The 72,089-nt window shown below is 40.5% G+C and overlaps 2 protein-coding genes across 3 annotated transcripts in view; one reads left to right on the top strand and one right to left on the bottom strand.

Annotated features, from left to right (window-relative positions):
- LOC114467507 (nuclear receptor subfamily 1 group D member 2-like) overlaps positions 1–1,202 on the bottom strand; it is an 18,985-nt gene extending 17,783 nt beyond the window's left edge. Inside the window, exon 1 of the mRNA XM_028453854.1 lies at positions 676–1,202. Coding sequence (XP_028309655.1) covers positions 676–697 — 22 coding nt within the window. The 5' untranslated portion in view covers positions 698–1,202. The remainder of the gene's footprint in view (positions 1–675) is intronic.
- Positions 1,203–24,079: 22,877 nt separating this feature from the next.
- Positions 24,080–68,300, top strand: rarga (retinoic acid receptor gamma a). Of its 2 annotated transcripts, XM_028452348.1 has the most exons (9): positions 24,080–24,276; positions 31,820–32,183; positions 61,178–61,326; positions 61,648–61,789; positions 62,574–62,737; positions 63,089–63,265; positions 63,517–63,721; positions 64,902–65,060; positions 65,154–68,300. In XM_028452348.1, the coding sequence occupies exons 2-9, from the start codon at positions 32,015–32,017 to the stop codon at positions 65,516–65,518; spliced, it is 1,530 nt and encodes a 509-aa protein (XP_028308149.1). In that variant the 5' UTR covers positions 24,080–24,276; positions 31,820–32,014; the 3' UTR covers positions 65,519–68,300. The 2 variants fall into 2 exon arrangements, with proteins under 2 accessions (XP_028308149.1, XP_028308150.1); XM_028452349.1 differs by lacking the exons at positions 24,080–24,276; positions 31,820–32,183 and adding an exon at positions 47,201–47,752.
- Positions 68,301–72,089: the final 3,789 nt, after the last annotated feature.

The following is a 72,089-nucleotide window of genomic DNA, read 5'->3' as shown; positions in this document are numbered from 1 at the left end:
GTATAAAACTATTTAAATCAATTTTAAAAATGTGCCCCAAATATTTAATTTATATTTATTCTTTTAAGGATGTGTGAAACCTCGACAGACAGACATCAATGCAGGGCAAAAACAGAATGACATGCGCAGACACACTAATTCTAAAATCTCTGATCAAATTATGCTTTTGGACTACAGGAGAAAGGCAAGTTTTGAGGAAAATAACTCACATTGAAAAGACTGGGGTTACATATCAATGGTGCATCCAAGATTCACTTTACACACAAAACGTTCTGGTTTATTACAAAAGTGAAAGTGAAAGTGTTATTACTTGCCCCAAAAACCAGGGTCATATTATACTTATTACTCCTGGTCCGCTAAGTGCTGACCATGTGTCATTGCAAATCTCGATTGGGATAAATGAAGCTCTGTTTATAGTAAAAAGAACCCAAACATTCTACTACAAATACACAATATAATTGCATTCTTCCATTAATGCAAATCAATGAAATGAACTTTCTATAAGGTGGTTTTAATGTGCTTTGCATTAATAGTGCAATTTTACAATAACATGTTCAATGCAATTAAAGACACTAAACCTATTGATTATAATACTGGTATAAATGAGAAAAAAGATTCTGTCCATAGTGTTAAAATCAATAATTCATGTCAAGGATAATGTATAGGTAAACTTACCACCACCCGGACTGTTATCCATCTCTGCTGTTGATGAAGACAATCTTGGTCAAACTTGAGGAAAATAGTCAGTGACTATCTCTCTGCAGGAGCGACAGTCTTCGGGAAAAAAACCCTGATGCAGCGCAGAACGGGGAGATGCTGGGATGAAAAGTGCGTAAAGTTGTTTGGTAGAATCGGTGCTATAATGTGTGTAATGTTTGACTTCTTCTCTGGAGCAGAAAGGTGACACTGTTCCCCTGGAATAAAGTGTGGATGCTTCCTTTGCAGCTCTGTGCGTGATGCGTACCCGATGATGCGCGTCTCAATGACTCTCACGGTTTCTAAGAAAGTGACTTGACACACACACCTACTGATACAAACACCCACATCAATCACGTTTCCCCTCCTTCACATCCCCGCCTTCTTTTCTCTCTCTCTCTCTCTCTCTCTCTCTCTCTCTCTCTCTCTCTCTCTCTCTCTCTCTCTGTGTGGGTGGGTGTGTACTGTGTAAGCCACGCCACATGTGCGCAGTGCATGTGCCTCAGAGCTGCCCTACTGATACACATTTTATGCAAAGTGCGCAGAGGGATGGTTGAGCTCGGAGGATGGAACACATGGACAATAGGCGTGGCTCACCGTGACTGCTGTGTAAAGCCACGGTAAACACGGAGACATGCCAAACAACCGTGCATGTGCCAAGCTTTAAGGCCATGTGCTAAAAGGGAAAATGTAGACCTAGGACACACCGGCCACGTGTTGGTACAAGATATGCGTTGCAATCAGCTGCAGGGGAAATGAAAGGGCTAAAACAGGGGTCACCAACACGGGGTCCGCGGGCACCAGGTAGCCAGCATGGGCCACGTGATGGTGCCCTCAGGAGCTCTAGTCACCAATGAGCTCCATCTAAAATCTGATTTACTGTATTCTCAATCTTTTTTTTTTTGCATTTTTGTCAAATCATGTGTACCCCCTCTTCATATCATAAGTGCCCCCTTTTTCATGTGTGGAACAGCAGACTCTCCTAAATCCATAACTGTGTCTTGAACACTGGTTCCCTAAAGCCTTAATCTAGAAATTGAAAACAATTAGTGTACTTCTAAGTTAAATTTAGTGCAACTGACTTGTATGTGATTACTTCAATAGTAAGTAAATAAAATCTTATTTGTAAAATGTAGCTAATTATTATCACCACAGTATGATAAAATGGCCTCTGCAGCATAAAATAATCCTGTTTCATATAAATTACAAGAGAATATAGTATTTTATTGAGCAAAAGTACTGTTAGTTTGTCCAAAAAATTGCCTAAAAGGGAACTTGCATTTCCCGATTATTTTTAAATTAATTGTTAAATCTTTCCGAGTACCCCCTGCAACGTGCTCCTGTACCCCTAGGAGTACATGTACCCCTGTTTAAATACATATAAGAGATGTAGTTAAACACTGTTGATACAGTTTTAGTATTAAAGTATATACTTTAATATGATATATTTTAGTGTGCAGATCTGGTCATTGGTATGTTATATATGTTATACAGTATATATATATATTATACAGTATATATATATATATATATATATATGAACAGAAAGAAAGGAAAAGTGAGGCCTGGCTGGAGCACATACAGTATGAGGCTGAATTTTAAGTTAAAGCCCGTGAATCCACCAAATCCTGGGCAATGGCTGGTAAACCAAGACAAGGATCCATCTTTGAACATAAAAAGCATACAAACACCAAATATGAATATGCAATACGCTACATCAGTCAAAATTAGCAAACTCTGAGGGTTGACTGCTATACAATAATAGACCTTTTTCTCAATAACCGGAAATAAAATACGCAATCCTAGTGTATGCGGACTTCCAGTAAATTGTCAACACAGCAGAAACACAACTTCCCTCATGGATTTGCCCATCCTCTGTAAAGATACAGCCAAACAACTCTACCCGTCTTCATTGGAGTCACAAGAATCTGTGACAATGTTCAGGAACACAGGTTTGTCAAGCAATCAAAAACTTATCAGTGAATGTATCAACCGGTATGGACTCTGTCTCCACTGAACATCTTAACATCTGGAGTTTCTGAGAAACGTCTCGATGTCCCGCCCTAAACAGCCTCACTTCCTACCACTGCCTCTGCCAATCTACCAGAAGCCACGCCTGCATTTTTCTGCATGCATATCGCAGAACATAACAAGGTTGCATCGGATCGCATTGATATAGGTCTATGGGTCAGGTAAGAGCCAAAATCATTGTTACCTGTTTGCTATTGTGACACACGGCCTTGTTTCTATGCACAGTTCCGCATTCACTTTGATTGACAGTCTCAAAAACACAAAGTCGAAGCCTATTGGCTGGGCGCACTCGGCGATCGTTTTCCATTTGTATAGGGGTCTATAGGACGAATGAGGGACTTATATACATGTATATGAATGACCACTGGCAGTAGACCATAGTAAAAGACTAGTTAGGTATTTTTTTGCATTTCAAAAGAATCATACATAAAGATAGATTTCTCAGAAACTCTGGATATCAGCTTTAAGGGTAGTACCGCTTCTGGCTTTATGCCTCTCTACCTTTTTAGTTCATGGCTTTCTCCCAGACTCCATGATGACGGCTCTGCTGGTCCCCGTCGTTAAAGATAAGTCAGTAAAAGTGGGCTGCTCAGACAATTATAGACCCATTGCTCTTGCCAGCATAATATCCAAAGTGGTAAAACACATTCTCCTAGAAAGGATCAAGAAATTGATTATTTCAATAGATAATCAATTTGGCTTCAAATCCAAACATGGCACAGATATGTGTATGGATGTCCTAAAGGTACTTTTAACTAACTACAAGAGGAAAAACTCTTCTGTTTCTATGTGTTTTTTAGATGCCTCTATAGCATTTCATTGCGTAAGTCATGATAAATTATTTTAAATAACTGAGCCAACTGTCCCTCAGTATTTAGTAAGAATCCTGTCCCATTGGTATGCTCATCAGAACATTAAGTTAAATGGGACAACTGTGTGTCTGATTCTCTTCAGTTCAGTAAATGAGTCAGACAGGGGAGCATTTGATCTACTCTGCTTCATTTTCACATGAATGACCTCTCTAAACATCTTGGCTCATGTAGAACACGCTGTATGGTTAACGGTACAGTGGTAAGTCCTCATGTATGCTGACAATTGTGTGATTTTCAGCCCGAGCTCAGTCGGTCTCCAACAGCTGCTTAATGTGTGTTCTACATATGGAAAACAATACAATGTCAAGTACAATGACGCAAAAAGTGTTATGATGATCTGTAGAACCAAGGAAGATAAACATATGGCTTTTCCTGATTTTAAACTGGCAGGTAACACTTGAAAACCTGCAGTGAAGCGAAGTCCCTTGGTCATGTGATCACAGATCAGCTGACCGATGACAAAGACATTTATGGTCAGTGTCGCACGTTGTACGTACAAGCTAATGTATTGTCTCGTAAATTTAGGCACTGCACTGTTGGAGTGAAACTGACTTTGTTTGAAGCGTTCTGCACACCTCTGTACACTGCACATCTTTGGACAAAGTCTAAAGAAGTGAGTCTTCAAAACATACAAGTGGCCTATAATGATGCACTGAGAATACTGTTAAATATGCCTAGAGGGACTAGTGCCAGTGAAATGTTTGTGACTGCCCGTGTGAACACTCTCCAAGCGGTACTGAGACATCTAATGTGTGGGTTTATCAGTCGGCTAAATGACTCAGAAAATGACATTGTTCTTGTACTGGTGAACATTACAAACAGTGCCACCCGCTGCACGTCTCAGCTCTGGAAGCACTGGTATAAGTGCCTTTTAAAATTTGACTGTTAGACCTTTTTATATGTGCTTTTGTGTTTGTATGGTTTTTATGGACCCCGAGTCTGAAATAAAGCTATATATATATATATATATATATATATATATATATATATATATATATATATATATACATGTATATATATATATACATGTATATATATATATACATGTATATATATATGGCAAGCCGTTCAAGAAGTTAAATATATATAAATGAAAGTCTGAATATATATAAGAAAAGTTTGAATATGTATATGAAAGTGTATTTATATACATATATGAAAGACAATATATATATATGAAAAACACCACATAGAACGACCAACAGACCTTTATTCCGCTACGTTTGATAAAAAAAAAAAATGATCTCGCATCATGTTTTCCACCTCACACCGCTAGCAGAGCTGTAATTTGTGTGTTGATGATGTTTCGTTAAAAAGATTTTATAACGTGCAAAATAAACAATTTACTGCCCTCAAAAAAGTTGTACGACAAAACAAGGTGCAGCACTTCTCTAGAAAGTCCCCTAGCAGCCTCTGTCTACAGCTTTTGCCCATTTACTCAGAATCGTTCGATACAGAAGAGGTGTGAGAGTGTACAACGATTGAAAAAAAAAATTCACCCAGTGTCTGCCTGCCAGTGCCTTTATTTCTTCTGTCTCGAACAATGTAAATGACTACAAATATGGTGTCCGGGTTTTTCATATTACGGAAGGTGGATTTTCTTTAAAATGTTGTGAAAATGAAACAATTGCATAAATTAGGAGAAATAAAGTGTTTCATGTTGAAACATCAACATTTCCTGCCTTTTTCCTTACTTCTTATCTTACCCTCTAATTAAAGTTAAACCGTGAAAATGTAGTATTTAGGAAATGCTTTTCTGGTAGCCCTTCGGACTATACCTATGTACCTATGAGCTAAAATGTCAACCTTGCACTTGTCTGAACAACATGGTTTTTTTTTTTTTGGTTTTTTTTTTTTTAATAAAAACTATTTGTAAAGCTTCAACAATGCACACAATTACAATGCATAACTTTAATATTTGTATACAGTGTCAGAAGTCACATATTAAACATAGAATATTAAGACCACACCACCAACTTTATCCTCATCATCATCATCATCACCAACAACACAAAAAATCTCCATTTTCACTCAAAAGTAGTACACAGTTTTTCAGTGTGCCGGTTCTTCCATGCATACCTTGTACAAAGCGCCTCCATGTGACATTTTGTTGCATTACATCTACCTACAGTATTTATCTTTTCTTTCCATCCATTATTTATCCCTTCCAGCACTTACACTTGAGGTCATTGATAGCTCACTAACCCTTGCAGAAAAATATAAAACCAGACTAAATTTATTTACAGATTGTGCTGGATGTGGCAGATTATTACAATAGCAGTAGTAATAATAATAATAATAATAATAATAATAATAATACATTATAATATAATGTGTAAAGCCATTTTTAAAAAAATAGAAAAACAAAGTAGTAATAATTTTAATGAGGAAAAAAAAAAAAGACTGCTCCTGACTTTTCAAAAGTGGACTTTCTCTCAGTTGACCTTAACTGATGACGATACGATGCCATATATTATATATGCCTAGGCCACTGCTATAGTCAGGCAGGCTGCATATCACATCAAAAGCGCACAGCGGGTAAAAGAAGTATTGAACTCATCACCATTTTTCTCAGTAAAAATATATTTCTAAAGTTGCTATTTACCCGTAACCCACACATGCAGAGAAATCAAACCTTAGATGTTCATAAAGTTATGTGTAATAATTGACAATATAATCATTGAAATGACACAGGAAAAAATAATTGCACGCAATTCTACCCGGATGGTAGCTCAACTAGTCTGGAACACTCGGATGGACTATCATTCTATTCTATTCTGTTTGCCCTACTGTTCACTAACTCCAACCAGTCGAAGCGGATGGCTGCCACCTCTGAACCTGTTTCTGATGGAGATTTCTTCCTCTGAAAAAGAGGGAGTTTTTTTCCCCACTGTCACTAAATGCTTGTTCATATGGAACTTGTTGGGTTCTTTCTTTCTTACTAAAGACTATTTTTTAATAAGCGCTTTGAGATAACTTTGTTGTAATTTGCGCTATATAAATAAAGTTGAATTGAATTATGAAAGGGAGGTGCACAACAGCACAGAAAACCAAGACACCAGCTAAAAGCAACCAGTTACTAAAAAGCTATCCTGCCGCTTATCAGTGCAAATTCATATCAACTGCTTTTGTCCCAACTAATGGCCAATAGAGGGTTTTCACCAATGTCACTTTCTGGGCAGTAACCAGGACGCGCGGCCCTGTTGGAGGTAAGCGGCTGTTGACACTACATGTTGGAGGCTCCCAGAGGTGTACTCTGTGATGGATGAATCACAGAAAAGCATTATAGATGCAAAGGCATACAGGGAACGACTTGGTCTGCAGGAAAGGGCACGATATTTGCAAAAATATGGTTTATTGGTGGTGATGATCCATAAGAGTCGGCTTCCTCGTCTTGGATCAATGACGACCCGGAGAGTCTTTCGTCTATTGTGTATCCTGATATCCACTACCTGGATTTCATCAAGCCCTACACAGCGAAAGACCTTATAGAAGTTTGGAGGTCGGCTGCGGCTGCAGAGGCTCGCGTTAGCAACGAATATACTGTATATTGGCAGATAACTCAGTCAGTTCTAATAATTTCACAGTGAATCTGCAGCATACTTACTGTAAAATAGTACACGACCGCAACAGTTATAGTCCGTTAGATGAGACTATTCTGGACCTCGAGCCTCGGATTGCTACACCGGCTACATCCAGCGGCCTAGGAACAGCGGAGCCTCGTACCAGCGGTGTCCGTCAGCGGAGGAGACATAAGCGGTGTGATCGGGAGCAGGAGCGCTGCTTATCTCCAAAATGGCGACTTCCGGATTAATGATGTGGTTGATGACGCGCCGTGAAAACCCTCTATAAAGGGGTGTCGCATAAGAAACATCTCCTGACACATAATCCAGTGAGTGGCGGTAATAACAATGCTCAGGATGTCAACCGCCATAAAATACAAGAGAAGAAGAAGAAAAAAAGAAGCTATATGCGGATGATGGAGCCATATGGGTTAGAGGAAGAAATAAGAAAAGTTGAACAATGGTCTTAAAACTGGGGCTTTAAGCTTTCATCAAATAAATCCTGTCATATGTTATTTACCAGGAAAAAAAGGGATAGACAAACATATGTTTAAGCTATATGGCCAAGATATGGAAAGAGTCGATCATTTCAAATATTTAGGTATTTGGCCAGATCAAAAAAAGTACATGGAAAATTAATGTGGAAAAAGTTTAATCTAAATGTAAGAAAATTATAATTTTAATGAGAGCAATAGTTGGACAAGAATGGGGAGCAGATAAAAGATCACTTGTGTACTGTACATATATAGGGCTTTGCACATGGTGTAAACAGGAAAAATAGAAGAGAGGAGACAATTTGAACAAAAATGAGTCACAGAAAACGTTGAACACATAATATTTCATTGCACAAAATATATAGAGAAGAGAGGATAAGGCGAAATCAAAAGATAAGAGAGGCAAGGAGGAAATGGAGCATTGAGGGATTACTCAAGAATACTTGAAAGATATACAGATCATATGATTTAGTTTATTATGATTATTTTTACATGTGTTTTGTTTGTTTATTTATTTTATCTATGTATTTTTTTTAAATGATTCTTACTGTTTTTTTTTATGTTAAATAGTGACATACTCCGGTACAGTAGGTGGCGGTATGCACCTCTTTAAGTTATGTGTGTAAACCGTCATTAAACGAAGAAGAAGAAGAAGAAGAAGAAGAAAAAAAAAAGAAAAAGAAAAAAAAAGAAAAAGAAAAAGAAAAAGAAAAAGAAAAAGAAGAAAAAGAAAAAGAAAAAGAAAAAGAAGAAAAAGAAAAAGAAAAAGAAAAAGAAAAAAAAGAAAAAGAAAAAGAAAAAAAGAAAAAGAAAAGAAAAAGAAAAAAAAGAAAAAGAAAAAGAAAAAAAGAAAAAGAAAAAAAAGAAGAAAAAGAAGAAAAAGAAAAAAAAGAAAAAAAAGAAAAAGAAAAAGAAAAAAAAGAAAAAAAAGAAGAAGAAGAAGAAGAAGAAGAAAAAGAAAAAAGGCATACGATTGTAATTCCCGCGTGCGCCACTAGGTGGAGTCCCAGTGCCAGTAACGATGGTTCCCTTTAACGCCCCACAGACCTTCCACGAGGGACTTAGTGACAGATTAACAACAAGCAGAGGTGATTAAACTAATCAACAGGGACAGGAAGGGACTTCTAAGGACACTTTATAGTCTCATCTCCCTCTCGACACAAACTTCCGCCTGCGCGTGTCTGGTCCAGTGCGTTAGCGGCTGTGGAGGAACGTGAACGTGCTCAGCTCTAAAGCTGGAGTGTGAAACTTCTTCCCCGGACTGAAGAGGAGGAGGGAGACGGAGGTAGGATTTGTGGACTTGGCGTAAAGCACCTCCTGTCACAATTAATTGGGTGCGAAGGTGTGTCAATGTGGGTGTGGGTGTGTTTACCGTGCGTGCGAGTCTCATCATGGGAACACGTCACGGCAGAGCAGAGGATAATTACAGGCTGTTGGTGCTGTTGAGACGGGAACGAGCAGAAGTGAAGTGGCTGCCAACCTCCACACCTGCACCTCTGCTCTGCCCGAGGCTCAACACGCAGTCTTCATCACTGTGTGTGTGTGTGTGTGTGTGTGTGTGTGTGTGTGTGTGTGTGTGTGTGTGTGTGTGTGTGTGTGTGTGTGTGTGTGTGTGTGTCTTTCCGTCTGTTTTTCACCCCCTCCCTCAGCAGACGGCCCAGTCAATGTGTGCTTTATATGAGTAATGGCAGAGATGGGAGGCTGGTGAGAGACCTAAGGCCTCGCTTCTTCTCTCAGTTTGTTTTACATCGGCGTCCAGGAGGGTTGATTGAGCTCAGGAAGTGAAACACTTTTTTCCCGTGTGTGGGATTAATGCTGCTGGATGGAGCACACAGGCTATATTTGAAAAGTACACAGCTGTGTTTGTCTTCTAATAGCATAAGCTTCCTTAACCCCCCCCCCTTCTTTTGAGCACCAATTAAATCAATTGATTGGATGAACCTATTACAGAAATGGATTATCCCCTCCCCACCCCCACCCCAAACACACACACACTAACAAATAGAATGAAGCATAATTTAAAGTATATTGTATATCCTTGCGCATTACTTTTTGTCAAAATGTCTTTGACAGAAAGTAAATGAAATGTCACTTTCCATATTTTTCGGCGACACACTACAGCTGCGTTCACACCGGATGCGTCACAAAAAGTTTGCGCAGCCAGATTTACATACAAAGTCAATGGATAGACGCGGCCCAGAGGCGAAATCTTTCCTGTGCGGCGGTGTGGTCTGATCCACGCGTCAAGAGCGTTGGCCGTGCGAGCACGCTCCTGATTTTTTGTCATATTCGCACATTCGCAAAAGTTGAAAATATTGAAATCCTGCGACTCTTTCGCATGACGAAAGCCGATCAGAGTCTTTGTTGACGATGACGTCAACACGGACACCAGTCTGTTCACCCATTCAACTATGGAGTAGAAGCTGTGTGTGACCACCTGGAGCTGTATGACACGGTCTTTATAACCGGGACCGGACTTGGAAGGATTTGGCATGGAGGAGAATCAGCGAGGAGGCAGTAGTAGAAGATAAAAGCTCTCTCTGTAGTTTTCATCTTTGAAAGTCGGCTCTGAGCTAGGATAGCATTAGCCACTAATCACACCAGCTTTTGTCACTGGTGGTTTATGTTTATGAGAGGAGAAAAAGGAGCGCAGCTCCTTGCTTCAGCAGGCAGGGAAACTCACCAAGTTGGATGTGTTGCTGGTGGGCGGTGCTTGGCTTCAAACGCACATGTGAAGCGAATGGGGACATTTTTTGATCCTGCAGAACGTTTTGTGCGGCAAATGCATCCTGTGCCGCAGAACATGCATTCGGTTTGAACGCAGCATAAGAGGCAAATTCTTCTCCTGTTGGGCTGCACAGTTTGATTCGCGCGGGAAGAGCGTTGGGCGTGGCGTGCGCGTGTCCATGACATTCGTCATTCGCTGGAGTTGAAAAAACTCCACTAATGTTTTGCGTGACGTGCAGGTGAGAAAGCCAATCAGAGTCTTTGTTGACAATGACGTCAGGCCGTCAACATGGACACTGGTCTTTTCACCCATTTTAGCATGGGGGAGAAAATAATCGTGGTGCTGTGTGACCACCTAGAGCTCTACGACAAGGCCAGCTTTTTTTTTTTTTACTGGGACCGGACCAGGAAGGATTTAGCACAGCTCCTGAAGAAAACAGCGAAACTCACCAAGTTGGATGCATCGTTGGTTAACCTGGTGAATCCAGGAACGCCGGCGCCAAGCGTTTTGACGGCACTTCAGCTTCCACAGAAGGTAAAGGCGCTTTTATATTTGCTTCAGACACGCATATGAAGCGAATATAGGGAAAACGTTTTTCGATCCTGCGAAAGCTTTCGCACCGTGCCCGCGTCTCAAAAATTCGTGCCGCGTCCGGTGTGAACGCAGCATAATGGCGCTTTCAGGACCTGATACTACGTTTCTGCAGCATTTCCATTGAGCACCAACATGACATGCCAGACTCCACGGTTTGCACTTTTTTGCTGCCATTCTCACAAGAACGTTAACAAAAATCAATGGTGGCCAAAAGCTTCCTCTCTGTACGTGGGTTGATGACTCTACGCTGTGATGATTCTCAGACCCAATCAGTGTCTGCTTTGTGCCTACGTCACATTTTCAGACCAAGGCTGCTTTTTTTGGAACCGCAACAAAGGAGGTACTAAAAAAACAGTACCAGGTGCCACGGAGGAGGTACTTTTTTTCCCAATGGAAACGCTGCAAAAAGAGAGAGCCTTTACTGCTAGTGGAAACGAGCCATAAGCATGTGCAATGCAATACATTGAATCCCCTGACGAAACCATGTGATACGATTCACCCGTTTCCGATGCGATGTGATTTGATATTGATGGCGATTCAATTCTACACAATGCCATTCAACATGATGCAAAGACATTATACCCAAAATTTAAATAGAAACTATGCTGCAATTCAGTATGGCGCTAGAGGCAGATGATTTATTGTTTTTTTTTATAAGCAGCAAATTTTACAAAAAAAATGCACATTTTGCTTATAATCTCTACTAGAACTACGTGTCATTTTATGGAACTTCTTTTTGGCCTCTTAAAAAGCACAACAAAAAAGTCCTTTTCATAAGTAGGGTTGCAATTTTGAACCTGATTCAACATAAGCAGCAGGAATTGGTTCCTCATATTTGGAACCTGTTTATCTCACTGTCACAACTTAAACGGTAAACAATGAGTAACTTAAAGTGACACTTTTGATAGTGCAATGTCCACATCCCTGTCTGCCAGACAGATACTAATACAGCAGTGAGGTGCAGAAAGCATTAACATTTCTAATATGAATAATACAAATAATAATAACCTCTCACATTTAGGTCTTTCACAACTGCTTGTGCAAAGAAAAACTATTATTTAACAGTCACAGCTGCTGTAAACAGACCCTCACTGAGTCATATTCAATGTCCATATGACAAACTAAAGAATAAAATGAAATAAACTTTTGAAAACAGATCTGGTGTCAGTTACGGCTTTTGCAAGGGTAGAGGGAACAGCCAGAGTACCGTCTTGGCCAAAGTCATTTCAGATACTTTTCTCATCAGTTTTGCTGAAGCTCTGTTTACAATCTGCCATAGAGGAATCTTAGTTAGGGGGAGCAGCATCACTACGGCATTCTTTATAAACTACCTGCGTCTTGTAGTGCTGGGCGATATGGAAAAAATCACGATATGGACTTTTTATATCACGATAATGAATTATATCAAGATATACCACAATAAAGTTTAAAGTAGATTTATATTTCAGAAAGTGAAAGAATGCAGTTGTTTAAGATTGTTTTGTGTGTGTGTGGTGTTATCTATCTGTAAAAGCAAGTAAGTTCTGCGCGCATGTGTGTGTGTGTGTGTGTGTGTGTGTGTGTGGTGTAGAATAATAATCATTTAAATTTAAAAAAAAATAATTTTTAATCAGCATTTTTTTTTTATTGTTATAAATTAGACTTTTCAGGGGACCCCGGTTGAAATCCAGGTGACCACGCATGGGGTCATGACCCCAAGGTTGAAAAACACTGCATTACATTATGTTTTTTACTGTAAGTGTGCAGGAGTAGGGGGTACATGGCTTCAGGTTAAATGTCTGAAGGGGTATGGGACTGTGAAAGGTTTGGGAAACACTGAAACAATTTATGGATTGATTTAACAATGAAATTATGATAATATAACTAGATCTGTGGGCAGATAGTATCACAATTCGGTCTTTGCCGTAACAGGTAAAAAAATGAAGGAAAGTATAACTTGTTTATTAATAATGGCTTGTACGTAGGTTGATCAGACAATACAGGATTACCAAACTAATTTCAATTCACTAACATTTTTGTTGTTAGTATAATATTCCCATTGCAATATTACACTAGGCCATTTTTAGATTGTTATACTTAGTATAGTGTAGTGACTGCAGTCGCGACAGTCGCGTTCGGTGTGAACCCACCTTTACCAATAGCTAGCTGATGACGGTGACCAAAGCATTGGAGCTGTTCCCACTCATTCAGTTCCATTGCAGAGATGTTTTAAGTGGCATTATCCGTGGTGACACAGACCGTCTTCTGCTCCGTGTCGAACCTCTTGAACCCAAAATGTAACTAAATCATAGACGTACCCCCTCTTTTCGGTAAAAGTGCTTCTTCTTGGGCTGCCTGTGTAGCTGTCTCTGTTTTTTGCGACTCCGGGAATTCAACTTTATCCTGTTGCGTGTCCATCTTTCAGCACACCCCCACTCATGAGTTTGATAACGTAAAGCATGTCGCAAACCCGCGGCTTGACGTCAAATAACGTAAAGCAGCTTCACGTCGCAAAACCACAAGACAGAGCTTCTTTGCGAATAAGTTATTTTTTATTCTTGTTTATCATTTATATAAACTTAGCATGTGCATTGTATAGTGACAAGACAACACATACATTCGTCGTAGCCTATTTAAAGCTGGGGTTGGCGATTTTCTCCAGATACACTTTTTTTATGTCTTATGTGCTCTGAAAAAGGAACAAAATCCATTCAATCTGTAGCAGCTGTAAACCTGTAATTACTTAGACCAATAGAAAAAAACAAACCGTTTTTTTAACCAATCACGTCTCCCTGTCTCGCTGCTCGTTTTAGACCCCTCGCATGCACAAGCTCACACTGAAAGCACGTCACCGCTGACAGAGTTAAAACAAAGTTTTTGGTCACGTTTTCTTAACATATATAATGGTAAAGTTTATTATTTACTTACTGCTGAATGAGACATTAAACAACAAAGTTTCTACACAATACAAGCGATGAGCTGAGCTCCTCTTCTGCAGCAGCTGTGTGCATGCATGTGAGTGAGACGGAGCACAGATAGGAGGGGCGAGGGGGTAAAGGCGGAGCCGTCAGGGAGGCTACATTCAAAATAATGCTAGCTTTTGAAAATTGCCTACCCTACTTTTAATGAAATATTTGCTTTAATAATTGATAAAATTAGGTTAGAAACAATATAAGAGAAATAGCATGATTGACACTTTTCTATCGTTCCCACGATATGTATCGTCATATTGCCCAGCATTAGCATCTTGTCAAGTTTACCATCTTTCTACGCCTGATTTGAAGTTTTATAAATGTCATCTATAGCTGCTGTTGCTGCTCTCACTAACTTACGTGTTGTTGTAACTTTGTTGTAGGGATCGACCGATATGGACTCTTTAGGGCCGATGCCGATACCAATTTTTTTCCATCAGCCTTAGCCGATGATGGATATTTGCTCCCTCAATTTACATCATAAAAATTACACAATGATGATAACAAATGGTACGAGTCTCAATTTAAAAAAAATGAACCTTTATTGAAATTAACAAAGGTGAGGTAGAACGACAACAAGTTAAAAATATTTAACAAATATTAAAAACAGGTGATGTAGAACAAGAACATGTACAAAATGTTTCTGCTCTCTGTAAATAATGTGATTCAGCGATACGTAAAAAACGCCCGATAATATCGGCCGGCCGATGTATCGATCTAACACTACTTTATTGTGGTAGAAATGGGCTTCGCGGCTTCAGTCCATGTTCAAAACAGAATGCCGAAGCAGTGATGGTGCATTCAGTGTGCCTCGGAAGCACAGGATAGAATAAAACGCAACATGAAAAAATCGTGCCGCGACCCTAAAAACAGGAACAAGCGGGTCAGAAAATGAATGGATGGATGAAAAAAAATCGATGCAACCGTGGATTTTACCGATGCAGGCACACAGTGACCGTTGCATCACGATTTCCCCCATCAATTGTATCGATGCACTTGCATTGCGCACATTTGTATCTAGATACCCATTTGTATCGATTAATTTCCACATGCTTACCACGCACACAATTGTTGCCATAGTGGCTCCATAAATAACTTACACAAAATAGCATACTAGGAAAATCAACTTGGATTTATCCTGTGCTATGTTAAGACAACAGGCCTAAATGTACAATTTGGATTTTTTACTGAAGTAAATATGGAGGCATCTCATCTTAGCGTGCATGTTTAGGGCACTGATAATATGTTTAAAATCAATATATTTAAGACCTCACACTTGTTCATCTTTCCACGCTGTCTTATGCAGTGGCCGTTTTTTTGTCCCCTAAGGATAGTTGCAACGTTTATTGTATTTTAATGACGTAAAGGTTGGATAAATGCCACCCGGCCGTACAGACAGCAAGTCGCATTGCAAAATATCAGATCAAAGTTAGGACCACATATGAAAGTGGCCTGGGTCGGATTTGGAAAAAAACCTGTATTTGTGCTGTTAAAGCTGTGTTTAACAGATCAAATACAGGGCAAAATTGAATTTGGGCCACATCTGCCTGCAGTCTGAATAAAGCCTTGGTTAAATCCAAAGCTGGGGTTGCACTGATGAGTGTATCCACCATGCACAGCTTGTCAGATGTTGCAGGCTGGCCAGTTTGCTAACTGGTTTTGCAGGTGGACAGCTGGGAGACACATACTGTATATGACCAGGGTTGCTACTTCTGCAGGACAAATGCAATCTTAATCTGCAACCACGAAATCTGCATGGATTCTCATCGAATGGGCTGCTCCAACATACTGTGGAGTGACTGTACTAAAGTCTGCTTCTCTACTTTTATTCACTAATTTATGTGGGAACCATCCAGCAGTATGGTTGCTTAGAGATTCATTTGTGGAATTTTGTTGTGTTTATTTAGTAATTAAAATAATTAGTGTTACAAAAAAAGTTCTTGAAATTATCTTTTAGGATGGGTCATGCCTCTGATGAGATAGTGTGCCAGACTTCACAATCACCAGCCATCTCCTATCCATTCTAAATGATGATCTAACATACTAGAAGTCATGAAAATGAAAGTTTTACTTACTTACATATTAGGGCTGGGCATATGGGCCAAAATCCATATCTCAATATTTTTTCTCACAATGGCAATATACTATATTAATGTCAATATTTTTTTACTCATTAAAGTCTTACTTGAAAGACAAAACTGAGTTAAATTTGCTGATGAAAAATGCCACACAGGCACATTTATTAATAAACAGCTGCACAATATGTGCCACTTTTGGCTTTTTTTCCTGTAAGGGACAGCACGTGTGAGTGAGTTCTGTAGTGTGGCTTGTTTAGGTGAAGGTCTGGGTTAAAAAAATCTATCTAACTCTGCTTTTCATGCTGTTCTGAGAAGTAACACCACTATTTTAATACAAAATGAACTATAAAATATACATCTCAGAAATATGGAAAAGTGGAAGGTCACTGTTTGACTGTACTCTAAGAATAATATTACATACTTGTATGATGTTATTTGTACTGTGATTGTATTAATAAAAACAAAGTTTAAAAAAAAATATATATATATATATCTCGATGTAGGCGATATTGTCATTTTCTTTATAGCTAAAATATAAAAGTCGATATATCGCTCAGCGCTAATTACGGTACTTAATCTGGGAGAATCTTTGTCTAACTATTAGTTGGTGTATTGGTAGCCCATTGGTCAAAACTGGTCTTCTTGTGTGGTGCTCAAAAGCCACCAGACAACATTTAAGAGTTGCGTCTGAAGAAGAATGTCAAAGATTTGTTGGTTTCATAACTCAGCCTATCAAACAAACGCAGCAGCCTCATTTGCCAAATAGCGTCGGCAAACTTTTCCCCACTTTCCCCCTGTTGCAGTATTTAATTCCCAACTTTCTTACAAGGGCAGTTTTATATGCAAGGAAAGAGGCACAGAAGAGAAGACCTTCTCCTTTTGAGCTCACAGATTTGCAGTAATTACAGAATCACTTCCATATGTGGCTCTCTGGCTGCCTTCTAGCTGCCCCCACTACCACCCCTCGCTCCCCCTCTGTCGGTTCTCCCTCTTTTCCTTTCTCCTCTTTCATTTGCATTCTCCACTCATTTTTTTCCCCCCTTTTTAAATTTTTTTTCCTCTTTATGCTCATTGAGTTGGTTCTGAACCACAGCTTAAACAAAGTTTCTGATGATCAGATCATCCTTGCATTTTTGGCACACAAATGTACATTTGGCTAATTCAAAGAAGGCACTGTTAGCCAGAAAAAGGGTTCGGCGGGGAAAAGGAAAAAGAAAGAGGGAGGGGAAATAAGACATGGATGAGCGAGAGGAACAGTTGAAGAATACAGAAATAGGAAACAAGGGGAAAGAAGGGAGAGGAGGAACAGAAAATAAGGGTTGGAGTAATGCTCTTTGACAGAGGTGGGTTCAAGATGGGTTCATGGTGACATCATGGCTGATTTTTCTGTAGGAAAGTATAGACAGGAGAACCGTTCACCTTTCATTGGACACACATGTTGGAGAACAGGCAATGTGCTCTCGCACTGGCACAAGACAACCTCTGAATGCACCCCGAGAAAAAGAGGAGTGGGTTTCATTCTTTCTCCATTTCTCGGCAGTAAAACAATTCTTGGCCTCCACTTTTATTTCATTCCAAGCTTTGTATTCATTTGTTTTTGTTAAAGAAGTACACGCTGGTAAATGCCCTCCGGTACACACACACACACACACACACACACACACACACACACACACACACACACACACACACACACACACACACACACACACACACACACACACACACACACACACACACACACACACACACACACACACACACACACACACACACCTTCTTCAGCCATGAGTAACTCATTTTCCTTTGAGTTGTATTCCTCTGTGTGTGTTTTTACTTCAAGGCGGTTGGACTCTAAATGAGCACAGGCTGCCAGGCGGGATGAATGCTTGCCTTCATTTCACAGGATGTGTATATAAGTCTCTAACCACCAAAGTGCAAGCAAGTGTATATTTTGGTGTTGTGTGTGTGTGTGTGTAAATGACTGTGGGGCGGAGTGTGTGTGTGTGTGTGTTTCCCTCTTGTCCTCTGCCCGTGTCACCGCAGCAGCAAACGTTTCATGACATCAATCTGAATGTGGGGAAATAGTGATCTCATTATAGGCATCTTGTTACTGATTAAAACCTGCCGCCACAGGCAGAGCTGACACACACACGCACAACGCCATCCCTCTCTTCAGCTCACCCTTCCATTTTCCTTTCCTTCCTCTTCCTCTTTCACACCTATTTCTCTTATATTCATTCCAGAAAAAAACACTCCCCCTTTCCTCTCTCTCTGCTCCCTTTAACCCCTCTAACCTCACATCCTCCTTTCATCATCCCTCCTTCTCCTCTGCTTGCCCCAGGCCTTTACTCTGATGCTTCACAGAATGCAAATAAGTTGAATCCAAAGTTGAAACGCACATCTGCTCCCAAGAATATTTAATCATCTTCCTTAAACAAATCCAAAAGAAGCTGCCTCGACTTTCTCTGAGAAACTATCTCTGCTTTTTTTTGAGCGACTACAAAGCGTCAGGATGGATGGATGGTAGGGCAGCAGGTTGTGATGTCACAGTCTGAAGTCAATGATACAAGTGTGAAGGGGGCCACCGGCCAGGCTCCCAGTTGTGCCCAGAGAGAGAGAGTGAGCAAGGGAGGGAGAGAGAGAGAGAGATAGCGCCCTGATCCGTCTTCATTATCCCCCACTCTGCAGCCTCCCAGACACAATGATCATAAATCTCTGCCTGGAGCACACTTCACTGACACTGAAACACAAACACTAGTAACCTCTGACCCCCTCGCTGCTACTGCCTATGCTCACTCATTCATGCATGCACGTGCGTGTGCGCACAAACGCATACGCTCTCACGTGCACGCTCTAAACCCAAATGTAACCTCTGCTCAAGCTGACTGTCATAATTTAATGAGATTTTGCTACACACACACACACACGCGCACACACACACACACACACACACACACACACACACACACACACACAGACACACAGACACACAGACAGAGACATAAAAGTCTCAGCATCAGTCAACCTGACGGCTTCATACGGACTTTAAGTTCACACTTTTTTATCACTCATGGATAAAGCTGGTGTTCAAACCCTTCTGATGGAAGTATTTTTTTTTGCCTTGTTTCAAGTGCTGATTTAGTACCGCTATGTAAACAGTAAAGGCATTTCTATTAGCCTTAGTGGCCTCATGAGCAGCACATAAATCAAATGTAAACAAGATAAGGATCAGCTGAAGGGCTTTCTGTGCAGTGTGCCTCAGATCCGTGCTTCCTTAATATTGGGTTTCTATGAAAAGGCAACAAGCGCTCTCATTATTATTCACTCCATTGCCCTGATTCTGTGGTGGCATGTCCACATCAAAAAAATTCAGGAGGAACTGGGCTCCTGTAGACCATATGTGGCTGTGAAGATTAAAGCTCACATGAATAATGAGAGAAAAGTATGGTATTTTTCTTATTAAAAGGCTTTATTTTATCCATGAGACATATTGGGGTCAGTGTATTTGAAGATAAGATCTATATCTCAATGACGGAGCCAGAAGAAGAGGTGTACAAACAAATGAGGAAGTTAGATTTTACATAACGCTGGCTGACTGGAACTGAACCTGCTGGCAAATGTATCTCTCAGATTGAAGGGTATAGTGACGCACAGCCGTAATCCCAAAGGCTTTCAGTGTGGTTTGAAGGATTTAATAACTGTCTCCCCTGGCCCCTTCACCAGTCAGGTCCAAATAGTGTTGGAAAATAAGTTATAGCATGGAAGAGGTTAATGTGCCAGCTGAGGTGCCAGTTGAGGTGTGTCACTTCCTCACAGTTTTGAGGGTTGAGGTGCTCCTCAAAACCAAAACAACTTGAGAAACACTGCATTCAGAACAGCAGCGCACACACCCAGAACCACAAACACATAAACACAGATCTGAAACATATGATCTCATATAGAGAAAGGGGCACATTCAGGGGCACACCCAGATATACTGCTCCACAGCACTGCCAATGTAGTTTATAGATCTAAAAAACTGATCAGATCAGACATTGTGCTTCCAGTGTTTATTTTGCATAGACGTTTTAGCAGAAAATCAATACATTTCTACTATTAAAAATAGGGGTGTGAAAAAAAGTTGATTTCTCGATATATCGCGATTTTCTGGGTGCCGATTTTAAATATTTTTTTTGTTTTTGTATAGAAAAAAAAAAAAAAAAATATATATATATATATATATATATATACATATATTTTATATATCACATTTTTGCTGACGTGTGTTTTCTACTGCTGGAGACATTGTCACTTCTCAGTGGAGAGCCTAACAGATCCTGTTATGACAGGAGCTGGTCATGTTGACCATCTCCTGTTCCTACATAAAAACTTTGAAAATTGTGCCACTTCCGCACCTCCACTCCGGGAGATGGCACCGTAGAGCCACTTTGCTGTGCAGCGCAGTGCCATTTCTGTAGTAGAGGCAGTCACAGTGGCACAGACTGACTCAAATCCCAAACTACATGGCTAACAAAATAACAACGCCTCCACAGTACAAAGCTGACGTTTGGAAGTACTTTGACCCATATGAGTTATTTTAAATGATTCCTCAGAGCGGGGCTTCCCTCTTGAAATACCGCCCATGTAAGTTTGGAGGAGACGGACCATCTTTAGCCAGGTCATGTGATCTGGAGAATGTATCACTTTACGGCAGTTACGTGACCACAGGCTTGGATATACTCATTGTGTTAAGGCTTTTGCTAGTATTTTTCCGCCTTAAAAAAGTTTAAAACTGCTTCTCCAGAGGCTCAAAAGACCTCGCAGAGACCCTGCCGCCTTTCACCCGGCGTCGGACATCGTCCCACGCATGCCCTGACGACCCCGGAGTAGGGGGGGAGTGCCACAGACGCGGCGAGAAGGGTCAAGCGCCGGGCCTTCGGTGGCGGGAACAGGAGAGCGGAGGCAGCGGCTGCTCCTCCAGCCACGGTGCGAGCCAGCCCCGCTTCGCACCCCCGCCCGATCGACCCAGCCCTTAGAACCATTCCTTATCGCTAAGTTACAGGTCAACTACTGTCTGCATACATAATCAAAAGTCAAGGGAGGCTGGCTCGACTGACTTTTTGTTGACTGCAGCACTTGTGGCCACTAGGGGCGCTTGACGTGAAAGTTACAGGTCTAGTGCCCCTAGTGGCCAAAAGTTACAGTGTACCTTTAAAGGGAGTAAAAACGAGCTTGATTAGGACAATGCCGTCTGCAAGATTTGTTTCGCTCCCGTGAAATATTGTGGGCACACGACTAACTTACGAGCTCACCTAGCAAGACATCATACCGAGGTGTTGGCAGAGAAACAGCTGCATCTCTATGTTTAATTTTGATATTAAGTGGGTAGAATATTGCGATAATATATCATGAGATGTTTTGTACTGCAACATCCTTGCCAATACTCACCCCTAATTAGAATAAATGCAAACAATGGCAGGATGACCAAAAAACTACGACAACATAGATAAAAAGAAATCTAAAATTCCCTGTTTCTCATTATTGGTGACATTTAAAAAAATTCACATCTTTGTAATTGACAAATCTCAATTACCTCACCAAGTTTCATCTGAATTGGACCCGGATTGTGCATTTCATCACAATTTATTTAAAAAGGTTGATGCTCACGCATTTAAAAATACAGTAATATACATTTTTTACAAGTCTTTACACTGATCCAGATAACTGACAATATCTGGCAATGAAGGATATTTTTCCTCAAAATCGCAATAACCTAAAATATCTGATGATTACTGGGAGTTAAGTATCGGGCTCATACATTCGACGTCCATCTGCATACGACACTGTTTGATACAGTTTAAGGTTCTTCACCGTTCCTATTTCACTAAGGCCAGGCTTGCTAGGATATACGGTACCTCTGATGATGCGTGTCCAAGATGCAAACAGTCGCCCGCCACCATGAGCCATATGTTCTGGTCCTGTGTGGCATTGGGTGGGTTTTGGGGTTCTATATTTGACGCTTTCTCACGTGTGTGGCGGGAGGATTGATCCCAACCCGATTACCGCAGTGTTTGGTGTTGTCCCAAATGGACATGGATTGACTACTTACCAGGCCAGTGCCATTGCCCTTTCATCACTTTTGGCCCGCAGACTCATTTTAACAAAGTGGAAGGACGTACAACCTCCTTCCTTTATTCAGTGGGTACGAGAGTTGATGTGTTTGCAAATTGAATATCTAAGGTACAGCTTATGTGGGTCAATAAATAAATATCATAGGACATGGTTGCCCTTCATTGCATATGTTGAAGGTTTGCCTTTTACTTGAGTGGGATGTATAATGCAAAATTTAATCATTGAGGAGTGGGGTTGTGTAGCCTATTGTATTGTATTGACTTGTATGTGTTTTTTTAATTGCTTTTTTTTTTTTTTGTTTGTTTAATTTTATGGATATCTTTTCACAAGTTGGGGGCTCATGTGTCGCTGGTCGGCATTGTGGTGTAAATCTCTGTAAAATAAGTTTGAACAAGCCCTGATTCTTGAAATTTTTGTTTGTATAAAACTGAAAAATCTTGTTCAAAAAAAAAATAAAAAAATCGCAATAACCTACGATATACATCTCGATATTTTTAACTCAAAGTCTTGCTAGAAAGACATTTCTGCGTTAAATTTGCTGATGCAATAGTAATGTCACACAGGCACATTTATAGTATTTAAAAAACAGCTGCAGAATATGTGCCACTTTTGGCTTTTACTACAGTGAAAGACAGCATGTGTGAGTGAGTTCTGTGCAGTGTGACTTGTTTCGGGAAAGGTTTGGGTTAGGACGCACTCAGTAATCCATCTAACTGTGTTTTTAATGCTGTTCTGAGAAGTAGTGAAAGCAGCGACTCCTAAAACAAGTACGAATTCAAATGCAAAATAAGCTATAAAATTAATATATATCAATATAGGCGATTTTGTAATTTTCTATGTTGCCAAAATAGAAATCTCGATATATTGCCAAGGCCTATTTGGTGCCTGGCATAGGTTTGAACTCTCTGAATGCTTGTGTTCACATCGTATCGTATCCTGAAATCAGTGTGTCGTCCCACCCCTACATTTTAATAAGATTATATATTGGTGTTTGGCATTTAGGCGTAGTTGAGTGTGTAAAGGAGGTGCATAACTGGTTTCCTGAGTTGCATTTTTTTTCAGACAAGTCATAGGATTATTGTCTAAAATATTAAAACCATTTGGAAATACAAAGCAGTTTAATTGTTATAGCATACTTGTCAGATCTCGACAGATTTAGACTATTGACCTTTGTAGAGACGGAAGTTACAATAAACTCAAATGTAACTCAGACAATTAATTTTATGTCAAAATGTAATTCATAGCTACCATTTTAAATGCTACAATATTGTTCTTATAAGGTGTTTTTGGCAGGGAGTTGACTGAATGTTGCACAAGAATGCAAAATAACAGTATTAATTTCCAATTATGTTCATAATGTGTTGAATGTTTCAGATTCAGTGAGAGATATCCTAAACACAGCTGCTGCTCCTTTGTTGTAGCATTAGCAATGATGATAATAGCAGCAATTTATTATCACAGAAACGCTGTAAGGTATTAAACGGTGCCCAAAAGAAATGGCTGAAAGATGTTAAGTATGTGCCTACTATCTGGACGAAAGTCTTCTATGCTCCTTACAATGATTGTACCGGGGAATTGTGGGAAATTATACAAACATAGAAGGTCTTAAAGGACAACCTGACTGGCTTGCTGTTCAAAGCCTGTCTGTAAGAAACTGAAACTGTGCAAATGACTTTTTATAAACTCTGCTGCTTAGTTTACCTGCAAACTGAATGATGGAGAAGCCATAATTGCCCAGGAGACAAAGAAGCAAAGACGGAGAATTAAAAACAGACATAAGCTCTCTGGGTCTGTTCCTACCCTCAGGCATTTTGTGGCATGTGAAAAAATGCACTGTATATTTGAAGTGTTAGGGTCACGTGATGAAAGAAGGCTTTATGAATCACGGTATAATTATTTCTTAGTGAGTGACAGAGTGAGTGTTTGGGGAGTGAAAGAGTTAGTTTAAGAGGTAGCGACTGAGCGAGGAGGAGGAGAGTGCAAAGAGGGGGAGGGAGAGAGAGCGAGAGACGCTCACTACGACTCTGCCTTTGCTGTTGGGACTCTTGTTGAACGTGCACGCTTTACTTTCTTCTTCTCATTGGCTAGCTTCGCTCATCACACAGTATTGTCAAGTACTCTCAACTGTCCATCTGCGTGATCAACGCAAGAACCCGTGAGTACTTTTATGCTCAAAAACACAAGTTGATGGTTGTTTTCTGTTTTCTTCTTCACCCTCTTTGAACCGGCAGACGGAGAGGAACGCTGCACTTTTTTGGGAATGTGTTTTAATTGAAGACAGAGGCTAAGTGTGTGAGACAGTCGAGGAGGAGACCTAATGACAGTTGATTGCTGTTTCCAAATCCCAGATTTTCATGTGTAAACACTGCAATGTTTTAACATCAGTGTTTGCATGCAGTGTTTGTTTGTGTAAAGTCTTTTTGTTTTTATATATGCAAAGCTGACACTGAAGCATGAGTTTGTGTGCCTGTGTGCACATGTGCTTATTAGTGAATGTTCCAAGCATTACTCAGTTCCTGTGGAGCTCCTTATTATTAGCACATGTGTGTGTGATTGCGTATACAGGCTTGGATGTGTTTGAAGTGTTTAAATGTCTGTTCACCAGAGGAGTCACCAGTCCTTGACCTGTTTTTTTTAAAACAATATACAGTGGAGAATGTGGAAAAGAGCCATGTAAAAGCAGAGGTTAAGTCTTAATGTCTAGCAGTGCTTTATTTTACATTTTTTAAATCAATATATTTATGTCCTTTGATGTCAAGAGTGTTTTGGATCATTGCTCCAGTAGTGGTCGCTCAGTTTGTGAAAGCCTTCATCTCGCCTTCATTGGCACTGCACCTGCTGTCCACTGCTTATTTCCCCCGGTGGACTTGACGTAAGTGTGAAGGACAGTCTGATGGAAGCGAGCTGGAAAAACCCCCACATTGCCCACTAAGGGATGCCTTTCTGAAGAGCGGCGATAACCGCATCACCCTTCGCTGTCAACTCCTTTATCAGTTTGACGCAGAAGTCATGACATCTGTAGTGAATGAGGCAGAGCTCACCTTTCACCTCTTGCAACGGGGCACTTATGGGCCTGGTTCCAGGTTTGGTGCACGCTTGTGAGTTTGTTACAACAGGTTGTCTCTGTTCTATGTGTTACACACCTCTAATTAGTATGTATTTTAATTCCAAACCAGATTATGCCTTTAAATATAGTAGAAGACTGCTGATTTAGCTTTTACTTGATTTTTATCTTAATACAACAAATTGTTGAATCTGTATTCAAATGTACTTTAACTCAAATTAGCATCCTAAGCGAGGAAAAACTAATTTTTCAAAATGGAAAAACCTCAAATATTGTTAGCTTACTCTGTTTTTAGCCCAAGAGCATAATAATTAATATTTTGGCACAATTTTCCACTTGATGCCTTGGTATTTTTGTGGGAAATCTTTTTATTTTATTATTTATTCATTCTGAATGCTGATGCTTTACAATTAACATATCATTAAGCAGTTTTTTTGCAGCTCATCTTAATCTGGTGTTATTTATAACATCCATCCATTCATTCATGCACACAATGTGACAGAGTTGCCATACATTTGGAGCATCTTTAAAAATTAACCAAAGAGTCCCAGCTTGCCGGAGCCACAATAAACAATCGCTGTTTCTTCTGTGACCCTCACGGAGCCTATAAATCTGTCGGCACTTAAAAATGAGTGTGTGTAAGTGTAAATTAAACACTCCTGAGTTGCAAAACCCTCTAACAGTTGGTCTTTGTGACTCTTCAGTGGTAAATCGGGGAGTTGTTGATACCTGTCTCTCTCTGGAATTTCTATTGCAATTAAGGGCAAGTGGTTGGGAGGGGTTGGACAGGTGGTTTTAGGGGGAAATCATGGGGGCTCTGTGCTACCACACTATAATTAACGGGGAAGCTTCCCGCACACTATTTCCTGTGTCTATTTTCACAGGTGTGCCCCTCTGACTGTGAAGATTTACATTTTCAGTCTGCGTCCATGTTCACGTTCAAGGTTCTTTTGACACGCTATTAAAACTTTTGTGTGAGGTTTTTGCATGTGTGTTTGGTCAGTGTTGCTTCAAGGCCACAGGGTTAAAATCTATCCTTTGTGGGTTTTTTTTTTTTTTTTTTTTTACAGTCTAAGGAGGTTTAGTGGATGGATGGATGGAGGAAGAGTAACACAATAAAAAGTACATATGTGGATCTTCAACATTTTATAGTATAGGTTATTCTGGATTACATGCAAAGTCGATGCAACTTTAAAGCTCAACCGCCTGCTTGGCTTTTCTCCTCTTTGTTTCTTTCTAGTGACCCGGAAATTTAGTTTTGAAAAAAATTACTTTTGACTTTTTAATGTAGTTTCTTCTGCGTCTTCTCTTTTTTTTCCCGGTTTGGCTCGACTCCTTGCCAGAGTCTCCATATTGAGCCCTCCAAATAGCTTTGTAACATCATGGAAACTGCTAGCTGTCAGGGTGACTTCATCATGTCACAAAGTGTTTTCTGTCTGACTCCAGTTATTGAAAAAATAATACTACATAAATAAAGAGTTCCTACAAGTTTTTCTCAGGAGATTTACTGCCAGTCTTCTCCAGAGGCGTCTGCTGGTCGCTTTGATTTGTCCTTGACAAGTTTTTAATAATATGATAAGGTTTCATTTATTCAGCAGACACCTCTGAAGAAGACTGGCAGTTGACAGTCGAAACATGTCAGGAAATCACAGTAAAATAAGTTGTCCGATTAAATGAAACCTTTACATATTATTAAAAAAAGAAGACAAAAGAACTTGTTGGAATTAAGAGGAGTTCCTGTTTAATGATAGAAAAAGTCATTCTGATTCTTTAAGTGACAAATAAATCATTACAGGAGGTGTTTATTTGCATTGTAGCTGTAAGCAAATGGGTGTTTGTGTGATGCCAAAAGCAAACAAACGTCAAACAAGTTTCAGGTAATGGAATGCGGCTTTGTTTGGAAACACCGGACCGTCTGTCACTGGGTGTCTCTTTCAGAGCCATTAGCGTGCCACTTGTTGAAAGACTGGAAGCTGTCAGCTTTGCGTCAAGTAATGGTGTCGAGGATATTGTTTTCAGAGCCAAAATGCCGCTGACGCCAGGGAAACATAAGATCAATGTTTCCCATGATTTTGTGTCATCATGAATGTTCAAATTTTCTGGAATAATTTGTCAGGTTATAAAGTTGCAGTGATGATGATGATGATCGGGTAAATGTTTGGCCGGATGGAAAAGCCAGTCTGTCAACTCACTCAGGCGTCGTCATGGGTTGTGCAATTGCTGTCTAACTACTGTTGTGGTGTGATTTGATTGACAGACTAAGACTTGAACATGTCTCTTTCTGCATGAAATCTGTTCCCTTCCAAGCTTACAGCATATAAATCACTTTACAATGTTGAAATCCAGGTGACAAATTCTCCAAGTTGTAAAGTTTCTGTTAAAAAAATAATTAAATGGCAGTGGAAAGTAGGAGAGAGAGAGAGAACTTGGTGCCAGCCTCTTTGTGAGTTCACCATTGAGTTGTTTTAGGAAAGATTTTGTGCCTGCACTCAAAAAGTTTAACAAAAAAATTTCAGAGATGTAAGACATAAAGGTGTCAAATTTGAAGAAAAATGTGTCTAAGTGTGCAGTAACCTGACATTATAACACCGTTCTGTGTCAGTCTTTTGTGCACGCTCTAAGTGGAGGAAGAACTCCCACTTTCCACCAATAACCCATCAGAGAATAATCGGAGCACCCGGGTTCCTGCTCACCTGTGGCTTCTTGAAAAACCAACGGCATATCTTGTTTGTGTGGCCAGAGTTTCCTGAGATGCCGAGATTTATTTGTTATGTTTACAGTTGTTATTGCCTGAGGGGTTTGCACTCCGTCACTACGGTCCATTCAGGCACTATTGCTGTTTTGCTCACAGAGTATTTGATACCCTTTGTTTGAAAGACATCCAATATGCAGTAACTTTTTTTCTCTCTCTGTCTGTCCTTCCCTCAATCGCTCTCAATATCTCTGTCTTACTCATACTTGATGTTTAGCCTTGCTCTGTGTTTTTGTTGAAATCCTAACTCCTTTACAAACAAGGGAATCCTTTTCTATTGAAGCATGCCTCTTCTTGTCGTGCCGGCTCTAAATTGCCAGCTTGATTGAGCTGGTTGCATTCGTTTCAGTCTCCTGTGCTGATAAAATCTATGGATTACCTTAAGTGTAACCAATGATTCTGTTTGAACATGATAAACTAGTGTGCCGTCTCGCACGCCGCCGTTTACAGAAACAACTAAAGTAAATTTAAACGACTGCAGTGCACCTCTTAGGCAATGATGGAAAGTCCCAGCAGCAGTTGTGAACCCACCCATTGCTGGCTCTGGTGCTCCTTCAGTCGGCCTGCTTGTCTCCCTGCCTGCTGCCTCCTGCGTGCCCCCCCAGGCTGAAGGGAAGTAGGGAGGCCCTCCATGCCTATTTGGCCCAAGCTAGCAGAGTATGAGGTCACTTTAAATTCACCTTTTAGCTTCAAATAGGCAAGCGAGCCTACCACAGGACCCGACATAAAACATAAATGGCTCTTTGGGAAGCTGCTGGGCTGATGTGACTCATTAAAAAACACTGGCACCAACTTTTATTAAATCATTATAGAGTTCGTGGAGCATAAAAAGTTTCTTGCCTGTTTTTTTTTTGTTTTTTGTTTTTTTTTTTAAAGGCCAGTCTCTGCAAATGAGCTCTTTTCTATCCTTTCTTTGTTTCTTACTATGTTTAATGACTTAAAATTGACAGCACAGACACTCTGCAGTGCCCTCTGGAAACCCACACCACGCATATCGTGTGTCTATAACCTCAAACTTAACTCAGTTTTTGGAATTGTTTCCTCGGGTGGAAATATAAAAATCATATGTATACAGTTGTACTTTCTGCTTTCGTCGCACTTTTTTTTTTTTTTATGTACTGTTATTTTTTTTCCCCTTCGTCCTTTTCTGCTCCCAGCACTCGCAGATGTATTGCGCAGCCTTTATGAGGTCTGGTTTGAGTTCTTTAAGCAAACAGGCCAATCGCTTCCCAAGTACACGCGCACGCACGCACACACACACACACACACACACACACACACACACAGTCTGTTTGTTGCTGTACCTTTTCTCCCATTAGGCACACTGTGAAATCTTTAGTGATGTTTTTGTGCATTAGTCACAGAGTGGAACTGCTGCACAGGGTCATGGTACAAGTCGTATAAGCAGTAGGATAGAGATGGGGAGTCAAGGATTGAGTCTAAGGACATGATTATAGGAAGAAAACCGTGGGGGAAGAGAGTAAAAACGGGAGGGGAAGTCCAAGAAAATTCTGACGACTGGAAAAAGTAAAGATGGTGAAGAAAGGGAGAAAAAGATGGCAGTGTGGCCATGCTGGCAGGATGGGGGTGGGTGCCTATCGGCGGCTGCTCCTTCCTGAAACGTGGCCACCCGAGCCAGCCTGGACCCTGGATGCACATGTGGAACAGTTTACTGTAATGGAACTCTAAATTAGTGGTGGTTTGAAGCTGCCTGCAGCAGTAGGGTGTAATTAACTGGCTCTGTTGAAAGAGAGAGAGCCAGAAAGAGGGAGCCAGAGCCCTGGAAAAAAATGCATGGGGTGAGAGGTGTCTGTGTGTGTTTGTGTGTGTGAAAGAGTTCTCCCTCTCACATGACTTGATTGTGTGTTCATGTGTTTTGGAGTGTGTGGTAGGTGTGTGCGTCTTTAAAAGTTCCGTTTTTTTGTTTGTTTTTTTAGGGGGGGCATGGCGCTACATCTTGGTGCCCCCCCCGTACCTAGAGCCTGTCAGTGTTCTGTGTTTTAACCCTGACCAGCAGTTCAGACAGATTCTTTTTTTTTCCTCCCTTCTCTCATTCCTTTGTTTATTCCAAATTCATCATCTGTTCATCCAAATTCACGAACCACTGAGGTTTACGATCGCTTTCTTCTTTTAAAGCCAAACGACTCGCATCATCCACGATTGAAATGTAATAGTAGTAGAAAAGAGTAAAAATAAAATAGGAAATTGTTGTTTATTCTAGCTTTTCATTTTCGTTCTCGTCTTACAGTAGGCTGAACATGAATAGTTTGGCAGAATTGTGTCGTCGTCCAAAACTCAGGCCCCAACTTGTCTGTGCCTACTATATGGGAAGAAGTGACAAGCGGGTTGCAGAAGGTTTGAGCCTAAATGACTCTGTGGGTTGGGAGCCTGACCTCAGGAGAGGATAGTTGAAAGTGACAGCAGCAGTTAGCAATCAGTGGATCTCATTTTCCCCCCGTCCTCCTCCTCCTCCTCCTGCCTTGGTTCCTACTTTGGACCTTGTATCTGGGCCTCTAGTCCTCAGGGAAAGAGGCAGAAAGGCAGGCTGCTGTGCTAAGCTGGCAGCAGGAACAGAGGAGCTCTTTATAGTAGAGTTCTGGTGATTTTAATCATATGGCATAGCCTGGAATCACTGTAGTAGTCTGGACGCTCTTCAAAACTACAGGAACAAGAACTCTCTCTCTCTCTTTCTCCCCCTTCCTTCCCACCGCTCTTCTCTATTATGACTTTTCCCCAAACGTTTTTTTTATATTTTCTTTTGCCCTCTCTCTGCTTCCAGGTTCTTTGGCTGTTCCTTGAACTGCTCTTTCATTCGTTTTCTGGCGTGTCTTTACCGTCTTTCATATGGGTGTCCTCCATATTTTCTTTTTCCTGTGCAGCCTCTCATACCTATTTAGTTTACACGTATTTCTGATATAAAAACTTGGACAAAATTGAACGATTGTATCATTGTGTCCAAGTCGGTGAGAAAATTGAATTAATCTGAAGGTACAGTTTGCTCAAACGACCCTGAAAAGTCAGTGTATCACACAAAAAGGTGTCAACCTATGGAACAACTTAGATGAAAACCTGAAAAGTGCTACTAGTCTGCAGATATTCAAAATACATTACAAGAGAAGTTTTTTGGAGAAACAAGCGAACTACATTGGACCATAGCTCTTTTTTAAACTCTAGGTAACCCTGTTTATAAGTCATAAACACCAATATAATGTATAGGGATGTTCCGATATTGGATTCAAATTGACGGATTTTCCGATTTTTTTTTTCAATTTATTTTATTCAAATGTAGAATACTGTAGATATCATGTTGAAGGTTAAAAATTATGTAACCAATTGGTTAATAATAAATGGGTCAGTTTTTCCTCATACCTACTGTTGCTGACTATTGAGTAACATCACTTGATCAAGCCTTTTCTAATGTTCCACATTACAAAATAAGTAATTATCATTTTTTTTATTAAAGAAAAGAGAGAAAAAAAAGTATGTACGATTCATGCTGATATTGGATCAATATTGGTATCGGCCAATACGCAAGGCTGCAATATCTGTATCATATCGGAAATTAAAAATTTGTATCGGGACATCCCTAATAATGTTTGTATCAATGTGTGTAGTTTGTGATAATTCTGTGTGATGTCAAAATGTACTAGAATGCTTTTCCCTTCTTTCTCTTGTTGATGTTGCTATTTGTATGTTTGTAATAATAACTGAATAAGGGGTAGGCACCTATAAGCTTTTTTGCTTCAGTCTACTCCTTTTGAGTTTTCATTACCGTCTAATGATGTATCTTGTGTTTTGTAAAAATTCTGAATCTGAATTGCTCAAACTAAACAGAAACAGCATTTTATGAAATTAATTTTTGTTGTCTCTCTTCTTCACCAGAAAACTCCCCAAATGACTCTTTAAAAAGGTCTGACATTTCATCAGTAAATCAGAGGATCTCTGCGGCCCACCCATTCTCTACCCATCGAGAGTCTCCACAAGGACGATTTCTGATTTTTCAAGGATTTCCCAGCGCCGCACAAACTTTCAACTTTGGTCAGATTCTTGTCAAGGACCCCTGGGTGCTCCCTCACCATGGCTACGAACAGGGAACAGCAGGTGGGTCACATGACTAGCTTCCCACCTGCTGTTTACCCATTTCCATTCAACTCCATGAGAAGCCACTCCCCGTTCGACCTGCTGTCCAACAGCAGCCTGTTTGGGAGATTTGGGGCGGACCTGCCCAAGGAGATGGCTGCTCTCTGTAAGTGATTTTCATTACGGGGTCTATTTGCCTTTCCCTCCCTCTTATGTATCATTTTCCATGTCCGCTCTAACTACATGTGTGACCATTAGCTTAGTTTTAATCAGGACACTTTTAACAATGTGGACATGTTCTGGAAGGAGGGAAAGTATGGCTGTCCAAATTGCACGTCATTATGGGTAATTTTGTGGAAATGGAAAACTTTAGGGATATATTTGTGATATAGGGAAAGTGGCCCAAAAAATTCCCCAAAGAAACCATGTGGGGGAAAAAAAAGTTGACTTTAATCATCACAATAATTACTCTGCTAGTGTGGTTTCTTTATAGCTCTGGTGCTTGTAGATGAGTGTGGTTTGGACCACAAACTCCAGGATGTGTATTTATATGTGTATGCATGCACATACTGTATGCACAAATTCATTTCACACACCATCTGGGTCCAGAATCCTTTTTTTTTTTTTTTTTGCCCACTATACTTTTTCCAAGAACAAGATGTTAGTTTTGATTTTAAATTGGAACGTATAAATGTATAACACTTTAAGTGTTTTTGGACATAAAAAGCCCTTTTGGCAGTGTGTGCTTTTAAACTCAATGGCCTATGAGCCGAAAGAGTAAAAAAAAAAAAAATATGCAACAACACACAACAAAAAGGAAAAATTAGTAGTCAACTATTTTAGGCGGAATGCAAAACTTCACTACAACAATTAAGCCATGACTGGAGAACCATTCAAGGTTGGGGTCAATTATAATTGTAGTCGCGTAATTGATAATTAATTACAATTATGGCATAATTGTAACTTATTGAAAACATTTGTTGCTGTTGTAATCATAATTGAATTGTAATTGACTTCAGATAATTGATTTTGTAATTGTAATTGGCATGAACATTTTAGAATAACTGTCATTATAATTAAACGCAAAATTCAGAATTGGGTAACCATGTTAGAGTTCTATGGCTTACACATATGTAGTTTCTTTTTTTTTTAACAATATTAAATCTAGGAGTATACTGTCTGAAAAAAGGCTCAGGTGCCCACACCAAAGACATTAATACCAATATTTTTATGGATAAGGAAGCCTAACAAAGTACCCAAGAGATTAAAAAGAAATTGGATGAAAGATAATATTTTTGAGTTTATTTTACAGCTGATTTAAGACATGGGTCAAAACTGACCCGTTATCATAACAGATGCTAACAGAAAAGCTAACACAAGAGGAAGGTTAAAGGTATAGAGGACAATTTTCCTGAAGTTTAGAAAAGAAACGCCCTTTGTACATGTGCAACACTCTTTGCGCAACACTGGGCTTGTGCACGCTTGTGCGAAAGAGCGTGCACAAGCCCAGCTTTCTTCATGCACAGCTCTGTTTACAAGCTGGAGTCGGCTTCCCACTATGTCAGACATACCACCAGTAAGTGAAAATTCATTTTCAAAGGGCTGCGCACTGAGCACGAGCACGTGCGACGGCATTACGTAAACATATCATCAGAATGATTGACAATTAGGAGGACCAATAGTTAAGATGATCCACCCGGAAGTTGAAGCCAAAATATCATTGTCCACAATACCTTTAAGTTTTATGGGGTTATTTATTAAAGGCTCAGTAATTGTGCTTAAATGAATTTGAACTTAAGTAACTGAGAATGTAATTATAATTGACTTTCAGTGGAAATATAATAATTGTAATTGTTTATTTGTAATTGGAAAAAAATGTCCGTCAGCGTAATCATAATTTAGTTGTAATTGAACTCGGATAATCAGACGTAATTGTAATTAAAAAATGTAATTGACCCCAACCATGGAACCGTCACACGCTCTAAAATGTCTGTCCATCCATGCCCAGTATTTAAAAAAACAATTGTTTTAAGTTAAAAGTTAAGTTAAAACATCTGTACCAATTCAAATGCCATTCAAAGGAAAAGTGGGAAAGTGGTGAGTTACAAACATGAAATCACCTTTGTGTACACCTGTAGTTCTCAGTTTGACCATAGAGGGCACTGCTGTACTCTGAAGCACTACAAATCTCAGAAGAGGTCAGAGCACAAAGAGGAGATTGTTGGCACTTGGGAGAGCTTTTCTGTCATGCAAAAACTATTCAAATTATACACACGCTGCCGACATGCATTGCTCATTGTTCCAAACACCAGCTGATCTTCAAACCACTAATCAACAGCAGGACTTTTGGTCAGGGTCTGTCCCTGTGGTAATTTACTGGTGGGGAAGCCAGTGTGGGAGAAAAGGATGTGACAAAGACAGAGAAACAGACACAGGCTTTTGTATTAGATGAAGGCCTGAGGTAAAGGTAAGCACATCGGACTGTTTGAAATCTGATATAGGTGCAGTACTAAAGGGGTGGCAGGTGGTGGTGGAGGGGTAATAATGTGTGTGGGTGGCAACAGCTGAGTGCAGAGCCTTAAAGCCCCCTCTCTCCCTCCCTCCCTCTCCTCACTGCCCCATGTTTGCAGTCCCCCAACTACAGCATGCCTGAGCACCTCTCCAGCTTTTCAGCCGTCAATCAGCACCCCACCCCGCCCCCTCTCCTCACCGCCGCTGCCCACCTAATCCTCTAGGTATTTTCACAGAACCAGAGCAAGACAGAGTGGGAGAGGGAGAGCAAGCACCTGGGGGTAGTGTCCCGGTGTGGTGGAATCCAAGAACACGCCCTGTAAGAAAAACACACGGATCCTCATAGGCAAACACACAATAGGGGGGACACTGTTCCCACTGTCTGGCTTTCACACAGACGCAGCACTACTTTCATTTAAAAAAAAAAAAAAAAAAAAAAATAGAAAACATACCTTTGAACCCAGAGAGAGAGCTAACCACACTGACCAACACATTATTTTTGGTTTCCACGCTAGTATGAGTTTAAAGCTGCAGTATGTAAGTTTTTTTGGCATAAATTGGTCAAAAATCCATAATAATCTTTGAGCGCATTGTAATCCAAAGTGTTCTGAGTGGACAGTGAATCTCTTCTTCTTCTGGCCCTGTAAATGAGGTTTAGAAATCCAGGAGCGTGACGCTGGATCAGAATCAAAAAGGATTTTATTCACCAGGTACAGTTTAGAGCAGTACAAGGAATTTTACTTGGTAGATGCAGCGGAAAGAACACACATCAACATCAGAGATTTTTCTACAAACACGTGTGCGCCATTAACTGTTTTTAGTCAAGCAGCCAATAGTAACGCTCAAGTCAGGTGCATTCACGTACCATCGGTAGGAAAAGTGTAATGACGGACGTCCAAGCAGAAGTCTCCATCTAACGCGGCATTAGACAACAGTTACACGGCAAATCAAGAGGAAAGAGGCAGACCGAGGTAGAGAAGCAACAGTTTAAAGGCACAAACATACTCGGGAGGAACAGAACACTCCACTAACACAAGATAAAGTCCATACATTAGCCACTAGCGTCTATTGAGAAAAAAGTTGCTAAGAGTGTTCACAAAAGTGTCGGTTTTGGATTCAAAACAAAGTGGAGGGAGGATTCTACAAACTACAGCTTTAACAAACACAAGTCCAAAGCAGAGTCCCAGACGACCCCATGTACTGCAGCACCATACATGACTGCTTCTACTGACACATCCACAATGGCAGTGGGATCGTTCTCAAGGGTTAAAGTACTTGAGTTATTTGGCACAAGGTCTCCCTCAGAGCTTAAATGAGGGTCAAAGATCAAGTCAGGATCATGGCAACTATTAGCTTCAACTTAGTGCTGTGTGTGGAATATGAATGTCAAGAGTTTCTTTAGATTTGTCACAATTTAATGTTTTTTTTTTTTTTGGATTTGATCTTGAATGGCTTTTGTTGTAAACATTTTAGTGAAGTTTTAAAAACTCAACAATTTTTAAAATGGCCATTCCTGAGGCTTAAAGTTAATTTTTTGGTAAGATAAACAATAAACAGAAGTGATTAGCTGCAGATGTGATCTAAGGTTGATTAATTAACTGGCCCAATTCAAACCTGTAATTACTATATGCTGAGTTCTTTTTGTGCTGAAACTCCTGCATAAATACTCCCCAGTATCCGTTTAAATTCTGACCACTCAATGGAAAACGCAACGGTTTTTTATCCACTTTTAAAACATCCTGTGTGTGTATCCCTTGACAAAGAATGTTACAGTCATTTTGCTGACAGCAGTCTCATTCCCTTCTCTCTAAAATGTTAGCAGGGAAGACAAAGGACCTTAGTTTGAGCACTCCCCAGGCCCTATTTTTTCCTTTTAACTTCTTTTCTGCTTTTACTTTGTTCACTTGGCTCCACAGTCCTGCTCATTGTTGTCAGGCTTGTCTGTAGACCAGACTGAGAAAATACCTTCCACATAATGGGAGCAGCACTGTGTGTCTACGTTTGTGTGTGTGTGCGTGTGTGGTTTCATCACTCTACATTCTTGCCCAGTCTCAGAGCTCTTTGTGCAACATGTTGTTGGAGAGGTAGCCCAGGTGACCACCTTTTGTTGGGGGTGTGCGCTGTGCCGACCTGTCGGAGCAACTCCTGTGGTGGCGCGGTGTTTTGGCACCAGCGTGTCTTCGGAAATACCTGTTTTGCACCGAGGTGGGATGAGACACAAGAGGAGAAGAGCAAGAAGGGACGAGCTGTGTTTGCACAGGCAAAGATTTGTTGACTTTCGCTTCATTGTTAATGTGAAAGCACATCAGAGGCTTTGTCAACACGTGTCTACTAGTCAGCTTTTCATCCATCATTCAAAAAATATTATCATTCATCAGTGTTTTTATGGGTTCTTTTTTTTTAGTATATTTCTAAATCAGTAATTTTACTTGTACATACAATAAGTACATTTTAAAAGAAGTGAAGTAATTTGTTACATTTATACCTCCAACCGTTACGGAGTAAATTATTATTTTTTGTTTTAATATGATCAACGGACATTGTGAAACTACAAAAAAATTAAAGGACCAGACAACAATCAAATGCATCACATCATAGACGACCAATCGGATTCAACGTAATGCACGGCGTTAAAACAGCAGTGAATGGAGGTTATTATCCCCCACCACTAAGTGTGGAAGGAGGATATAGGTTTGAGCTTTTCTTACAAACATTTAAGATAGTTAGTAATTTTATATTCTGATGTGATATATTATTATGTATACATCTAAGTTCTTATATTTGGGACAGTTAGGAAAAGGTTGTGAGTTATAATGAGACCCAATCTGGCGGGGGATGTTGATGACTGTGTTCTTGTTTTCTCTGTTTTAGAGTTCATAAATGTAGCTATACTTAAAGCCTGAGAATTTGCTTTATTTTGAATTGAATTCATTGGTGTTATTTTTATTTTTTAAAGAATTGTACATTTTGAAAAACCTTTTATTTTGTACAGATACCTTTGTTCCAATTGTGCAAGATTTGGTGTCTTCCTTTTTAAGTTTATATATGAGATGTTTACTGTATGCAAGGGAACCGTGGCAAGATTTGTTCGCAAATATAATATTGGGGTGGGGAGTGACTAGTAACTTTTACCATGAGTACTATTTAATTGAGCTACTTTCTACTTGTACTTGAGTATTTTATGTACAACTTACTTTTACTTGAGTTCAATTTCAATCAAGTAACGGTACTTCTACTTGAGTAGGATATTTCAGTACTCTTTGCACGTCTGGATTTGCAGACTATTATTAAACTAATGTACCTGTGGAGGGAACTTACAAATCCTTAATGAGAACATTTAAATTGTATCCTTTGTGGGTTTAAGTCTGGCTCTTCTTGCTAAACCCAAGGCTCTACAAAGCAGCTGAACCTGACTAATTTGTCCATATGTGCCTAGTATTTTGTTCCAAAGCAAAATGACCAATTTTAGATTTTATTTACAAAAAATAAATAATATAATTAATTAAAATATCAATTATTTTATTTAAACTCAACCTTTTTTTTTTTACCCTGTTTCCATAGCAAGCAAGATGTACAAAAGAGTTTTCAAAAACCGTTATTAGCTCAGGGGCTCAAAAATAATATTCATATCTATAAAAAAAAAAGTACATTGATAAATGTATCCTTGCTGTATTATCTAATTATCCAAGTCATGAGACAATGAGGGTGAACTGCAAGCCTTTGCATTGGCAACCCATATCTCAATAAATGTTTAAATGGTTCGTTGATCCATGAACTGAGAGCCATCAGGGTCTGATGCTCTCAGTGCAGAGCGTATCTAGCCTGTTATCAGTTTATCCCTGTCATTATGAGAGCCCTTCAAACAAACAGTTGAAAGCCCATTAAGGCCACTTACTATGTGATAACATCGTCACTGAGCCCTGAAACACCTCTCTAAGCTTTCACCAATCAGGGCCAGAGCCCTGGCCCCAAAGCCAGCCACAGGGATGTTTTGAAAAGCTACTAGGTCATTTCCTCCAGCCCACATGGCCACATTACAAAAGTCCTTTACTCACTTAAACTTTTCGATCGAGTCCTAATTTATAGGGTTTACACTGAGTGATGTCTGAGGAAAACTAATCAGAATGTCAGCTGTGGATGTCTGAGCTGTTCCTCCTGTAGAATGAAATTAAAAGCATTGTATCATTATAAAGGAATGAGCAGCGAGTTGAAACCTGTGTAAAAGCAGCCGTGGTCGTCTCAGTTCCGCCTCCAGTGGAGACGGCTTGAACAGCTGTTTAATACAAAGTGTGTTCCACTCTGGATCTATACTACACTACATTACTGCCATCTGAGGATAAGAGCTTACAAAGCGGTTTGTACAATCTGTAATCAATACATTGGCGCTGCCTCACAAAGAACATAGTTATATTGCATCTTACAGTCGGGCTGCACGATTGTGGCCAAAATGATAATCATGATTATTTTGATGATTATTGTAGTCACGATTATAATCACAATTATTTATCATGTTAGGGAAAAATCTGTGTTTCTTTTGCACTACTTTAGAAAAAAAAAAAACCAACAATACATGAACAGTTTACAGTTCAAAATGAAGCTTTCAATAAAAATTATACCAAAAAAAATAAATAATTCAAGAATTTAAAATGCACCAAGCATTAACTGAATAAATAAACTATTGCAGAGTGCTTTCACAAAATGCTACTCATTGGAAACTATTACGACTCATCAATTCACTAAAGGACTCAAAGCTTCCACTCACTCATGGTTGAGAAAGTGATTGGTTTGACATGCAGCAGAGCCCACATTTTAAATGTAAATATTGCAGACGATCAGGTTAATTTAATTGTGGCAACCAAAATCGTGTTCACGATTAAAATTCTATTAATTGTACCTTACAGTTCATTTCAAACACACTTTTTTATTCGTTTATATTTATCATATTAGATTTAATTTGATATCTCCTTTTCTGATATGAGTAAATGTTATTTTACCTATATTTCATGTCTTTTGCATTTCTTTTGCTCTACAACAGCACTTGTAACATTTGTAAGGATGGGCTGGAATATTTCATTGTAGTAGTAAATGTTTTCTATACCAAACATGTGACAATAAAGGCTTTAATAAATTAAGTTACTTTCTTTTTTTTACTAAGACAAGGTTTTTAAGGAAATGTGCTTTGATCTCCTGACATGTTTCAGCTGTCAACTGCCAGTCTTCCTCAGAGGCGTCTGCTGATCGCTTTGATGTGTCCTTATGAGTTTTTTCTGGCTTGAACTTTTTTGAACGTACTATCAAACACTCCAAGACAACACATTCTCACTCCCAACTCGTCACATATCGACGTTCCAGGGTCACATAGTAACGTTAAGGGTCGGAATGTGGCAAGTGTTTTTATGACATTTCTAGTGAGAAATGTACCCAAAACTTATGGTTAGGCCAAACCTTCTCTAATGGAAACCAAACATAGTTAAGTTTGTTGTACAGTATTTATAATCTGGGGGATTTGACCTTCGGCCTGGGAGAACAATAGATGGTCTGGTTGCTTTTAATAAGTGTGTGTGCCACATAAATGAGACAAGGTGATTTAAAAAAAATGAAAATGGAGATGTGAAAATGGTGAACTTCTAAGTTATCATTTACTCTAAATAGAGAAACGTGGTAATTATGAAACGTGCTTTTAATCTGGTGCTTTTAATCTGGTGAGACAGGTTAGTTTTACTCTACTGATGATATGCTGTTGTAATAGTAATCCTGCGCTAAATAAAGTGCTTTTCGAAATGTTTTCTTTTGTTACCAAATGTAATCCCACCACAGTTTTGGAACTGCAAATTGCTTTCAGACATTTTTTTTTTTTTGCCTTCACATTAGTGTTTGTTCTCAAGTGCAAAGACAATCCATCTCTGACCTCTGTCTACCCTGGTGGTCTTCAGTGATCTCCCTAAGATTTATAGTACGAAGCCCAGAGGACTGAAAGACTTTACCGATAAAGTTTCATGGTGGCTCGTGGAGGAATGAGAAATACGGTACACATGTTGTAAAAAATCCTTTTAGGTTGGTGGATCACATTAGAGGAAATGGTGATAGTTGCTTTTCTACAAGAAGGGGTCCCTGATCTTGAGTTTTACATTTATGTTCTTGGTGACATGAAATGCATCAGTGCCTGATCCTCTATGACCCCTTTGTCCAACTAGAACATTTTGCTCAGAATTCTGTGAAGAAGTAACTATAGAGCATAATGATGGAATGAAGGAGCGATGATACTCGTTTTAAAGAATCTAATTTTGTAAACAAGTGGAATGAAACAGTATTTAGTGCCTTATGAATAGATTAATTACTGTAGTTTTTATGAATTCCGGTAATTCATTTTGTGTTTTTGGTGTCATTTTGTGTATTTTGTTGTTGTTTGTCTGTTCTTTTTATTATGCAGTATATTTGTCTCTTACTTTGTGTGTTTTTGTGGGTTGTTGGTATTATTTAAATCATTCTCAGTGTGTGTTTTTGGTGTCGTTTCTTATGTCGTTTGTATGTTTCCCTGTTTTTTTTTGTGAGTATTTTGTGTTTTTCTCTCATTTAGTGTGTCTTTGTTGTCGTTTTGTGTGTTGCTGGTAATAGTAAGTATTTTTCTAACTTACAGTAGTGTGTAACTTAGTTTTTGGTGTCAATTTGTGTATTTTGTTGTTTGTCTGTTCTTTTTATTATTCAGTATATTTTCCTCTTGATTTGTGTATTTTTGTTGTCGTTTTGTGAGTTGCTGGTAATATTTAGTATTGTCATTTTTAAACTAAAAATAAATATTATAAAACCCTATTTGAATGCTATTTGTTAATTTTCTTCTATTTCTGAAGTACCCGGTGTCGTGCCATCACATACCCCGATTTGAGAAACACTGCTCTATGTCAGTAGTACGAAGGAAATTAAGGAAATTGGACAAAAATGGCTCTAAAACATCAATTGTAATCTCAGTGTTTATTTCATCAATGCCTACCTGTATACAGTATATTCTCACTTGTATTAAGTAGGGTGGCCATTGTGACACTTATTTGTTCGCCAATTTTCTTTGAATAAATAAATAATCCTTAGTAAAAAAAAAAAAAAAAATCAAGTAAACAATAATAAAACATGTCTTTATATCCTTTACGGAGAAAATAAGACCAGACTGTCATTGGAAAAATAATCTATAACAATGCAGTGGAGAGACAGGAGAATAAACTGCTGGAGAAGCTATGTTGCCAGGTTGGATTTACAGTTTTCGAAGGAGGCGGTGGAGGCTTTGGATTGATTTTTGACAGCTTAAGGGTAGAATTACCAGTTCTATTTGGCAACGTAGCGAAGTCAGTCTCACGTGATGTACTTTAACTACTACTAATCATTGTTGAATGGAAAAGCTGTGGGTTTAGGAGTAAATTTGTGGAGAAAGTAACTGCTTTGAATGTGAACAGTACGAAATACTGGAAAACAACGAGATTATACTCAATATTTTTTGTACAGCAGATTATATTATTTAAAAATATTTCTCAGAATATTGCAATACTGAGACACTGACTGTAAATGAAACCCTACACTATAGGTTCCCAAAGTGGGGTACGCGTACCTCATAGGGGGTACGTGAATAGAAGCTATAAACAGCGTGACTTAACTAGAATATAATTCAACTAGTAGTCAGGAACCTCCATGCATTGGCACAACTTACACATTGGCCTCTGTAAGACTACCCAAGCGTGTTTAATGCCCTTTGCCACCATATACTTGTGTGAAAGTGGATTTTCAGCTTTGACCAACATGAAAACAAAACGTAGAACGAGACTTATAGCATTTTACAGTTTCAGGGTGTATTACTGTTATATGTTCAATGAAGAAATGTAAGTTGAGTGATAATTCTGAATATGTTTTATTGTTTGCTTACAGATTATTATTTTTTATTTTTTTTCTTATATATTATTCCTTAACAGGAAAGGTAAAATTCAGGGATAAATTTCACTGTTTTTAGAGACGCTCGCTTATGTTGGATATCAATTCCCCAACGTTGCAGGTTCAGACAGGCCATGTTTCAAAAGACATGGTGTGAAATTAGACGGAAATAGTTGTCTTTTATTTTCCAGACACTAAGCACGCCATGAAGAAGTTTTTGGAAAAAAATGACAGTGTGAATGACTTGTGTTCCTCTGGTGATATATACTTAAGCCCCATTGGCAGATGCACTCTTTGGTATTTGCAGTGTTATTCTTCTAAGTTCTAAAGTTTGGATTTGCTCCCATTCTCCCAGTGTGAAGCCAAATTGGCTCGAATAGTTGCAACTTTGCACTGCAGCAATTCTATGAAAATGAGGCATGATTGTTGGTAGGGGCCACTATTTTGACGTGCTGACAGATGGGGAAAAAAAAAACATACTTTAAAGGTACATGTTTTGAAATGGGCATTTGTGTGGATGTCAAAGACAAAAAATGCTAAATGTTGATTAAAGAGGATTACTAAAAAACAGAAGAGGGTTTAACCCAATGACTTGTTCTTTTCCCTTCTTTTTGAAACAATGCTAGCAAAATGTCCAAGCAGTGCAAATAGAAGGAGAGAAAAAGACTCTGCTGAAAGATGGCCAAATCTGATAGTGCTCTGAAAGGTAGTTTGCTGAGACCAGCATGTGAACAGGAGTGACTGCCGCCAGGAAACACTCTGGCTCAGAAGTTGAGCCTCGTTTTTCTCACATCTCTCCTCCGTGATGCATGAGGTATCTCACCGAGATATACTGTGTGAGAGAGGTTGATGGGTGGATTAGATAGCACGCCTTGTCAAAGCTGAACATGTGTTAAACAATTGGCTGGTGAAGCGGTTAGGAGAAAGAGCTGTGTAGGACTTTTATGTATGAAACACATGGTTTATTTAGACAATGGCGGTTAGAATATCTTAATACAAATGTAACGTGTTCGTTCTGCCACCAACTTATCAAACTTGTATGAAAGGCTTTCTTGAGTGTGCATGTGTCCTATGTAATCTGATACTCCCTGTAGTGGGAGGGTGTCCCAAACTAGTGTTTAGTGTCTCTATCATCACCAGCAATCTGTTTGAACATGTCCACACACTGCACACATGCTCTCATCAGAAATGGAAAAGCTCCACATTCCTTTCAAAATCGCCGTGCTGCGTCGAAGCGCAAAGCCTCGTCTTTATTACCTCACACACCGCTGCGCTGTTGACGACTTTGGCTGGAACCGGAATGATTGTACACAGAGGAAATGGCAACAATGTGCTGTATACGTCTTATCTGTAATTGGCATCAATGTGTTAGGCAGTAGTAAAGCCTGATTTTTTTGGGGGGGCTGTGGCTCACATAAAGCTATAAACAGATACTGAAGGACTTGGACCATCTGACTGAGCATCTGTGCAGAAAAACAAAAGTTTAAATCACTGTTTAAATCTGATGATTACATTCGTGAAAGCAGGAATCCTAAGAGAGGGAAAAGTAGACCACTGAGATTCAAAACCCAAAAATATTCAGATTTTTCCAAAATGTGAAATCTTTCTCAGCTGAAACAAATCACTCAGTCAGGAAAAACAAAACAAAATGCAGAATGCCATGAGGGAGCTTGATGAAATGCTGAGCGTTTTGCAAAAACAGAAGAAGGAAAAAAAAAAAAAAAAAAATTTAAAAAGAGTGATGGAGAGACCTGTGAGCCAAAGAGTGAGGCAGAGAAGGAGGGGGCTGGATAAGTTTTTTTGGGGGGGAAAGTTAGTGGCCCTGTGGGGGTTTGTTCTAGAGTTCAACCTTTCTGACTGGGGAAGGAAGGAGAGGAGAGAGGGGAGGGTGGGCAGGAACCAGCCTGGGTCAGCAGCAGTGCGCAGTACGTGTAGATTAGATGTCTAAACTCACTCTGTTCAGAAAAAAAATCTTGGAAGCGTCGCAGCACTCTCTGATTTCTCCCAATACCTGCACGGGGGTTAGTGGTCTGAATTATAGTCCCAAACACAGTAAAAAGAAATGTCAGAAGCAGGGCAATCAGACAGGGTCCATAAATCTCAAATAGCTGAACAACTCAAGTGTGAACACATTATATTATAAATTGATTTCACTACAGCTTGACGGCCCAGACAGTAGTGTTGGCGAACCACGCTGACATTACATAGAACATTTAAGCACCAGGGGATTTGCTAGTTTTGAGTTTCCAGGATGCTGTTTGAAACTGCGTGCAGAAAAAAAAAAACAGAAACAGAGAAAGAAAGGCAGGAAGGAGACGGAAGACGAAAAAAATGCTCGTAGATCATAAAAATGTGAGTGCTGGCTGTAAGGATTCAATCTGAATGCATCCCAACCACAATATATATTTTCCAAATCCGCACCTACATGGTTGGAGTGGGAGATATATAATTATTATTGTGGGGTGGTTTTATTTTTAAGTATGTATGTAAAGCGGTTTAATTCTTTTAATACAAAAGACATCTCTTTGAAAAGTACAGAAATGAAGGAGAATCTAACTCTTACAGATATTGATGGCGCATGTTGATTTTGTTTGTTTTGTTTAGGTTTTTTGTTCTGTTTTTCTTAATAGCTCGATTGGAGTATTTATTTGTATTGCCCATTTAGTTTATTTCATTAGATTTAGCATTTGGTAATGGTGACGAATGGGGCTAAGACTTGACAAGCCTAGGCTTCTTCCTATCCCCCTTCAAACAAATCAAATGTGTATAATAATAATAATGCATTGGATTTTACATAGCGCTTTATCATAGACACTCACTCCACACTTAGCGGTGGTAAGCTACTACTGTAGCCACAGCTGCCCTGGAGCAAACTGACGGAAGCAAGGCTGCCATAGTGCGCCATCGGCTCCTCCGACCACCACCAACACTCACTCACACACTACATTCACACGAGGCAATGTGGTGTCTTGCCCAAGGACACAACGACAAACACCACTGGAGCGACTGTCCCCCACTGTGGCCCAGACCTGCTTAGCTTCCAAGATCTAACGAGATCGGGCAATGACAGGCTGGTATTATATTGAAATGTATTTGTTCGAAATAAATAAATAAATAAACAAAAAAAAAAAAAAAAAAAACTATTAGCTGTCATTCTTACAATCGCACAGCTAGCAAAGGCATCTCCAGAAGATGGCACTCAGTTCTCCAGCTCCAGTGGCCTTTTCTACTGTCATAAAGCTCCGTCTTTATGGCCTCACAGCTGGATGAGAAAACACATAAAAAGTACTGTTGTTGTTTACTGCTTGATGTAACAAAAGAGCTCTTATTAAATGTGTGTGATTGAATGTGACTGCATGTGTGTGTGTGAGAGGGAGAGGGGGGGAACTTGGGCTTGTAAAAATAAGCAATTGGTATCAAGTGAAGGAATAGCTTTTAAGTCAATAAACAGTTGTGATGAAAATCCATAGAAAAACAGGCCGAAATGTGAAAGTGTGGTTTCTTTCATGAGACAGGAAAAAAGAGTGAAGTGTTAGACAGAGGAGGAGGTGGTGGTGGTGGAGGGCAATGTATGTTTATGGAGAGCATAGCCAGCAGCACAGATTGACAGGAAATGGTGTCTTTCTTTGCCTGCTGGGCTGTACCACTTGTACTGGTTTGACAGGGGGAGATGAATGTGCACAGCTCGTAGACTAAAGTCATTCTATTATCATACATCTCCAGTTTTATCATTGCTGTTTGCTTTAGCCCAGCCAGAGTCTATCTGTCTGCTGAGCAACAGTTAGGACCAGTGACAGGCTTTTTTATTGACCGCAGACCGCCTATTGATTTGCTTTGATTTACTGCCTGTGTGAAGACTCTGCAATGAATAATAAATACAACTTAAACCTATTGAATCTTAGCAGAGGACATTAGGGTAGACCTTTTGAATATGTTCAGTGAGGGAACGCTAGATGTTCAGATAGCAACTATCATTTTTAATTGATCATTATTGTTGAATATCTGCGTCCTTTCTCTACCATGAATTTTCCCCAAAGTTTCTCTGTTATAAATCACAAAACAAGGTCAAGTGAACCTGTGAGGAGTGTGTCCCACACATGGTGTGTTTGTATATTAGGGGTATTTGTCTGTGTAAATGCGCTGCGGGGATTGAGCAAAGCGGCCCTCGTTTATCACTGTTAAAGCACTTCCAGAGGGAGAGACGTAGAAGAACTGGCCGTCCTCTGTTCCCTCAAACAGACGGAGCGGAGGGAGGGATTTACCCTGGCATCTGGTTTCTGGGTTCAACCACAGCACAAAGTTTCTTCTCTCCCGGTTTCTGGATCTCTTTCTGAGGCGCACATACACACACGGCCAGTGGCTGGACTTTAATATGGTTATGATTAGAGACGGGGGCTCAGAAAAGGGAGGGGAAAGGGTCTCATATTTACTGCAAGGGGAACTGGGGGAGGTGCGGTGTAAAGAGAAACAGAGAAATGAAGCAGATCTGAATGGAAGATATAATGGGAGGGAAGGTTTGTGTGCATGTGTGTGTGTGTTTGTGGTCAAATTTGAAATATGAAACACAGATTACAGCAGAGTCCAAAAAGGCTTGGGAAGAATGGAAATAAAGTTTCTGACTCCAACCCACTCCCTCCCAACTCAGGCACGGCTGGATGACCCCCTCTCCCTCCCTCCCTCCCTTCCCCATGGCTCGTCTCTCCAGCCCTCCCTCTCTGGCATTCTCTCTCCTATCGTCTCCACCCCCTCTCTGAGCGTCACGCCGAGGCAGTTGGTTCACTCCGCTGTGTCTGGGGCTCAACGAGAGTTGTGAGAGGCTGTTATTTAGGTCTGTTACAGCAGACGGGGAGCAGCTCAGCCAGGGGCAGTGAGAGAGCACAGGACAGTCAGTCACACTCAGCTCAGCTCGGCCAAGCAGGAACCAGATCTGCATTCCAGCTGAGAGAGAGAGAGAGAGCGAGAAAAACATTGGCATCGGCAGGAAAAGGAACAGCAGAGTGAGAGTGACAGCTCCAGATAAGTGAAGGAAGCCAGTGGATCCACTGAGTTGCCGTTGCTGTTGTTGTGTTGCTGTTGTCACTGTGACGTGAGCACCAGGAGCCGGGGCCGCTGCCGACACACCGGGCTGAGGGGTTTTCACAGATTTCTGCTGAGGGTGGGGGGGTACCATGTTCGACTGCATGGAGGCTCTGGGAATGGGCCCCCGTCAGCTCTATGATGTCACCAGTCGTGGTGCGTGCATGCTGCGGAAGGCGAGCCCCTTTTTCTCAGGGTTGGACCCCTTCGCCTGGACGGGCAGTGCCAGCGTTCAGTGTAAGTGGCATCCGGTTTGGATTCCTTGTACGACACAGACACATCTCTCTCTCTCTCTCGCTCTGCCCCACTCGTCCTCTGCTCCTTCTTCCTTCTGTTTCTCATTGCTGCTTGTTTACCCCTCCGGGCTCAGCCAAGGGGCTGCTGTCAGGGGCTACAGAGCAGCACAGGAAGAGCCCGGGACAGACAGACAGACAGACAGACAATCTGCTCTGCTTCTCTCCTTTCCTCCAGCAGCCTGAGCTGCTCAGCCATCTGAAAGAAACTCTGCTATGATATTATATGGGTGCATTTGTGTGTGTATATGTGATGTGTGTGTGTGTGTGTGTGTGTTAGCATTTATGTGTCCGCTTGGGCAGAGGGAGTCAGCCATCTGAAGTTTGACCTTCTCAGTTTGCTAGAAAGAAGAAAAGGTCTGATGACGACTGGTTTGTCTTTCACTTGTGCATTTGGAAGTGGCCTCTGTTAAATTCTTCATTTAAAGTGAAGGTGTTGAATGGTTAAAATATGGTTTATAAATGTTTAAATAAGATTCTGGGTTTTGAACAGCTGATCTTAGTCTTCATTAATCAAAAATAGTAGATTTTGTGTTCGATGAGATGCATACGCATTAATGTGGTCTGAGGGATGAGATATATCACCACATTTCTTCCTTCTTTCTCTCTTTTTTGTGCATCCACCTCATTTTTTCTCCCAACTTCTGACAAGGCGCTGACTCTAACAACGGGGGTCAATTTCCATACACTTCCAGGGGGCTGCTACTGCTGTGACAGAGTGTGTGAGAGTGGAATAGGAGTGGGGTGGGGGGTGTATTCGTGGTATGGTAGGGAGAAGTGTTGAGCGAGCCAAGCCAGATATGACAGTGGAAAAACAATTGAGAAAGCAGAGGAGCCATGAAGGAAATCAGAAAGTGCCTAAAAGTCGTCCTGTGTTTTTTTTGGAGGACGGCTGCGACATGTTTCTGTATATTCTTTTCTTTTTTTTTTTTTGTTTGTTCGTCCTCCTGCTTTTTTGTTCTTTTTACTGCCTCTCAGGGGGAGTCATCTGTCTTCATTAATCGTGGAGACACCAGCGTTTCAGTGGCCGTCATGCACACTGGCTGAGCTTTAATGAAGACAGATGCCCTGTCAGTGAATACTGGGGCCAGAGGGGACTCCGGCCAAACCAGCCTGCTCTGCCTAGCTGGGGGAGCTCTGATGATAACAAGATGAGATTTGTTTATTTAATCAATCAGGTCTCTATGGCCTCTCCACAACCCTTTCACATACATGCACACATTCAGAAATCAGGCCTCTGGATTCCTGAGGTACATTTTTCTTTAAAGCCTTTGTTCCTCAAAATCAAAGAAATCAAAAGTCTGGCGACTCTGGCCTGAGGGTATGAGAGTGGAGGCCAGCAGAGCAGAGCAAAGTGGAGGCTGGTGCGGTGTACTGTTTCAGACCCTCTGTGCCCAATAACCTTTGTAAACAAGGCCGCCCTATCCCAGCACCAGGAGCCATAATGCCTCTCTTTACTGAAGCAGTCGCTCCTCATTGTCTTCATCAGTGAAGCTGATGAATTGATGTTTGAGCCTGATATCTCATTAGGGCAGCCCAGCTGCACAACAAAGGGACCTGTCTGCCTCCTAATGCCAAACTCACACAGGCGTGCACGCAGGACAAAAGAATAGACACTCACCTATTTGGTAACTGCAGTGACCAAATGATGCTTTAATCCACTTTTGTTGAAACAAATCAACACGTTTTAGCAATATACTGCACCTGCAATGGCAATTAACCCTGAGATCAGAACATATTCACACATCTCTCAAGCTATGTTTCCATTACCCTTAGAAATGTGCAAAATCTAAATAGCGCGATAAAAACTTGTATTGGAAACACCTGAATTTCGAAAAAACACAAATATCGCAAAAAAGTTTTTATGCTTTCATGAGGAGGAATATCACACATTTCGATAGTGAAATTTGTTGCAAAAGCGCAGTGGAAAAACTTTTTCCACAAATACACGTCACAGAACGTGACTTACATGGTCATATGACGTGAGGTGCCAGGTCACATGACAACTTCTCTCCAAGAAAAAAATGGTGCGGTACGTGTAGACAGATTATACTTAAAAATGATTACTGCCACATGAGACGTGAAACAACGAAGGAATACGGAGTGTTATAAGGAGGTTTGGAGCGTCCATCTTCCTGCAGCGAAGTCTCGCAGGATGAGATTTCATATGTTGACATTTAGAAATATCGCTTTCAATTTGCGAAAATTTGTAATGGAAACTTCTTTCTAACTTTGCATCTTGTAGTCTTGGATGCAGTGCTAAGTGTCACTGCTATTAGCCTGAGACAATCGAAAGACTTTAAAGTGTGTGGTCACTTTTCTTGGCTTTTTTTTACGTTCACCAGTTTGAGACCTCAATGTCAGAGGTTAGTGAGAGGCTACAGCCCAACCAATGTCAGATTTCCAACATGTGTGGCAACCTCATCAGCTCGCTGAAAAGGAGAACCTTTCAACCAGCTTGGTTTGTGTAATGCTCTTAAGTGCCTTATGCCACAGAGCTGGTACTACATCTCAGCTGCCGCACACGTAAGGATAATGGACAGTGATTTAGTCATACGTCAATGAGAACTGAATTAGTCAACTGCCAGGGAAGCCATTTGAGAGAGCCTATTTAGACCAATCCCCTCTCTGTCAATGTTAATTTGCTTAGAAAAATGAAGCAATTATGTTTTGAGCTATTCTCCAGGGTCACGGGAGCTGGGGAACTGAAAGCACATTTTAGTCAACGAAATGCAACTGGAGCTGCGTGTCTTGAAGCTTAGTTTGGATATTAATGGTGATGCTCGCAGGCGATACACACACTAGCCCGACAGGAAAGAAACAGATTGCCAGAGTAATCCATCACTATGAGTGCAGTCACACACACACACACACACACACACACAGGCATGCACACACGCTTCTTTGTTTTCCTTTAATGTGCTGTTCAAATGTGAATCAAGGAGCTAATTGAAACAGGGTATAGATCTTCGGGGCAGTGGCAGAGAATTAAGCGTTTCCTGTGACCGCTGGCACATTCAGACCTGATCATTTTCTCCCTGATACAAGTCTGCAGTTATTTCATTATAATTACAAAAGATTCAATTAAAAGATTAAAATGCCTGAGGGAGCAGGACTGGATAGAGATTGTGGTATCTCGGTTAGAGGATTGAGCACATGGGAGAATGGAAGGAAGATGGAGGAGTTCGGTGTTGTTCCTCTAATGAAGAATCGTCTCTTCTGTCCAGTGTGTAAATTGCACCGATCCCTTTGAGATAGTGTCACAGCAGGAGAGTGCTGAAGTTAGAAAGCTAAAGCTGGGCCAAGGGCGTTAATTGGTTATTGATATGATCCGAGTAATAACCTTCTTATATCCCTGCTGAGCATTAACAAGCAAGTGTTAACATCTAAGGATAAAAAAGGAATAATATCAACAAGGATTGTGACAAAAACTTGGGTATGTGCGCAGAGAGAATCCTTTATTTATGTACAAGGTTTTAGTGGTGTAGGTAAGCTACATCTGTGGCCACAGCTGCCTCCAACCACCACTGTATACAGTTACATTCTTACAGGGCAATATAGATGAAGTATTTAACCAAAATATATTATATAAAAACAACATGAAATGCAGCAGAATTCAAATTGCCAACCTTTCAGTTGATCTACTAACACTAAATATAAGGGTTAGTGACGTATAAGGATTTTCACTGCATGGATATTAGAATGGAAAGAAAAATATAAATACTTTGAAATCTTATACAGGACTAGAATATAACTAAAATAGGGCAGAAAATAAATTACATTTTAAAGATTTTTTAAAAACCATAGTCATGGCCAGACAGTCGCATCACGTGATGTTTACTAATTTTATAAGTAACATTTAAATAAATAAACCAAAGTGAGCGCATATGTACAAAGTTACTATCTTTATATGCACTTAAACATTTTTTAACTAAAATAAATGCAGTTGGACAGAAGATTTAAGTGTCACATCATTGACCCATAAACATCAAAAACTATTTCTTAAATTTTTAATCTATCAGAACCCATCTCCATATAAGTTTTTTATTTCACTTGTTTAAACCTCCCATCATGAATATTTAATTGTTTAATAATTTTTGGCACATGGGCACATTTGAACGTATTATAAAAAATCTAAATGGACATTTGAAAAGTCTGCTAACTTTTAAAACGGACTCAAAATTGACAATGTCTCAGTGTATAATGTTAAAGTAGCATTAAAAGATTATACGTACAGTTGTCACAGCTTTGCACTAACGTTCGAGCCCAATAATCAACAATGCTGCCTATAAATAAAACATGGCGTGAGCAGGTTTTTTCACATGTGGTTTTACTAATGCGTAGGATGAGAGAGTGTCAGCCTGCACTTGCCTGTGTACAGCCTGTAAGTGAATCTATGTAGGGTTTACGTGGCTGTATAGTCGGCATTTGGCACCCAGACTGCTGTGTCAAACTCAGAGACAGACAATGTGCCAGGCTGGATTCCTCAAGCATGTGCAGGAATCCAGTTCTGCTCTAATAGCAGTTTATAGTCTCTCAGCCGTGTCAGTCACGCCACTGTAAATAAAACTCATCAACCATAATGTAGGAGGCTGAATCTATCACCTCAGCCTTGTTCGCAGTGTTTTCTCCTCTTGTTAAGTCATTTCCAAGGGAGTGTTTCACAAGTAGCACTAAACGCCACGAGGAGTCCTGATTAGCTGAGAATTTGTGGAGCCTGACAGAGAAAGTGGATGTTACGAGGCAACTGGGCCAACAGTTCCTGTCTGAGATGCTGCTGATTGAAAATGTGAGTGGTTTCACAATAGCTACAGAGCTATTGTGGTTGCCTACCCTCACACCTGTCTATGTAGCTGTTTACTGAGAACAGCACACTGCTGGCAGGGCATTTTCCACAGCACAAAGACAACGCACACACAGTGTGTGGATGTGTGTGTGCTGGCACCGGAGAGGCTCTGGTGACCATGTGACACGTGTTTGCTCCACAACAAATATCATTCAGTCTTGGTTTCAGCCTTCTGACATAAAAAGTACATTTAATTCTTGTCCTATTAGTATGAGTTATATTATAGTTTTTGATGACTAAATTAACCCCTGCCTATATCACACAACTGTTTTTGGTATTTTTCATAACATAGAATCCAATAAACATCAGTTATTGTTTATTGGATGATTTAATGGACTTTTTTTTCATTTGTTACAAACCCCACTCATGAAGATTAAAAAAAAAAAAAAAAAAATCACACAGAACAGATTTGATCGTACTGTGTGCGTGCTCCGAGGATCTAAACCACAGGTGTTAAACTCAAGACCAGCGGGCCATATTTGGGCCTGTGGGTCCATCTAGTTGGACTCACAGGATGGTTGTATCTACAACAAAAACATGACTGTAAATCACCATAAAGGTGTAAACATCTCACTCCCTCCAAATTCTGAATTTCAACAAAACTCTTCCAAAATACAATGACACTTGCAGTAATACATTATTTGCAGTAATTTTGATTTTCAAATTTTTTTTGTAAATCCAAGAAAATCTGCACCAATGATCCCACAAAATTTTGGCAATTTGCATTGTACATTTTAAGAAAATTATTTGCAAACTCAAGGAATTTTGACAGATTGCTTAACATTCAGGATATTGTAAGTGACTTACATATTTCTTATAAAAGTGCAAACTGTGGAACCACATTCTTGATTTTTTGCTTTTTTAATTCCTCAAATACAAACTGGGTCAAATGTGACCCTTGAACTAAGATGAGTTTGACACCCCGATCTAAACACAGAATCTAAACAGTCTCGCAGACCACGAGTGCGATCAACAAAAAATGCTTCTGCAATCGATCGGTAGATCACGATCGACGCACCCCTGGTTGAGGTCTTTCTGTTTTTCTTGTGTTTATTGTTTAACATAGCTTTCTCTCTGCTACCATGAACCATAAACGAAAACTATGATGAGAATTATTTGTCTACAAAATTGAGCAGATATTTGATGTACATGTATGTTTGTTTATAGCATACACAGGATTGGATGCGTGGTGACTCGGAGTCGTGTGGGAGCTGAATGTGAGGAAAGCAGTTCTGTTACCACTGTGTTATTGACTGACAGCTTGGCTCGAGTGTTGCTAAGGGCGAAGTGTTATGAGACGCAAAGGCCTTGGACTGCCAAACTGGGACAAGAAGCCTAGACGAGGCTGGCCGTCCACCCTCTGTGTTTGCGTGAATGGGTTGTGTTTACGCAGACGACAGTGTTTGGCAGGGAGTGGTGGGCAGTATAAGGCTATTATCAGCATTCTGGGGTGGAGAGAAGAGTTGGCTGAGGATGAGCAGATGGATGGAGGCCTATTGATGGTGTTTTCCCTGAAACATTAGTCAAATTCTGCCAATGTTCCTATGTGCAACTGCCATGACCATCTTTCAGAAAGTCCTCCATGAGTTAATTTGTATATGCTTGCATTAGTTCATTTGTTTGTGTGTCTACCCACTGCAGTGTGTGGACATATTTTCCCTGTGGGATCTGTGAGCTGGAACAGGTGTATGGAAGCCAACATTTGGCCTGCAATTGTGCACCGAGCAGATAATTTGGGAATGATTTTTGTAGGGAGAAGGTGAATGTGGGTGGAAAGCTGACAGGTTTGTGTATGCGTTTATTTTTACATGTGGAGATGAAACCAGGTTATTAGGGGAAATCAGGTTAGCCTCGGAAACAGGAGAATGTGTCACATCTTGAGAGCTTCATACAGCTGCTCCGTAATCAGGTTTCTATACAGGCTGCTGTCAAGTCACACTTTTTCCATTCACTGCATACATAAGCTCAACCTGTTAGTTTGTATATGTGGTGATGTGCTTGATTTTAAATTGCTCGTACCAGTGTTAAATCAGACAGAAGAATGTTTCTGTATTATAAACCGTGAGTGTGAAACTAAAGTTCCCAATTAGCTAAACCTAATCAGTTTCTTTTGTAAAATAGCTTAGTGCAGGAAAATAAAGGAATTGCCAGGTTACTGAACTAACGTTAACCTGCTCCTTGCTTCAAGGTATCTCAATAGGTAAAATGCCATTATTGTTTGCCTTATTTCTTGTGTTTATCAATTTGGTTGGGAATCAGATTGAAAAACCAACAGTGAGGTAAGGGTAAAAAGCAAAAGAATAACTATCTTTGTAAGAGCATTTCTTTGAAGTGGTTTAGTGGCTTATTTAAAAAAATATTTTATACACATACATCTCATTAATGGGGATGTAGTGCTGGTGCCTATCTTAATTTGTTAATGGGGCAAAGATGGGCACTGGCCACCAGTCCCCCATAGTTAAAAAAAAAATTGCATACTGGCACATCTTCTGCAAGAGTATCATTCTAGACTCTAGACAACATGCTTGTTTTTAGACCACAGAACATCAAAGAACATCAAAAGCTGGTAACATGAGACTACATCGCTGTCCTTGCTTTCACTGAACCAGCCCTTACTTGCTCAGTAATAAACTCATCTTCATTCAATAGTTACATCCATAATTCAAAATCATTGCCCCATATGTTAACCTTACTCAGAACTTCCCTTGCCGACACTGTCGACGGAAATGAATCATTCTTTATGCCTCCAGTGTAAGTCTTTATTCACTAATCTAAGCCTCCGCCCATACACTGTGTTGGGTAACCTGTTGGTGGTTGGTTGCCAAGCTAAAGCTAAAACACTCCATCACCCACTTGAACAAGTCAAAGCAGAAGTTTCTCTGAGTACCTCCTTCCTCTGATATGACTGTGAGTTGTTGTGCCAGTTGCAGGGGGACTGCCACACTTTCAGTTGTCACCACATGAACTTTGAGAGTCACTCCTGTCATACAGCCACAGCTTTTCTTTTTTCTCATTAAGGCTGTTCAATGAAGTGGCCAGTTGGAGAACAGCAACTGACCTCAGTTTAGTTATTGTGCTGCAGCACGTGTAAGGCTAAGAAAACCAACATAAGGAAATCCTGTGTAGCGTTTGAAACACCTTGGCACGCTCACCTATACATGTAGGGTTGAACTGTGCACCACTACTTGTGGGTATGTGTGTTTCTTCTAGCAGGAGAATTGCATTTGCATGTTTTGGTCTGTGGTGCTTCCCCAATGCGCTGCAGTGAATACTACTGTTGTTGTTTACGTTATTCTCCTTTCCCCCTCACTTCCTCTGACAGCGAGGCATTGGCCACGACAGGGCTACTTCTACTTTTGGAGGTTTCTATTGTCCTGGGGAGGAAGCAATAGCAATTGAACGAGCAGTGGTGGCCTTGCCAGAGACAGACAGGTGAGAGCCAGGGCTACAGATGGTGAGAGGAAGTCTGGGAGGACCAGAAACATCCCAGGGATCAAAGACTAGGGGCTTCCCTCGATGACTGTTCTCTCTCTTCACCTCATCTGTTGCCTGCCTCCAATTTCTGTCTGCTTCCTCGCCTGCCTGTAACATGTAAGTGATCAATGACGTAGGTCTGTGCCAGATTGTCAGGTTTGGGTTCACTCTTCAGTCACTGGAAGTGAGCTGTGCTCCTCTTAGTCCTCTGGTGGGCAGATGAAAAGAAGCTAGAGATAGAGGGTGTGTATTTTTCTCCCACAATGCTGCACTTGACTTGCAGCTTTTTCCTGCACGAATCATCAAAGAAGTCCAACTAAAGTGCTTTCATTAAAATGGTAATTCCTAGAATGTTCTCTCACTTTTTCCTTCATTGAGCTTCATGAGAAGGAATTTGTTTAAAGTATTTACTGAACTCATTGAACCACGCGGCTGATACATTTGTTCGTTTTCAAGCCAACTTGTGTGTTTCTTGATGAGCTGTGTGGTGCAAGAAAGGGGAGGTGGTGCCTGCTGCCAAATGTTTGCTTGGCTGACTCCATCAAGAAAATATCAAAAGGCCCTTTATGAGGTGCTGTAAAGAAGAAAGGGTGTTTTGGAGCAGGCCGACAGACTGCAAGGGTAATTTCGCTCCTTAAAAATGTACCCTGAGGATAGGGGCTTACCCCACCTGCTGCCTTTCTTGATCTGCTCATACACATTTTTTGGTTGGAAACTGGGAATGAAGAGGATGAAATGTGTGTCTGCAGATGTTTTTCTGTCATGGAACGTTGTGCCCAAAGGTGACTAGTGCACAAATAATCAAACACAAAAGTGTTTTAATGTGATATTTCTGTCTTACCAGAGGTTTTATGCACGTCATTTACCGTGTGTATGTATATTTGTTTTGTGTGTAAGTTTGCGAGAGTGGAATGTTGGGCTTCGCATGACTTGATGGTATTTGGTATCTCTTTTACTGCCCAAACCAAATCAATCATTGGTCTGCAAGCATGGTTTCTATAAATAAATAAAAAATAATAGACTAGCTGTCTGTAGTGTTACAAACAAAATGTAATTTTTTTAATGTTCAGGGTAGTTTTAATCAAATAAATAAAAAAATGAAATGGCTGTAAATGTTTTACTGGTTTTTCTGATATTCTATTCTATATCCCATTGCTTTAGCAGTATATTAAATGTTGGAACTCGTCAGTAAATTGAAACTCAAGTCATCTCTTGAAACTACTTGAAACTAGTGTCATATTATATTTACTATTTGGGGGTATTTTAGCATTTATTGGTTGGTAGCAAAAAAACTAAATCAATTTTGTTGATTTTTTTTTCCTTCATGTTTTTGTCACATAAAAAGGTGTTGACAACAAGCCACAATAACAATTGGCATTTTGAATTCACCATCACCTTTTGTGTCAACATACTTTGGTATTAAATTCCCCCTTTCTGTGCCACTGACTGGGTGTGCTTATGTTACATGCACACATGCTTCAAAGCTTACAGGCCACTCAGCTGTATTCAACCAAGATTGAACCAAATGGCAGTTTTGTTTGATCCCTGGGAAGCGATAGCATTTGCAAGAGAATGTACCAACGAGGGACTTTGAGAAATGGCTACGATGGCAGTGGCGGAGATTTTCTGGAAAGACTGGTACTAAAAAGAGGAAGGAAACTTGCCTGATGTTTGCATGACCTTGTTGCAGAAACCTCAGAGTGATGACAGGAAGAAGTGGGCAGAGAAACAGAAAGGAGTGTGACATGTGTAGTGACTTGGGTGTGGTGCTTTTTTCGTGTAACCTTCTTGTTAATGCAGTGATTGCTGTGGCCACGGTGGAGAGAGCCAAAGAACACTCTCTCAGACCTCACCCAGTGTGCCAGCAACTCTTCCAACCCACTGTTTCTCAACCTCTCTCAATCTGCCATCCTTCTGCCACTAATGTCTGTTCAGTGCCACCCCTCTTTTCACAGAGAGCCCCACTGTGTGCCTCTCGCCAACGTTGCTTCAAAGCTGCTGTTTTTACAGTGTATTTGAGAAGAGCACACAAGCTTTGCCGGCTATTTAATGAAGGTAAAGACAAAGGCTCCACATGCCTGAGCTTGCATTTCTTTCCATAGATTGGGATGCATTATTACATTGAGATGAATATATTGATGGGGAGCATTAGAACTTTGTGTTGTTACAAACCCTCCTACATTTGCATGTGAAATACAGGCAGCAGAGAGAGAAAAGCAGTGGAGCTGCACATGCATACAAGTACAAATCAAAAGGGACCAAAAAAGGTCTCGACCTATGGGCTGCGCTGAAGTTGTACTTTCTAATGAGATAAACAGCTCATGCTTTCAATCTCACATGCTAGCACTGCACTGAAAACTTCCCACGAAAGATTCAATCTCAATGAGACGCATAAAGGCAATCTGCAGGCGTATTGTGAAAGAAAGCTTGTTCCACTGCCAGGACATCATATATTGCTTGGTTTAGAGTCTGTTGCAACAGAAAAGCAGGAGCTGCATAGTCAGGCTTTTTCTCACAAATCAAAGACTTTTTTTTCCCCAGTTAAGCGCTTTTATTTTATCTTTTCTTTTCTGTGTCTGTTGATCCTCAAGAGATGTCGATTGGTGACTTGACCCGGAATTTAATGTAATTGACCTACTTGAAGTCACCTTCAGCTAAACAGCTATTTCTGTCGTGTGCCGTTACATTTCACATCTAATGAATTTGTAGAGAACTGTGCACTGCACATCCCAAACAGGCTGAAGCCTTTTAGTGTAATGTAGGAGGAGGAGGAGATTACTGTGTGTGTGTGAAGAGTTATCTGAGTGTGTATGTGTCCAGAGGATTAGGGTTGGTCAGTGTAGCTGGGCCACTCATGCACAGAAAGCACAGCAACAAGGGATTAGGGAGTAAACTGATACTTAGCAGGAAGTGAACGGGCCACTGATAACCTAACTATCCTTTCTATTTGCCTCAGTTATCCTCTTCTCCTCCCCCCAACGACAGCAGCAGCCACCCACCTATCCCATCATATGTCCATCATCAGCTTGCAGGCCGCAGCCAGCGGATTGTCATGCAAATGGTAGCCGGGCCTTGAAGCGCTGATAAGGAGGGCCTCTCATTTCACTGGGCTTTGTTTTCTAAACAGTGATGAGCTGAGTTGAAGGGACTGTGAAAAGGGGCTCGGGGCAGCCGCCTGAATGGGCCCTCTCTCTGTGGCGCCCTGGGGTAAGTGGCGTAGGGGATTTGGATGGAGGAGGCTGAATGGGGGTGGGCTCAGGTGTCATGTTCCCGACAGGAACCAGGGTTAGTGTGTTGATGGAGTCTGATGCATTATTGTCCAAGAATACACCAGGACAGGACCCCCCCCCCCCCCTCCTTTTCTGCTCAATTTCTGTTTTAATTTAGAGCGGCCCAGTTTTGTGTTTGTTATATCATGCCACATATGGTTTGTTCTTTCCTATGTGGTTTTCAGCGCTTGCATTATAGCCTCATTTGGTTTGTTATTATTGCATAAACACAATAGTTCATGGCACGTTCAGATCCTTTTTGCTCTCCCATTGACCCTTCTGCTTTCTCACATCCCAACCAAGTGAAAAAGCATTCATGGGTGTAAACTTCAGGCCCCCGATTGATTTGCACATTTGGATTGTGGATTGCTCTGAAAGTTAATGAAAAACATCTTTGCCTCCAGCAAAGTGAAGCTTTCAAAAGAGGAATTTGAATGTGGATTTGGAAGAGTTGAATAAAAAATACAGATGAAAAACAGATGTTCAAGCAGCAGGCGTACAAATGAAATCTGTCTGACATATTCATTAATGATTACACCAGTGATGGCAGGCGTAGCAATGGCAGTGATGGTCAACTTGGTCTTGAACAAGAGTTGACCTCCTGAGCACCAGTGCTGCCCCCCGTCCCTTTTTTTTTTAAATCTAATTCCTCCTTTTAACGCCCCCTTTTCTTCTGTTTGAAGTCTCCCCTCTCTTGTAAAAAGCCAAACTGGTGGTTTTTGCCATAGCACTGGGTGTGAGAGAAGGGAGGAGGGAGGCTGTAGGTTAAGTTTAAGACAGCCCTCTGTCTGTGCTTTCCATTGAAGGTGCTGGGAGCACGGAGGGGCAGTAAAAGTAAGAATTTTAGAGCCTGGCTGTTTTTTATTTTATGATTGGCTTTTTTATGGGCTGGGAGCTACAGCTGGTGGTGTGAATAGCTGCCCAAGGTGACCGAGTCCCAATAAAGTGTTGGCCAGCCGGACTGGGGCCTCCAGTTCAGCCATGGGACCACCTTTATAGGCTGCCTTATGAGACTAGGCCTCTGTTAAAACCTGGCAGGGCTACACTGAGGAATTTAGGGCCAGGAAACGAGAAAAATAGGGTTTGTGTGTCAGGAGCTGGTAGGATGAAGAGTTGTGGAGGGGGTTTGCGAGGGTGATCAAGGGTGAAAGGGTTTTTGTGAGTGAGAGCGTGTTTGTGCTTGGGTACATGCGTGTTTGAGAGTTTGTGCTGTAATGCATGTGTGACGGGAGTCTGGTTCTATATGCGTGCAGCAGCTTAAATATCTCAGGGGAAGTATGGAATCCATACACAGCACGCTTGAGCATCCACAAGAGCCTATACAGGATCCACTTAGGAATATAATAAAGCATAATGTACCGTAACAAGTATGTGAGTAGAAGAAGCTCTGACATCACAGCGCTGTGAGCTGTGAAAGGTAGAATGGAGCCTTACATCAGCTTTGCATGCCTGTGTGTTTGTCATGTGCCTGCTGTGTGTGTACAAGATGTCTGCCTGCAGAGCTGCTGTCACTGTGGAATGAGGAAGAGCAAGCTCGGTTTCAGCAGCTCACACTGCTGCGTTTTCCTCAGGGAACCTGTCAGTCAGGTGGCCTCGCAAATCAAACGCAAAGAAGAAAATAACCCGCTGTCAGCCATGGTATCAACCATGAATGCAGTTAAACAAACTCCACTCCCTTCCTCGCACTAGTGCACATGGGGCATTTGTAAACGGAGCCCAAGCTATAGGACAATAATTATCGACAGATGATATCATGTGTTTCTCTCTTTCTGGTTCACAGCGGTGGAAACCCAGAGTACCAGCTCAGAGGAGATGGTGCCCAGTTCTCCATCTCCACCACCTCCTCCTCGAGTCTACAAACCCTGCTTTGTGTGCCAGGACAAGTCCTCAGGGTACCACTACGGGGTCAGCTCCTGTGAGGGCTGCAAGGTAAGAAGAACCTGCCAGGGGCTTTTCCAGCTCTGCTTTTGAGGAATTTATAACCCACGACCATAAGAAAACCTGGTTGCATTAAATATATCTGCCACATACCTTATTACAAGCAATTCAAGACATGTTTTGGAAATAAAACCCGTTTAAAAATAGAGATTAATTGATAGAATAAACCAACCAAAGCGGTTTTCGAGATTCAGCTGAGACGAGGTGGAAAAATGAAAAAATGCTTGAATGTCACTTCCTTGGTTTGATAAGGATATCTGGCTCTGCCTCTCTTGCCCTCTCCCCTTTGTCTCCTGCTTCCTGATGCTTCAGGGTTTCTTCCGTCGCAGTATCCAGAAGAACATGGTGTACACCTGCCACAGAGACAAGAATTGTCAGATTAACAAGGTCACACGCAACCGCTGCCAGTACTGCCGGCTGCAGAAGTGCTTTGAGGTCGGCATGTCCAAGGAAGGTAAGGATCCCCAGGAGATACATATTCTCATGCAAACACGCTCAAGATTCAAGAGCTGAAAGGTCTAGATTTATCTTATTATACGTCTCAGTAGCAGACAATGAGCTGATAAGAGTTGGTAATGAGATCCAGGCTGGGCACAGCACCAATCATGTGATTCATCAGTGGAGAAAAAAAAGGAGGATGACTTCACAGGAATCCATCTACCCTCTGGTTAGCACAAACACTGTTTCTTTTTATAAAGATGCTGTGAGAGAAAATAACTTTTCGCACTATGATGTTGGCGATGTGAATCATGGTGTGAATTAAAGACCTTAGTTTGGTGCTTTCTTCACTATGACCCTGTGTGTGAACTATTATGTGAGTAAGTGGCAGTGTTCTTGCCCTTCATCAACCCTACGGGAGATCTATGTGGGTGTAATGTTTGTGTGGGATGTGTGTATGGACCGGGATCACATTGTGCCTCTGCTATTACTGGATATCCTGAGAGGAAGGAAAGTATGGGAGGAGAAGGAGAAAGGGGGGTGGGGGGCAGAGGGAGTAGAGTGGATGGGTGAGTGTTTACTGGGCAAGTGGACGTTGACCAGGAAGTGATGTGGGGTAATAGGGAGATAACTTCAGTCCATGGGGGGGAAACAAACAGTTTGGAGAAACTTGTGTTATGACTGGATTCAGGCCAACACTAGTGAGGTCCATCAGGAGCAGGGGAAATACATCGGTGTCAACACAAGTCATCGAACGTCCAAGAATGTCATGTTTGACTGTTGCCTTTTCCTTAACGTAGCGGTGCGGAATGATAGAAACAAGAAGAAGAAGGATGTGAAGGAGGAGGTGGTGCTTCCCGAGAGCTATGAGCTGAGCGGCGAGCTCGAGGAGCTGGTCAGCAAAGTCAGCAAAGCTCACCAAGAAACCTTCCCATCACTTTGCCAACTGGGCAAATACACCACAGTAAGTTGCTCTGATAGAATTGTTGCTGAAGGAACTGCAGAGTACAGTTCAATGTTTCAATTCCCATACCACTCGGGCCACCACAAAGATGTATTTTCTGCAAAGTCCTCACAATATAATGCAGACTTAACTAATTCAGTTCCCTGTTAAGCCATCTGTGTGGCCTCTGAATGATTGATGCAACATGTAAATGGATGTTTTTCATTTGATTAATGTTAAATGTAAATGTGTTGTGAGGGCTGGTGGTCACGCTCCTGTCATCAGGGTTGCACAACATCCTGTAAAGTGGATGTTTGTGTGTGTGTGTGTGTGTGTGTGTGTGTGTGTGTGTGTGTGTGTGTGTGTGTTCAGAACTCCAGCTCAGACCACCGTGTTCAGCTGGACCTGGGACTGTGGGACAAGTTCAGCGAGCTCTCCACCAAATGTATCATCAAGATTGTGGAATTTGCCAAACGGCTCCCGGGATTCACCACCCTCACCATTGCTGACCAAATCACTCTCCTCAAGTCAGCCTGTCTCGACATACTGGTGAGAACCCACTGGGTTTTGTGTGTAGCCCTGCCCCCTTTTTTCTCTGTTCTGTAAATAAACTGACAAGATAGTTTCAACAGTGACAGTAATCTACTGACATCTGGTGGTAAAGACTGGTAGTGCACAAAGAGATTTCAGATTAAACCTGAAATAGCACCAACTCTTTCCGCTATCACCTATATGTTCATAAAATAAGAAACTTGCAGTATTACATAGACATTCTATTTTTCTCCTTCTTCTTGTTGTAGATGCTGAGAATCTGCACGCGCTACACACCAGAGCAGGACACCATGACCTTCTCAGATGGTCTGACTCTGAACCGCACTCAGATGCACAACGCGGGATTCGGACCTCTGACAGACTTGGTGTTTGCCTTCGCTGGCCAGCTTCTGCCCCTAGAGATGGATGACACAGAAACTGGGCTACTCAGCGCCATCTGCCTAATCTGTGGAGGTACTGCAGCATAAATAGACTAAGCTACCTGTAGTGGGAAAAAAGTCCTGAAATCAATCTTTTTCCACAGAACTGTTCCTTACATGATTATAGATTAGAAAGAGTGTTAAACTAATTGAATTAGTTAAAATTGATGGTTCTCAAACTTTTTTGGCTCAAGTACCCGCTATCTATAACTTTTAAATCCTGGTCCCCTCTTTGTCCAACTACAACATTTTGCTCAGAATTCTGTGAAAAAAGCAACCATGAAGCATAATGATGGAATGAATGAGTGATAACACACATTTTAAAGAATCTAATTTGTAAATAAATTGAATTAAACAGTATTTAGTGCTTCCTGAATAGATTTATTTCTATAGTTTTTATAATTTTTGGTCATCTTCCTCCTGATGTGGGACCAAGACTGACTCGTATTTTCAGTTCATGTTTTAATCAAGGTAATTTCTATCATCATTGTGTGTTTTTGGTGTAATTTTTTGTATTTTAAATTATTCTCTGTGTGTGTGTTTTGGTGTCATTTAGTTATTTTTGTGTATTTTGTAGTGATATGTATTTTACCCTAAATAATTGTGTCATTGTTGTCGTTTTGAGTGTTGCTGGTAATAGTGAGTATTTTTCTCTCTTTTTGTGTATTTTGTTGTTGTTGGTCTGTTCTTTTTATCATTCAATTTATTTTTCTCTTATTTTGAGAGTTTCTGGTAATATGTATTATAATTTTCAACTAAAAATAAATATATAGTTTTAACGCTTTCATTTGTTAATTTTCCTCTGTCTCTCAAGCACCCCCTGTAGTGCCATTGCGTACCCCCATTTGAAACACCCTGCCATAGAGGGATGCATAGAAGTGTTTTTTCTTTTTATTTCATATGTTACTGTGATTTCTTGTTTTTCTTCGCCAAACAAGGACCGTGATTCACTTGACACTATTTTTGTGTTTGTGTGTCCCTGTGATATCGGAATTAAGTAAAAAAGACTTTGCATCCATCTCCATGACTCTAAATCCCACAATGCAAGGCGCATAACTTTTCTGAGCAGTGAAGCTCAAAACAACATCTCTTTTCATTGATCTATGACACCTACACTAAGTCTTTATGTGATTAAAACTTTTGTGTCCAGCAGGTTTAGTTTTGAGAAAAAAAATTGGATTGAATTAAAGTGTTGAATTTCTCTTTTCTGTTAGATCGCATGGATTTAGAAGAGCCCCAGAAAGTGGACAAGCTGCAGGAGCCTCTTCTCGAGGCCCTCAAGATCTACGCTCGTCGCCGTCGCCCCAACAAACCTCACATGTTCCCTCGCATGCTAATGAAGGTCACAGACCTCAGAGGAATCAGTACAAAGGGTCAGTGCAGAAAGACCTATTTAGTGAAAAATTTGCTTTTAACTCCTTTGGTTTGTTTTTCCTACATGTAATTGTTCTTTTGTGGGTTTCCAGGTGCGGAAAGAGCAATCACGCTGAAGATGGAGATCCCGGGCCCAATGCCTCCCTTGATCAGGGAGATGCTGGAGAACCCCGAGGCTTTTGAAGACCAAACGGAGAGCAATGAGAGCCCGCCCCCTCCGCCCCCACCACCCCCTCCACCGCGGCCTCTTGTCCTGAAGCAGGAGGCCGAGGACGAAGACGACAGCTGGGCCACGGAGAACGGCAGCGAGCCATCACCAGAAGAGGAAGAGGAAAATGACGATGACGACGTGGGAGATTTAGAGCGAGACAGAGGCTCAGACAGTGACGGCGAGCCGTGGGCGGTTCTGGATAACATTGATGGATCGAGGAAAGGCCTCGTTGGGAGGGCACAGTGAACAGAGCATTTCATACACACACACCCTCACAGCACAACCTCACTCTTCCACCTCAATAAATATGCTGGCCTTCCATCCCCCCCCCACACCACCACCCACTTCTTCCTCCTTACTGCACATCATTGCGAGCTCCTCAGTGGAGCACAGCAGAGCCTTAAGTGTACAGATGCTTCTACTCAGGCCCCAGCGGTCCATGATGAGTGAACTGCAGAGAAATAAAGCCGAGCAGCGAGAACCGTAAACCATATAAAATGCCGGCAAAGCCTCAATGGAATTTAACGTCACTTAAAGAGCGTAACCTCTCTGAGAAAGTTCTGTGTTTCTGTTTATCTCCCCTCTATTGTTGTTTGTGTTTGAACAGGGGGAAAGGCCAAATTAGACACCAGAACTGAACAGTTGGTTTCAGTGGATTACAGCAAACACATTTCCTCAAAGAACACGCATGTTACAGGGCAAACCAAACTGAGTAGGGTAATCTTATGTTTTTTGAGGTTATTGCTTTTGTCTATCGTTTTCTGTTTCCTTTTTTTCCCCCTCCCAAGTGAATAAGTTCATACATATCTATATCTCAATATATTTGTCTTTTACTTGTTATTCTGGTTTTTATATATGAATACTTTTTGACAAGCGCTTTCTTTGAGAACTTTTCGGGAAGATATTCAGTGGGAAAGAAGGGTAATCAGAACTGGCTGAGTCTTCCTTTATCGGATGCATATGCTAAGCTTGGGCTTCACCGAGTGCTGTAGCTCACAGTCTGTGATAATCACAACCCCCGACCCCGACCACCCTCCTGTCCTTTAACTGGTTCGTGTCATCAGGGATTCGGCATTATTCCATTTAGGCGAGAAGTAGTTTTGTGCCAAAGTAAGGAGTGGATATTTTTACAGCGCGAGTCCGAAGTGAGCGCTCCTACAAATGCACTAAAAGCACACACACACACCCCGTCTTTACGCACAGTGTATACACACACGTTTCTCACACTATATCCAGTGCCTCCTACACATACACTTGGATATTTTTCTTTAAAGAAAAACAGTTTACATTTGGTGAAAATTGAACACAAATGAGAACATTTATTGACCAATCTGAGGACTATATGCTACGTTCGCTAATGCTAGTTTGGCCACAGGGCCAATCGGCTTACATCATCATGTTAAAGCCCTGTGAGCAATGTCAGAGCCAGCACAGCTATAACAAAGACCACAATGTTGCCTCAGTAATCTAATGACCACATGTTTAATCTCTTTATGTGCCTTTTGAAAGGCACATGTTTCTGACTGGCAATTTCCACGGTGGCGATAGGTCTATTGATCTGCGACTGAACTCAAATCCTAAAAGTACGTATGAACTAACCTAAATATTTTTCCATGTGTGGCAGAAACCAAAGCCTCGTATTAGATCAAATTTGTCCAAAATGTACTTTAACATGGATGTAGATTTTAACAAATGTAGCACTTTTCCTTTTCAGGCGTTTAAAAACACATCCCATTTTAGAACGGAGCAAACCTGAATACAATCAAGCACTCCCCGATTGATGTCAGTAGCTAAACACACAGGGAAATAAACTAACCTCTTTACATCATATGCAGCAATGTTATGTTCAATGCATATGGAAGCTAAAGATGGGAATACTCATGGAAGATGCTTTTGGAATCAGACTCAGGGTTTTTCATTAAGGACCAAACCCTAGCAGCTTGCTGGCATGCTAGAAACAGGCAATATTTATGTGTGTATTCTTGACTGTGTGTGGATTCTCAACCCTGCAGCGTGTGTATAATGGCGCGTTTCTACTGTCGGTATCGGCTCTATTCTACTTTTTTTGTGCGTTTCCACTGGGAACAAGTACCTCTCCACGTTACCTGGTGCTGCTTTTCTTAGGACCTCCTTTGTTGAGGTTCCAGAAAAAAGCAGCCCTGGTCTGAGAATATGACGTAGGCACAAAGCAGACACTGATTGGGTCTGAGAATCATCAACTCACGCACAGAGACAAAGCATTTGGCTACCATCGAGAGAATTGTGAGAATGGCAGCAAAAAACTGCAATCAGTGGAGTTTGGCGTGTCAAGTTGGTGCTCAATGGAAATACTCCGGAAAAATATTATAGGGTCCCGAAAGCGAGGAGTGCGGAGCCGTTAAGAGCCAATACCGCCAATGGAAACGCGCCATAAGATGACAAGTCTGAAATGCAGCCCAGATGCCAGTCTGAAGCAGACCATAATCACCAGGCTGGTGTCCAGGCTGCAAACTGTCTTCTCATCACAAAAGCCATTTTCGCATTCTGTCGTCTCATGTATGTTCTCACTTCTTTGCACAGAGGGGAGGAGACTCGTGTGTTCTCATGTATCACGTCTTTTGCCAAATTGTCAAAGTGGGTGATCAGCTGGAAGAGCACAGCTGAGATGTTTTTTTTGTTTATTTTTTTGGACTCTTCTTTGAAGCAATACGAACATTGTGTCTGTAGCAGCGAGAGCTCCCAGCCTCTGCAGGGACTCTCCTCCTCATTAATGTGCGCCAACACTTGACCACACTTATTTTTTGCAGTCGTCAGGTGGACGTCCTTGACGTGGTGCTGACCTCATCTGCCCTCTCTCTCTCTCTCTGCTTGGTTGCCATGACTTTTTAGAAATGGGAACGCAGGCAGAACATTGAGATTACGTTGTTATATTTTCTTGTTTTACCAACACGGTCAAGGTGATGTCCACCTTCTATTTGTGTCAACTTGTCATACAAAAAAAAGCCATATAAACATTAAGAGGCAAAATAAACTACTTTTGTGAGATTAACAGACTCTTTATTTATTTTTGTGTGTATTTATTTCCATGGTTTATGTTGGAATAGAGTGAAATTACTCTGTAGATGTAATTCTTCTCAGTATTTTATCCAGTAGGTATTATCTTGTCCCTCTTCCCTTTGGAATGGCGCACGGTTTCATTTCAGCCATGTGTCGTTATGTGAGACATTTCTGATTGTCAGTCAAAACATTCGCTGTCACACCTAGAGATAAAGACATCCACATTTTATTTGAGCCAGGCAAAAGTTTATATCCAACATTAGTCTTTAGGTTTTTACATTTAGAAATCAAAAGATCAGTTATTGCATTTAATTAAAGATGACATTTACTGCTGATTGATTTATTATTTATCATTGAAAGGTTTAAGGTGTATGGGCTTTTTATTCATTATGATTTATTAGTTTCATGTGGTAAATATTTTACTTGTTCATGTTTCTGAGATTTTTACACTTGGTTTCAAACTGTCTTTAGTGATAAAATGAGAGTCCCTGACATTTAGCATATCTGACTCGTCTTGTTTATGTAAAGCTTGTTCTGTTTGTTAGATAGGGTCGAAAATAAATCAGATGTTTTTTGAAACTTTTTCTTCTTGTCACAGAAAATAGGCCAAGAAAAAGTTGTCTTCTGATTTGAGCTATTTTACGTAAGGATATATTTGGTATATGGATAATTAATATAGGGCTGTTGAATATAAGGATATTGAGTATAAGGATATATAGTTACAGTATGTCAATAATAAACAATAACACACATCAACATTTATGCCAGTGTTTCCTAAACTTTTTCAAACCGAGGACAACTTGGAAGAAAAATCCCAGACCACCAAACATGACAAATATCCAACAAGCCAACAGTATACTTCAAATTAATATAATACACAATGTATATGATTCATGAATCATATCGCGCATAACAATATTGTCTAATGATGGGTAGATGAGGCCTTGTGACACCCTGCAACACATTATCCAAACTGTTGATACTGTGTCACTGAGGCTCAACACTGACACCTTAAATAATACAATTTAAGCTATGATGTCTTTAAAATATACAGTTAATAAGGTGAGTAGATAAGGCAAATAAAGTGAACGTGTTGTGAATCTGATGCTACTTACGTAAATGGCTTTGAGGCAGATGTTTTTATTTACTTTAAATACATTTTTATTCCCAAAAAAAAAACAAGGTTTTCCAACTTCTATTGACATTTTCTCCACTGTTCACTAACGCTAGCAACAATGAGACACAAAAGTCGTGTCATTTATGATTAAAAATTATTATGAAGTTAATAATTATCAGAATTAAAGTCTTAAGACAAGTCATATTTAATACAAATGAAAAACTATTAGATATAAATTAAGAACAATGACACACCTGTCAGTCATTACAAAAGATAAAGCCTTGAATATGCTTTGGATATCTGTTTACACCATAATCTTATATTTAGATCTTAAAAAAATCAGTTTACAGCTAATTTTACTGATAAACTATTACTTCATGTACAACAGGACAATAATGCAGCGCTGCACTAATGTCGCTACTACAGTCACGGCGCACACCTCGAGAGGCTTTGAGTGCATATTTTCCAAATCTTTAATGTAACGTAAGAAAAAAAAAAAAACATACCAAGTTATCTTTAAAATGTTCACTGATGCTCCCATTAAAAATATACAGCATCAGGTATTCCTGCTCTTATACAACACTGAATTCTTATTCTAATACAAAAATATCTGATTTCTGCCTATTTTTCTAAATAGATACTAGGGCTGGGCGATGTGGACCAAAACTCATATCTCAATTTTTTTTTCTCAAAAATGGCGATAAACAATATTATAATAATTTCAAATCAAATGAAGTCTGACTAGAAAGACTATTTCCTGATGTAAAATGCCGGACGGACACATTTATTTAGCTGCACAATGTGGTGCCACTTTTGGCTTTTTCTCCTCTAAGGGACAGCACGTGCGAGTGAGTTCTGAAGTGGGGCTTGTTTAGATGAAGGTAGGAGTAACGAAAGCAGTGACTCCAAAAAAAATAAATTCATTAAAAAAAAATACAAAATAAGCTATAAAAAAAAAATCCAAATTTGATATAGGCGATATTTTAATTTTCTATATCGCCAAAATAGAAAACTCGATATATCGTGACTCTCGATATATCGCCCAGCTCTAATAGATACTGATATAAACGAGTAGATTTTAGTTTGTAAAACAATTTTTATTACTCACAGCAGGAATCCCCCATCCCTTGTCCCTCCTCTGACACGGTGTAACGGACACGACCACCAGCTCCATTCGGTCCCGCAGACAAACTGTCACGTGCAGGTGTAGGTGCAGACCCGACGGAGGCCGAGCTCAGGTGCATTAAACCAATATTTATTGTTCTTTTAGGCAATGGTCAGGCAAACTGGGATTAGGCACACAGGGGGTCAGTCCAGGGAGGCAGAGGTATTTAAAAACACAAAAAGGGCAAAACAAGAACAATATCCAAATGCAAAAACACTTGTTGTGAAATCCAGGAATTACTGGCCTAACAAATGAGCACGTGGTATATCCATGCACTGCCCCATTTATACACAGAGCCATTAATTGCAGCTGGTGACCAATCACCAGCTACTGGTGTCCAGCAGGAGAAAGCTGCTGACAGGAAGGCCAAGACTTCCTGCCTGCCCTACAAAATAAAACTCTATCCTGACACAAATACGTCATCACGTTCATTTACGACACATGTATGGCATTTTGATGTCACACGGTCTGACTTTACCTCGTGCTGAGATCCATTATGAGCATGCGCACTACCAGAAAATGAATTCATGCTACTTCCGCTTAGCTTTTTTTCTACTTCCGCCATGACGAGATTAAAAATTTAATTTCAAAGCTAATGTTATTTGACGAGTGCTGAATGGCTCCTTTTCTTGGGGAAAAATGTACAACTGGTCAATATACAAGGGAGGAGAAATATGTTTAATAATGTATTCTAGGCAGTTTTTTATTATTATATGTACTGAGTTTGTATTTTAAAAAATTGTTTTATAATTTATTTAATGCAGTTTTTTTTTAAATTATTACTTGTATTTTGTTTGGATAAAAATAAAGCACATGTTAGGAAAAAAAACATGATCATAATAAAACTCCATACAAAAAGAAATAATGTATTTTCCATAAAAAACACGATTATAATATACATTGCAGTAAATAACAGTTAACCTAATGTTACTTTATTTCTTTAAATCAGTATAATCCAGCCAGTACATCAAGTAGGCATTACACCGATCCGAGCATTATTTGGTTATATAATAACCACTGAATATTATTATTATATTATTGAATCTTAAAAGATGGCCGCCATATTGAATTTTTGAGTAGCCAAGGCCTTTTTCCAAAATGGTGGCCCTTAGAAAGTATCCGAAAGTCATGTTTTTACTAATCTGCTGCACTCTGCACAGCGGACGTTCAACTACCGTCTCAGCAGAGCTCGAATAACTGTGGAGACGACTTTTAGACGTCTGAAAGGAAGATGGCAATGTCTGCTGAAGAGCTATGACTGCTCCATGGACAACATAAACACAGTGACCTTGGCCTGATGCACGCTGCACAACTCCTGTGAATAGAACAATGAACGGTATGATGGCGCAGATAACAATGGATAACAATGATGTGCAGGGCTGCACTAATGCTGTTGCAACTACAACCACTGCACATACCGCAAGAGATGCTTTGTGTGCATATTTTGAAAGTCTGTGATGTGACCAAAGGAAACAATGTTGTTCACAGACAACGACAAT

The sequence above is a fragment of the Gouania willdenowi genome, chromosome 7 (genome assembly GCF_900634775.1).
Source record: "Gouania willdenowi chromosome 7, fGouWil2.1, whole genome shotgun sequence".
Taxonomy (NCBI): Eukaryota; Metazoa; Chordata; class Actinopteri; order Blenniiformes; family Gobiesocidae; genus Gouania; species Gouania willdenowi.
The sequence above is the reverse complement of the archived record's forward strand: the minus strand, read 5'-3'. Positions and strand labels throughout refer to the sequence as shown.

Excerpts from the sequence above, each read along its gene's own strand:
- rarga (XM_028452348.1), top strand. The coding sequence starts at position 32,015 with ATGGCTACGAACAGGGAACAGCAGGTGGGTCACATGACTAGCTTCCCA. Across the intron at positions 61,327-61,647 it reads GCTCCTGTGAGGGCTGCAAG|GGTTTCTTCCGTCGCAGTAT; the intron begins GTAAGAAGAACC and ends CTGATGCTTCAG. Across the intron at positions 62,738-63,088 it reads AACTGGGCAAATACACCACA|AACTCCAGCTCAGACCACCG; the intron begins GTAAGTTGCTCT and ends GTGTGTGTTCAG.